The sequence below is a fragment of the Myxocyprinus asiaticus genome, chromosome 29 (assembly GCF_019703515.2).
Source record: "Myxocyprinus asiaticus isolate MX2 ecotype Aquarium Trade chromosome 29, UBuf_Myxa_2, whole genome shotgun sequence".
NCBI classification, from domain to species: Eukaryota; Metazoa; Chordata; class Actinopteri; order Cypriniformes; family Catostomidae; genus Myxocyprinus; species Myxocyprinus asiaticus.
In genome coordinates this window covers 19,873,793-19,945,881 of record NC_059372.1, presented here as the reverse complement: position 1 = coordinate 19,945,881, position 72,089 = coordinate 19,873,793, and the positions used below count along the sequence as shown (strand labels likewise).

General features: G+C 40.0%; 2 protein-coding genes across 3 annotated transcripts in view; both read left to right on the top strand.

The window, feature by feature from the left end:
* The first annotated feature begins 28,393 nt into the window (after nt 1–28,393).
* LOC127419613 (voltage-dependent L-type calcium channel subunit beta-4-like) lies at nt 28,394–63,972 on the top strand. 2 transcript variants are annotated; one of them, XM_051661148.1, is made up of 14 exons: nt 28,394–28,672; nt 37,328–37,447; nt 37,536–37,658; nt 37,759–37,880; nt 45,817–45,869; nt 46,559–46,578; nt 46,791–46,871; nt 49,919–49,977; nt 50,085–50,185; nt 50,550–50,701; nt 51,854–51,949; nt 52,419–52,589; nt 52,672–52,720; nt 60,633–63,972. In XM_051661148.1, exons 1-13 carry the CDS (start codon nt 28,637–28,639, stop codon nt 52,699–52,701), a joined length of 1,164 nt encoding a protein of 387 aa, XP_051517108.1. In that variant the 5' UTR covers nt 28,394–28,636; the 3' UTR covers nt 52,702–52,720; nt 60,633–63,972. The 2 variants fall into 2 exon arrangements, with proteins under 2 accessions (XP_051517108.1, XP_051517109.1); XM_051661149.1 differs by having other exon boundaries at nt 60,303–63,972.
* A 7,174-nt stretch (nt 63,973–71,146) lies between these two features.
* Nucleotides 71,147–72,089, top strand: part of LOC127419623 (rho-related GTP-binding protein Rho6-like) — a 19,852-nt gene continuing 18,909 nt past the window's right edge. Inside the window, exons 1-2 of the mRNA XM_051661172.1 lie at nt 71,147–71,358; nt 71,927–72,014. Coding sequence (XP_051517132.1) covers nt 71,239–71,358; nt 71,927–72,014 — 208 coding nt within the window. The 5' untranslated portion in view covers nt 71,147–71,238. The remainder of the gene's footprint in view (nt 71,359–71,926; nt 72,015–72,089) is intronic.

Genomic DNA, 72,089 nt, shown 5'->3' with positions numbered 1-72,089 from the left:
ACTGAAACATGAGGGAGCACTATGGAAAGCCAAATTATCTTTTAATGTTCCCAGCATTACTTGACATAATTACATTTTAACTAGTAAGATTTTCAATTACAGAGCTCTCTAATTGAATTTTTACTAGTAAGAATTCCAATTAGAGAGCTCTCTAACTGAATGTTTACTTGTCATAAGATTCCATTGACTCCCATTCATTTTTAATTACAGGGCTCTAAATATAAATTATTACTAGTAAGAATTTCAATTACAGAGCTCTTTAATTCCATTTTTACTAGTAAGAATTCCAATTAGAAAGCTCTCTAATTAAATTTTTCTAGTAAGAATTCCAATTAGAGAGCTCTCTAATTGAATGTTTACTTGTCATAAGTTTCCATTGACTCCCATTCATTTTTAATTACAGAGCTCTAAAAATAAATAATTACTAGTAAGAATTTCAATTACAGAGCTCTTTAATTGAATTTTTACTAGTAAGAATTCCAGTTACAGAGCTCTGTAATTACATTTTTGCTAGTAAGATTTCTAATTAGAGGGCTCTGTAATTAAATTTTTGCTAGTAAGAAATCTAATTAGAGAGCTCTCTAATTAAATTTTTACTAGTAAGAATTCAATTACAGCACTCTCTAATTGAATTTTTACTAGTAAAAAAATCACATTAAAGATATGTTTAATTGCATAGCTCACTAGTAAGAATGCAATTGTAGAGCTCTCTAATTGGAATTCATACTAGTAAGAATATAATTGTAGAGATCTGCAATTGCAATTCTTACTATTAAAACATTAATTGTAGAGCTCTCTTATTCAGTAACAGAGCTCTGCATTTACTTTCTTACTAGTAAGAATGCAATTGCAGAGCTCTTTAAGTGGAATTCTGACTAGTAAGAATGTAATTGCAGAGCTGTATATCTGCAATTCTTACTAATAAAATGTAATTGCAGAGCTCTGCAATTATTCTTACTAGTAAGAATTACAATTGCAGAGCTCTGTAATGGAATTTTTTACTAATAAGAATGTAATTGTAGAGCTCTCTAATTGCATTCTTACTACTAAGAAATAATTGCAGAGCTCTACAATAGCGATTGTTACTAGTAAGAACTGAATTGTAGAGCTCTCTATTCAGTGCTATATCATTATATTAATCATGTCTCATGCATATTCATTTTCATCTGCCTTGTATAAATTACCAATTCTATTATGTAAACTGGGGCTGTTTTTGAAATTGCCCCCATCCACTTATAGTGCACTTTTGTTTGTGTCGGTGATTTTGCAGTGGTGTCCTAATTCGTTTACTACATACAGTATGTTAACTGATTCTTAACCTCAATGCACTGTGATTTCATGTGCACACCCAATGTACACTGGCCGATGGTATATTGTCCATGATCCACCACAGGAGGACTGACAAGCTGAAGAGAGCATGTGTGGAGAGGGAGAGAGTGAGCAAGAAAAAATCAAGTAGGAGACACCAGTTTGCACTTTCCTTCATTCCAATAATCTTTTATTTCATACTCTTAAGTTTAACTTTTTAAAAATTAATTGGTTGATTAAAATTATTCTGTTAAGATATTGTTATGATTATGCAGATATAATCATAATGATTATTTATATTTACTTTGCCATTAACGATTTTTCACAAATTTACTGAGGTGACATTATTATTAGCTCAGAAGACTGTACACAGTAAAAATTATTATTTGTTTTCAATTAGATTGCTAAGGGCACATAAGGGCGCTATGTGCTCATGATCCTCTTCTCAGCACTCAGATCTGCCCAGCTTGGAAGGAAAGTTTCAAGATACTAAATAATAATTAAACACACACCCTTGTTCATCTGTGTTTATTCTTGTTGGATGCAATTAAAATATTTGCTAAATAAGCTTAAAAATTTTAAATGATCTAAAAATATTTCATGCTATTATTTAACCACACCAGCGTTTATTTTGAAAAGCAGCCTAACCTTAGGCGGGATTTGAAAAAGGAAATGGGTGTAACCGCTTCTGCTTTGCATCTCATGAATACAAGTTTTTACTAGTAATAATGCAATTGTAGAGCAATGTAATTGACATTTTTACTAGTAAAAATTCAGTTAGGGAGCTCTGTTATTGATTTATTACTAGTGAGAATGGAACTGCAGAGCTCTTTAATTGGAATTTTACTAGTAAGAATGCAATTACAGAGCTCTGTAATTGAATTAGAGAGCTCTGCAATTACATTCTTACTATTAAGAATGTAACTGCAGAGCTCTCTAATTGGAATTTTACTTGTAAAAATTCAATTAGAGAGCTCTTTGATAGGAATTCTTACTAGTAAAAATTCAATTAGAGAGCTCTTTGATAGGAATTCTTACTAGTAAAAATTCAATTAGAGAGCTCTTTGATAGGAATTCTTACTAGTAAAAATTCAATTATAGAGCTCTCTAATTAAATTCCTACAAGTAAAAATGCAATTATGACGAGTAACTGGAAATATTTAAAGATAAATCGGCTTGCCATAGAACACAGACTAGAAGACACTGTAAATGATTGCTTTCTGTTTTTGTGTAGTTCACATTTCAAGCAGTGTCAAAAGTGTCCTATATTGTGACAAGCTAAACTTTTATAACCTTATATTACTGTAATAAAGAGACTACATAGAATATTTGTACTTCTAAGAGTTCTGTCACACACTGCATTACTATTTACACAAATAAAATAAAAATAAAAAATAAACAAATACTGTACAAATTGTGAAAAAACTACAGTATCTAAAATGTACAATTTCACTTATAAATATACAGTACATAGATGTTAACCATTACTCTTGATATTTTAAAAAAGTTCATTTCCATGTTATGTCCATGACCCTCTTCCTTCTCTACATTTGAATTATAAAGACCATGATAGATAGATGGATGGATGGACCTGTCTGTGTGTTACACTGTAAGCAGAACGGGATCAGCTCCTATTAGAGCAAACCATCTTTAGCTCTCTCCATGTGTCCTAAAGGACAATAAGGTGAGCTATTCCATTATTTATTAGGAATAGGGTAATCTAATTCTTCCTTTCACCTCCGCATTTTGTATGCTGTCAAAGCAAAACACAAAACTGATTCAAATCTGTAACATTAGCAATGCAGTTTACCTCCTTTTTTATCGACAGTTATTCAGAAAGAATGTGCTTCCATGATGCCAGCTGATGTATTACTTTGACTGTGTCCAAAAACCGAGTAAACAGCCTGCCTAGACAATCTTTTGGCCATCAGAACGTGACGCACCTGTGATGCTAAAAAAGGCTGCATGCGCCCATGATACCCACAGATGCTGTCTAGGTAGATTGCACATCAGGTTTTGAGACACAACCTATCTGCTTTTAAAGGGTTAGTTCACCCAGAAAATGAAAATGCTCTCATCATTTACTTACCCTCATGCTATCCTAGATGTGTATGACTATCTTTCTTCTTCTGAACACAAATTAAGATTTTTTGAAGAATATCTCAGCTCTGTAGGTCCATACAATGCAAGTGAATGGTGACCAGACCTCCAAAAGCTTAAAAAATGAGATTAAGTCAGCATATCAGTAATCCATATGACTTCACTGGTTTAATCAATGTCTTCTGAAGCAATCCATTTGGTTTTGGGTGAGAACAGACCAAAATATAACTCCTTTTTCTCTGTACATCTTGACAGCATTCTTCTTGGCGATCATGATTTCAAAGTTGATTACACTTCTTATAACGGCATCTATCGCTCTGCGCATGCGTCAAGCGCTAGGAAGTGTAATGATCGTGCCTAGAGACTGCATTGACAAGATATAAAGTGAAAAAGGTTTTACTTTTTGATCTGCTCTAACCCAAAACCAACTGTATTGCGTAAAAAGACATTGATTAAACCACTGGAGTCTTATGGATTACTTTTATGCTTTTATGACAGTAAAAAGAAAACATTTGTATCCGGGAGAAAATAAGAGATTGCATTCATCACTTGCTTGGACAGATGTAGAGTAGACAATATCAGGGATGATGAATGAACAGAACAGTTTTAAACATTGATATTTTGCTTAAAGAATGTATAGCACAATGTCTAGCTAAATGTCTAGCACAAGGAGTATCCTACAGAATATCTCGTATAGGAATCGTATAGGACTATGTCTGCCGCTATCTATTTATCTATCTATCTATCTATCTATCTATCTATCTATCTATCTATCTATCTATCTCTCTCTCTCTCTCTCTCTCTCTCTGTCTCTCTCTCTGTCTGTCTGTCTGTCTGTCTGTTGTCCATGCAAGTACTTTTACACCAAACTTCTAGTTCTGTCAAACATCTGTCTTCAACTTCTCTGCACAAAGATTTAACCGGTAGTCTAACTAAACACAAGTAAACACTAGTGCTTTGAACAATTCGGTTAGATACAACAAATGACTGACAGCCTGTCCAAAAGCAGATAAAAATACATCAGTCTGTGTCTCTGAGATTGTATTCTCCAAGGTAATTACATCAGAGTAATTCAAACCTGTGCCTTATGCAGCAGTGTTTAGTAATAAACCCTAACTAAAGTTGAATTTAGTTAATCCCTTTTTGTTGTTGTTACTGTTTTTTTCCCTCCTCCATTTACTGTAATTGTTTTTAAGTACAATTTTTCACTACTTTTTAATGGACAACAATCATTCCAGTCACTTCAGTCCAGTGTTCAATGTTTGTTCCCCTGAGAGTGTAGAACAACATAACCGCATATTATGCCACACCTGACTCAGTCCACATTATGTCTGCTGCTTTCTATAGTTTATTTTAGACTGCAACATAGAACAGTTGTTTCATGAAAATAACTACAGTAAAACCCTTTTATTTTTATATTTTTACAGAATATTTTTTTTCTGGACAACATAGTCAAACTCAATGCATACGTCAATTTCTCTTATAACACATTCATATTTTCTATTGTTCAAACCTGCAGGTAGGAGTTAGGAGTGTGCCTATGATAAAAACAAAGAGATTGTCATCATTTTTAAAAGGTTATAACTACAAAAATAGAGGATATATGGAATTACCTTCATCTTAATGTTATTACAATGGATAAGAAAAAAAAGTTGTCACAGCCCTCGATTTCACAAAAGCTTTAAATTCCAAACTCAATCCCTTAAAACAGGGGTTCCATACATAATGCATGGTAGAGGGTTCAACCCAGTGAGCAAGTCCATGGGACAGACTGATAGACACAAGAACTGAACGAGCTCATAGGGCTGCCAACATCCTGCCAGAAGTTAAGCCCTCTCTCTAACTCTCTTTCTGTCTTTGCTCTGATAACATTGTGGATTTCAAGCCTCTATTCATGTTTTATTCACAAGCAGCACTCATATGGAACTCAAATTGATGGGCCCCCTCCTTTCCTTTCCATGCGTGCTCATCTATTATGGATCTCAGATCTACTGGACAGTGAAAATTAAAAGTTATATGAGACGCACCATCTGCTATCAGCTACTATGTTATCTCCATGTATCCACTATTAGGATCAATTGTCATTGGATAAGGTGATCTTTTTAAACTTGTGCTTAATAGTACAACAAAGGGGAGATATACAGTGGTCCCAAAAAGTAGTTTGACACTTAAGACACACTGGAATTGTACAGTATGAATATTGCATTAGGTAAACAAAAATAAAACCAAATGGCATCTGCAAAAAAATTATGCTAGACCTTTTCTTAGAACTAACATTTTTGAGCGCAATACATTTTTAGAATGTAATAAGAATTTAGTTTATCTAAGAGTACAAGACTTTGTGACTTTTCCTCCACTTGCCATCTGAACACACACACAAAAAAATTGGATTTGATTCGATAAGCCTAAGTGGTCGTAAAAGAAAAAGCGACATCCTTGCTGTACGTGGGCAAAATCAACCGATCACAGGAAATGAATGAGAAAGACTAAAAAACAGAGCTTTTTTTTTTTTTTTTCTCAAATAAAATCTATAAATTAGCCACTATGCAGAACACACACACACACACACACACACACACACACACACACACATAAATGAGAGGGTAAGACCATAATACACCCACAAAGCACACACACACACACACACACACACACACACACACACACAAATAAATGGGTGAGACTAACATAGAACGCAGAACAGATAAACACACACACTCACGCACGCACAAACACACTCACGCCTAAATATTATTATTTCTTAAAAAAAATATATATATATAAATAAATAAAATTACACCTGTACTGTGTCCAGTCAAAAATGACAGGGAAGTAAGTGGCCCTACTTGAACAGAATAGAAGGGTGAACTATATGGACATGTTCCAAGTTTCGTGAGAGCGCTAATTCTAAGTGCAATTTTTGTCCCAGCGCAAAGCACAAGTGGGCAAGGGTGGGAGTGTTTGTGATACTGTGGGTGTTGACGCACAAACTGTGGGTGTATTGTATGTAAATTAAGTGGCGCATAGCGTAATTTGCAATTATCCTAAGAATTTGGTTGTTGCGCTTAGACGTTTTAAGACCACATATTAACTCAGCGCAAAGTCCAAATTCAGTTCCTGCATTTGCAGTTTGGAGATTCCACCAGCAGGTGGTAATAAAGTTCATGTCTCTTAAAATATTGTGGAAAATTACATTAAGTCCCTGACAATCACTGTTGTAACTGTTTTATTTATTTATTTATTTTTTCAATTCAATTTTTTTTATTGACTCAAACATATAAAAAAGAAAAAACACAACATATATACATTGAGACAACATTTAACCCCCACTATTACCCCTCCCCAATCACCAGCCCCACCTGACCCCCATCGAACACCCCTGTGGTCACAAAATAGAACACACACACACACACACACACACAAAATAATATATAATAATCATATATAATTACAACCCCAATTCCGAAAAAGTTGAGACAGTATGAAAAATGCTAATAAAAACAAAAATGAATGATTTGTAAATTATATTCACCATTTGCTATACTGAAAGCACTACAACTACACATTATTTGATGTTTTTCCTTGTACAGTTATTTCAAATCAGATGATTGAAACACGGTCCAAAAAAGTTGAGACAGGGGCAATTTAAGACTAATAACAATTTGACGAGTTGAAATAACAAGGCGATGTGAAACAGGAGATGTTAAACAGGTGTCAGGATTGTATGTGTTTTTGTTCATGTCTTTTACTTTAAATTAATTCCATGCCATGTTAGTTCCTGTTTCCTTGTCATGTGATCTTGTCATGTGTTTCCCATGTTCTTGTGTCTTGCCCTCACTGGTTCATTGTTTCATTAGGTTGTTAGCAGTCTCATTATCTTGTTTAGAGCCCTAAGTGTTCATTGGTTTTCATTGTCATGTGTTCTCCCTAGTCCAAGTATTTAACCCTCATGTTTGCCATTGTCCACTGTCGAGTATTGTTTATGTAATGTTGTTTGGAAGTCAAATGAAGTCAAGTCTAGTTCATGTTTAATTTTTGTGTTCATGTTTGGATTCATGTTTTGGAATACACCTTGTTAATAAACTGCACTTGGGATCATCGCACTTCATCATCGTCTCTTCATTTACCTTGTTGCCAGCCAACGTTACAGAATACTCGACCCACCAAGATGAACCCAGCGGTTCAGTTACTTCGCCTACGCCAAGAAAACGTGTCCACTGAGGAATATTTTTTAATGAGATTGCCCTCAAGGACTGTTTTCGCTTTGGACTGAATGAGCCAATCTCTTCCCTGATGCCAGGCGGTCAGATTACCCACAGCCTGGCTCAGTATATCGACCTTGCCCTACTAATATGTGGTTCATCGTTCACTGTGGGGGAGGTGGAAGCCAAGCCAGAGTCCCACATCATGGCCGCCAAGCCAGAATCCCACGTCATGGCTGCCAAGCCAGAGTCCCACGTCATAGCTGCCAAGCCAGAGACCCACGTCATGGCCGCCAAGCCAGAGTCCCACATCATGGCCGCCAAGCCAGGGTCCCACATCATGGTCGCTCAGCTTGTGCCACCTTCAGCCACGCCTGAGCCTCCTCCATGCCATGTCACAGCCACGCCTGAGCCTCCTCCATGCCATGTCATAGCCACGCCTCAGCCTCCTCCATACCATGTCACAGCTATGCCTCAGTCTGCTCCATGCCATGTTACAGCCACGCTTGAGCCTGCTCCATGCCATGTCACAGCCATGCCTCAGTCTGCTCCATGCCATGTCACAGCCACGCCTGAGCCTGCTCCATGCCATGTCACAGCCACGCCTGAGCCTACTCCATGCCATGTCACAGCCACGCCTCAGTCTGCTCCATGTCATGTCACAACCACGCCTGAGACTGCTCCATTCTATGTCACAGACACACCTCAGTGTGCTCCATGCCATGTCACAGCCAAGCTTCAGTTTGCTCCATGCAGTGTCTCAGGCTCACCTCTGGTCAACGAGCCAATGCCCAAGCCTGCCACGGTCAACGAGCCAACGCCCATGTCTACCACAGTTAACGAACCAGCGTTGCAATCCTTGTCCATTCCAGAGCCATCTCTCACTGGGCTATTTGAGTTGAAATTGGTTCCAACCAGTGGTTGTGCCCACCCTGAGTTCTCCTGATTAGCCGGTTCCCCCCAAGCCACCGGCTCGATCATCACCCTCTGAGATATCCCAGACAAGAAGAACTTTTGAACTTCTGACTCTGCCTAGACCCTCCGAGCCCTGGACTCCGCCTTGGCCTGTCGATCCCTCAACATCACCTTGGCTCTGGAGTTCCCTCGGCTATACCGCGATCCTTCAGCCTGTCGGCTTTACCAGGATCCCTCATCCCTCCAGCTTTTCCTTGGTCTGTCGGTCACTTGGCTCCGCCTTGGCTCTCCAATCCTCTGGCTACATCTCGTCTCTCCGATCCTTCAGCTCCACCGGGGACCTCCATCCCTACGGCTCCGCCTTGGTCCTCAGCCCCACCGGCTCCACCTCAGTCTTCCAGTTTCCCAGCTCCGCCTTGCTCCTCGGAGCCTCCGGCGACGCCTTGGTCCTCCCTGCCTCCGGTTCCACCCTGGCCCTTCGAGTCTTCGGCTACTCTCCGGGTATCTAGTTCTCCATGGTTTTGCCCCTCGAGCCTCTCATGGCTCCGCCTTCCATGGCTCCACACCCCACGGGCTCCACCCTGGTCTTACGCCATGTTTTTACTGGACCAGGCTCCACGCCCTGTCTCACCAAGCCACGCCCCACACCTTGTTTCACCATGTTTCCATGTCCTGCCACATAACCACTTCAAGTCGCCACGCCCCCCCCACCCCCAGCCCCCTCTTGAACTTTGTGTTTTTGTTTTGGGGTGTTGGGAGCCGCCCCTAGAGGGGGGGATATGTCAGGATTGTATGTGTTTTTGTTCATGTCTTTTACTTTAAATTAGTTCCATGCCATGTTAGTTCCTGTTTCCTTGTCATGTGACCTTGTCATGTGTTTTCCATGTACTTGTGTCTTGACCTCATTGGTTCATTGTTTCATTAGGTTGTTAGCAGTCTCGTTATATGGTTTGAGTCCTAAGTGTTCATTGGTTTTCATTGTCATGTGTTCTCCCTAGTCCAAGTATTTAACCCTCATGTTTGCCATTGTCCATTGTCGAGTATTGTTTATGTAATGTTGTTTGGTAGTCAAGTTATGTCAAGTTATGTTATGTCAAGTTATGTCAAGTCTAGTTTAGTTCATGTTTATGTTTTATGTTCACAGTTTCTGGATTTCACATTGATGTAAATAAACACTGCACTTGGGTTCTTCACATCATCATTGTCTGCCTGTCATTGCCAACAACTTTACAACAGGTGAGGCAATCATGTCATGTATATAAGGAGCCTCCAAAAGCAGCCTAGTCCTTCAAGAGCAAGGATCATTTGAGACTTGTCAATTTTCCAACAGATGCTTCAGAAAATAATCCAGCACTTTGAAAACAATGTTCCCTAAAGACACATTGGAAGGATTTTGGGCATTTCAGCCTCTACAGTGCACAATATAATTAAAAGATTCAAGAAATCTGGTCAAATCTCCATGTGTAAAGGGCAAGATGAAAACCATTTCTGAATGCATGTGATCTCTGATCCCTCAGACATTACTGTCTTAAAAAAGGCTCCGCCTCCCCTGCCAGAACATCGCACATTTCACATCTCGTCACTTTTGTGCAGGACCCATCCGCGCATATTCCCTTTAATACTTTTTTAATTCAGGCCAATTAGTCCCCAATATCAGCGTATGGGTGAGGCAGGAACTAACCGCGGCCTCCACTCTATGTTTTTTTCACCATGGTCACCATGGGGTAATTGTGAATATCCCCATGCACACACTTCACCCTCACCCTTTTGGTTGTGCCCAAAGCCTTGTGTTGAACCAAGCGTTGGTGGATGGTGGTTTGATTACAAGCCGTGTCCACCAAGGCCTGGTGAGTCCCCAGCTCTATCTCAGGGCATTGATCCCAGAAGTGTCCCAGATCCCCGCAACTCCAGCAGACCGGCCCAGGCGCCACGTCCGCTCCTGCGTCAGCGGTCACCTCCACCTGAGGGGGAGAGCAGCGGGGCACTGTAGATGCTGGGGGGGGGTTGCAAACCCCCGCACACGGGGTACTGGCTTCGATGGCGGGACTCCTCACCTCTGTGGGGCAGGAACGGACTCTGGGGAGGGAGCAGAGTGAGAGAGAAGAGGGGAGGGGGAAGATTATGGGGAAAACATAGGGGGAGGGGAGAGAGAGTGGGAGGGCTCTTCCACCCTCGTGTATGCCGCCATATCGTCCTCCGCCAGTTGGACCGCTTCCTCCAGCGACGCCGGGTGATGGCACTGGACCCATACTACCGTCCCTTCCGGTAGCCGCCGAATCAGCTGTTCCAGCACCACCGGGTCAACAACTCCCTTGACGTTGCAGTCTCCCGCCAGCAGCCATTTCTCGTGGAGCTGTTGATAGAAGGCAAATGGGCAGCCAATTCCGTCCAACTTCATCTTCCGGAAGAGCTGGCGGTGCTGTTCTGGGCTCTGGCTAACCCGCTGCAGGATGGTTTCCTTCAAATTGCTGTAGACCAGGAGATTAGCCACCGGCAGTTGTTGAGCTGCGTGTTGGGCTTCCCCGGACAGCAAAGGGATAAGTCGGGCCACCCACTGAGCACGTGGCCAACCCCAGATATCGGCGGTTTGCTCAAATAGGTCGAGGAAGGATTCTGGGTCATTTCCACTCCCATCTTCATGTGCGAGGGAGGGGGCATGGGGCTGCTGTTGTGCGGGGTCACAGCCGGGGCTTTCTCCTGGCTGAGGAGGCTCCGGATTGCCTGCCGGTCCTCTGCTTGATCTCTGAGAATCTCATGGAAGCAACGATCTTGGTCCAGATGAAGTTCAAGCAGGGCCTCTTGGTGGGAGTGGTGCAGGCTGGCGAGGGACTGGAGGACTTCAGCAAATGGCGAGGACTCCATGGGGGGTACTTCCTTCAGTTCAATTCCCAGGTTTTGGCAGAAGTGTAAGACTTCACAGTAAGAGGGAAGGAGGACACAGGGAACTGGGTTTCTTCAGTCACAGGTAAGGCTCATTTAACTGGCAACTTTTCTGGTTCACAGCTTCACAATAATTAATTGGCTTCACAATAACTCAACAGCTTTACAATAATAACTCATTAGCTTCACAACAGACCTCTGGACCCTTACTCTCTCTCTCTCTCTGCTGGTGGCGTGGCTGCTTATATGCCGCTCTCCCCATGCACACTGGAATTAGAGACAGGTGTTAGACATAACCTAGCTCAGGTGTAAGCGCCCTTACCGCTTTCTCTCTCTACAGACAGATGCTCGACCACGCCCCCGCTGCCACATTATGTTTTTTCTTTAAGTTTAGTACAGTTTTACATGCTGTTACAGTTTATTCATGTGCTGTGTGTCTTTTGCTTTTAAAGTCAGGGCAAAGAACTTTTGGTAGCTGTATGGTTGAAAGGGTTTGAAGCCACAGACTGATCAGGAATGTTCTGCCATGCAGTTCTAGGCTCAGCAGAGAGTTTTCTATACAGCTCTGTCTCACTACAATAGACCACACATGGGACAAGTCCACATATCTGACATAAGCAAAGAAAAAAGAGACTTTTTTACTTAACATCTTAACATCCTCTCCCAAACCACAGCTCTGTCACCGGATCTGTATTTTTTTGTAAGACAGTGGAGCAAACCATGGAGGAAAAGATATAATTACATGCTTTAGTAATGTTTAGGAGTACCAAAGTTGTATTGCCCAAATGTTGCTCTTTCATCCATGTTAAAATAAGTTATCTTACCCCTTAATAAGCTTAAAGGGATAGTTCACCGTAAAATAAAAAACTCATCATTTACTCTCCCTCATGCCATTTCATTTGTGTATTATTTTCTTTCTTCCACAGAACACAAAGATTTTTAGAAAAAATATTTCAGCTCTGTAGATCCATACAATGCAAGTGAATAGTGACCAGACCTTTCAAACTCCAAAAATCACATAAAAGCAGCATATAAGTAATCCATATGACTCTTCAGAAGCAATATGATAGGTGTGGGTGTAAAACAGATCAATATTTAAGTCTTTTATTACAATAAATCACCACTTTTGCTTTCACATTCTGAAATTGAAAGTGAAAGTGAAGATTTATTGTAAAAAAGGATTTAAACATTGATCTGTTTCTCACCCACACCTATCATATCGCTTCTGAAGATATAGATTTAACTACTATAGTCATATGGATTACTTTTATGTTGCTTTTATGTGATTTTTGGAGCTTGAAAGGTCTGGATACCATTCACTTGCATTGATAAAAAATCAAGCAAGTATAAAAAAAAATCTAAGCTCAGGAGACTTTGCTCTCAGTTTAATCTCATTGCTGTCTTAGAGAAACAAATTACTGTAAAGAGATCTCATTTGTGATTATTCTTCCTGGGTGTTTCTGTTCTCCATTTGGTTTCGAGGTTCCATTGCAGCAGACTGAAATGATGAGGAATGATATGGGTCTGTGAGAATTACTACTGTTACTGTAAGCTTTGACACCAATATCTATTTGGACCTGAATTGAATCAAATTGAAATTACACTCAACCAAAGCCTGACAGAGGCAAAGGAGTGAGCTTGATCAGATTTCAATACAGTAAACAACGTCATAGATCTCCTTTCGTCATTTAAGCTATATAAAGGGAATTGGCCCATGCTATGAGAGTTTAACCTGAGCCAGTGTGATGTGAGAAAATGAGAAGAGAAGACTGAGGCATAAAGGACTAAGTGGGGGGGAAATAGAGAGAGTGTAGGAGAGAGAGAGAGTGAGAGAGCGAGAGAGAGAGAGAGAGAGAGAGAGTGAGAAGGGGAGGGAGCAGGGAAAGGAATAAGACAGAAAGAATATGAGATAGATACTGCCTAATGTGACGGGGGAGGGGGAATAAGAGAGGGAACATTAGACTGATGCTACAGTACACATCACTTCTGCCCTGGAGAGGGAGCGCACCATGACCAGCTAGCTGTGAGAGTGTGCACTCTCTCCACACCTCCAACTGAGTGAGTACACGTACTTCTCTAACTGTTTAGTCAGTATTTCAGGCTTTAAGTTAAGAGTATTTAGTTTACAGTAGCAATACATTCTGAATAATCTCTTGAATATGAAATATGCAACACAATAAAAACTTAATATGATCTAACATGACACTTCAAAAATTAAGGCTTTGACACATTCTAAATTGATGAATTATACTTATCAAGGCCAGAACATCATTTTGAATATCATTTGAAATATTCATTTGAAATAGAGCTGAATTCATGCAAAACAATAATAAATAAATAAAATAAAAAATTATATATATATGTGTGTGTGTGTGTGTGTGTTCAAAATAGTGTTATCATGCAGTTTTTGTGGAATATGCCAGTAGAGCCATTGCCATACGTACAGGCATTCATGCTGATTCCTTTGTGTTGTGGGAAGGAGTGCATTTGGAACCGCTGGGCTTCCTGTGAGGGGTCAATTAAATACTGCATGAGACTAGAGCACTAAAAGCCTGTCCCGTGAGGAGAGGAGTGCTTTGTGTGTGTGTGTGTGTGTGTGGAGCATCACTGTGCAATGCCTTGATTAAATTTGATGAACCAGCAAAGTTTATAGAGACGAGGATACTTAATACTAGTATTTCTTTACTATAAGCAGTTTTATAGAAATAGTCACAGACTGATGTATATTTTCTGTAACCCAGGAAACTTTCAAAGTTAAAATGTAGTGGTCTATGGCATGGCACGGTATCTAGCATGTTAATAATGCTAGATAGTACAGCATGTTAAAGTATTGAAGAATAATATTGTATAGTATAGCTTATGAAGTGTATGTCTAATATTTAGACAAATAAAATGTACTAAAGTAACATTCCTGTCTACTGAATATAGAAGTGACCGAATAAATCTAATAATTATTGGATCACATGACTTACATGCCCAAACTTTATAAATATTGTAAACATAAATAAATTATAATAAAATCTAAAGGGAAATCTTGAAATAATGTGGGGTTCAAGCACTTATAAAACTAACTCATAGTCTTATTTAATTGCACTTGTTAAAAAAATTACACTTCTGCTCTTGTATTGTACTGTTCTAGTACTTAACTGAAATTTGGTATGGTAATTGGTATGTTCCCAGGGAACAAGGAATACTGACAAATTATATACCTTATATCTAAAACACTGTTAGTCGTTTTGGATTTAAGTGTCTGCCAAAAGCATAAATATACTGTTCTGATACAGTGGTCATACTGTATATTGGCCTTTCCATGGCATTTGATCATTGGGGTCAATGCCATAGTGGCATATACTCTGTACTGTATGGGCAAAGCACACCTATAAGTCTCATAGCAATGTTACTGTCATATAATTTGGTTGACTCTCGTCAATCTGGTGTCCATATTACACTTTCACTGCTTGTGGTTGAAATGCAAGATACTGGCTCTATTTTTATCATTCTGTGCATACATCAGTGGGAATTCATCTTTGATCGCAATTGGTGTCCTTGGTACAATAACAAGACGTCTGGGAATGCAGGATGTGCTGCATAATTAGGAGAGATCATTTTGGAGCACATTGTTGACACTAGCTGTTATTTAAAAAGAAGCAGAAAGATAAAAGTTTGCAAGATTACCAGAGAAGAGAAGGACAGGAAGTTTTCAGCAGGATGGAATGAGGTATCAGTCTATTTGCTGCTGGTAATGATTTAACCAGCTCTGTTCTTTTCTGGAATAGAAATGAGAAGGTACTGAATTTAAGTCTTCTCGGGGGATTGGTTTTCAGCACCTCAGCAAAACATCCGGAACGATTAACCACATGTGAAACACAACTGACATCATTTCAAGTATACCGTTTACTTCGAAAGGGATACTGAACTGAAAATCCAGTCAGCTTAATAACCAAATTAAGTATAGGGATAATGTACAGTCAGCAGTCATTATGGCAAAAAAAAAAAAAAAAAAAAAAAACTCAGAATGATCATGACCCCAAATTTACTACTTACAAAAAAATAAAATACAAAATAAAATAAAATAAGTAAATGGACATGAAATATTTGAGTTTGAATTTGAATTTATTTTATTATATGGGATAGTTCACCAAAAATGAAAATTCTGTCATAATGTACTCACCTTCATGTTGTCTCAAACCCATATGACTTTCTTTCCTACGTGGGACACAAAGGTAGTATGTTCGCTTCAGTAACCATTCTCTTTTATTGTATAGAAAAAAGATGATCAGCTGTTGTGTTCCACAGAAGAAAGTAAGTCATGGGTTTCAAACTATTTTTGTGGAGAAAATTTGCAATGCGTGGTTTTGCCCCTCCGAAAGCCTTCTACCTTACCCACCCCACCCTTCTGTTTCTCATGGGTCATCAGCCCAGGCAGCCTGTTATGCACCCAGCAGAAGAAAAGCAAGTAGAGTGGGATCAAAGCTATATTTAGATCAAGAGTAAAAATACGTACCCATCTTTCTCTATTGCTTAGGCCGAGATGGAGTGATATCCTTCCTTTATGTCCCTCCACCCACCCTCATATTTTTATTTACCTCAGGCTCTGATTTTTTCTTTCTATCTTTCTTTTATCCCTCTGAACTCTTCCCTTGCTCTTCTGGCTCTGTCATCCTTTCTGGACAAATTCTGATTTTCTTTACATGCTGATTATTATTACTTTAACCCCTTAAACTCACTATACTGTGAAATAAGTTTATGCTTAAAACATTAAAGTCTCTGGATACATAAGTTAGGCAAATGGGGTATCATTTGAAAGCTTAGAAACTGAACTTTTCATAGAATACCAATCATTTTGCATTTATGTTACAAACCCAGTTCCGGAAAAGTTGGGACAGTATGAAAAATGCTAATAAAAACAAAAAGGAGTGATTTGTAAATTATAATCATCCTTTGCTATATTGAAAGCACTACAACTACACATTATATGATGTTTTACCTTGTGAAATTCATTGTTTGTTTGTTTTTTAATGTACAGTCATTTAAAATCAGATGATTGCAACACACTCCAAAAAAGTTGAGACAGGGGCAATTTAAGACTAATAACAATTTGACAAATTAAAATAACAAGGCAATGTGAAACAGGAGATGTTAAACACGTGAGGCAATTGTGTCATAGTATATAAGGAGCCTCCAAAAACAGCCTAGTCCTTCAAGAGCAAGGATCATTTGAGAATTGTCAATTTGCCAACAGATGCTTCAACAAATTATCCAGCACTTTGAGAACAATGTTCCCAAGACAAATTGGAAGGAATTTGGGCATTTCACCCTCTACAGTGCACAATATAGTTAAAAGATTCAAGGAATCTGGTCAAATCTCAGTGCATAAAGGGCAAGACGAAAACCACTTCTGAATGCTTGTGATCTCTGATCCCTCAGACGTCACTGTCTTAAAAAACATCATTTATCTGTAATGGATATCATGACATGGGCTTGAGCTTACTTTTGTAAACCTTTGTTTGTCAACACCACTTGCCGCTGCATCCACAGATGCAAGTTAAGACTTTACTATGCAAAGCAGAAGCCATACATCAACACTGTCCAGAAGCGCTGCCGACTTTTCTGGCTCAGTCTCATCTTAGATGGAAAGTAGAACAGTAGAACTGTGTTTTTTGGTCCGATGAGTCCACATTTCAAATAGTTTTTGAAAAACACAGCTGTTATGTTCTCCAGGCCAAAGAGAAAAAGGACCATCCACGCTGCTCCAAAAGCCAGTGTCTGTATAGGCCAGGGTTGTGTCAGTGCCCATGGCATGGTAACTTGCACATCTGTGAGGGCTCCATTAATGCAGACAGATATGTACAAATTTTGGAGAAGCATATACTGCCACCCAGCACTGTCTTTTCCAGGGACATCCCGGCATTTTCAGCAGGACAACTTCAAACCACATACTGACTGAATAAGAAGAGAGTACGGGTGCTATATTGGCCTGCCTGCAGTCCTGACCATCTCCAATTGAGAATGTGAGGTGCAAGGCAACGAAGACCCATATAATTGTGCAGCTGAACACCTGCATAATGGATGAATGGGGGAAAATTCCACTTTTTAAACTTAAACTTATGTCCTCAGTGCCTAAATGCTTAATAAGTGTTATTAGAAGAAATGGTGATGTTTCACAGTGGTAAACATTAAACTATCCCAACTTTTTGGAGTGTGTTGCAATCATCTGATTTGAAATTACTGTACATACATAAAAAAAATGTATAAAAAACAAACTATGAAATTCACAAGGTAAAACATCAGATAATGTGTAGTTGTAGTGCTTTCAATATAGCAAAGGGTGATTATAATTTTTATTAGCATGTTTCATACTGTCCCAACAGTATTGGTGTTGTACATAAAATAACAAAATAATAGCTGAAAAAAAAAGTGCCACCTAGAGGTAATGTGGTAGAAATATTAATGTGAATATAAAAGTCTTTCACATAGCAATTAAATGGTCAAGTCATATAAAAAATGAAAGCCCTCATTCTCAGGAATGTGACTGTGCAGGTTATTTTGTTGCCCTGATACCACAGTTCAAATGATTTCAATATGATTTCTTACAGATTTCTAATGACACCTAGATTGAGCTTCTAGTCAACTCATAGGCCGAGATATCTAATGAAACAATGGGGGTGGTGCGTGAACTGAAAATAAGACTGAATGTTGATGGATGAGCACATCTGTAAGGGATGGAAGGTGATAGAGGAACAATAATTTTTCCTAGTACTTGCTTCCATCTAGTGGAAAAAATAAGACTTTATATATATATATATATATATATATATATATATATATATATATATATATATATATATATATATAATATCAATTGACTTTATTTCTTCTGTGAAACAAAATGAGAATTTCCAAAGAATTAGGGCTGCACAATTATGACAAAAATCATAATTCATTAACATTTCATTGGATATTTTAATTGTGATTAATTTTGATGAATAGAATTGACATTAAAATACTTATTTTGAATTGATTAGATTTGTGCCATTTTACTTTATTGCTGTTTTAAACATCAGTAAACACTACTTGCCTAAATGATCAACTTCACACACCTCTTAGAAGCATAAAAAACATTTTTTTTTTTTCTCTCAAAATTGTAATCAAATATACACAGAATGTGAGCAACAGACTTGTCTGTCATTGGTTACAATGCTCAACCCCTGCAAATCACATGATAAATAGAAAATTAAATAGAACATTTTGATGCAAAATAAGTAGACCTATTGTACGTGGACTGCTATAATTGACACTTTTCGATTAGTTAATTGCAGCAGCTGTAATCACGATTTTTAATAAGATTAGTTGTGCAGCCCTATGAAGAATGTTCACCTCGTACAATGAAAGTGGAAGAGGGCCTGGGTCTGTCAAGCTCCAAACAGGGCATAAAAAAGCACCATAAACATTTTCCATAAGACTAATGCACTATATTCAAAGTCCTCTGAAGCCACATGATAGGTCTGAGTGAGGACTGACAACAGATTGACATTTAAGTGAATTCACTGAAGAATTTGTTTTGAGAATCTTGCTTCACAGTTGTGGTCACTATTCAATTAAATTGTTTGGAAAATAGCAGCTTGGACATTCTGCTATAAATAACTCCTTTTGTGTTCCTTGGAAGAAAGAAAGACATAAAGGTTTCAAAAAACATGAGAGTGAGTAAATGATGACAGAATTTTTATTTTTGGGTGAACTATTCCTTTAAGCATGTGTGTGAAAGTGGCCTTGTGTTTGTCTTGTTAAGCTCGCCCACTTGCAAGTATGTGTATTAAGTGTATGAAAGAAAGCAGTACTATGGCCCCAAGATATGCAGCTCAAAAGCTACAGTGGAGCAGAGTTTATTCTGATTCACACAAAGTTGAATGAAGAAAGATCACATACTTCTGGTATAATGGACTCCAGAGAGTGGTCCACACTGCCCGGGGCTGCCACCGGCCTCCTTTAGCATGCTGATTTAATAGAACCTGAAGTGGGAAAGGGCCTGTATTAATGTTCCACTGATTCAGTTTTGGTGCCGCCCCATTATGACTGCGTAGAAGCTGACTCACGTTGTGTTTGTGGAGTGTTCCACATCATGCTATCGTCAGGACAGTAGTACTGTGAAGGCATCCATCCCCAACTGGAACAGATATATTCTCAGTGGGATCAGGCCTCGAGAGATTAGGAGACAGAGAGAGGTTGTCAAGATCGAAACCCCCATGGAGTTTATGTGCATTGCTGTGAAGAATTTTTCAGTGTTACATAACAATATAATCATATGATAGAGAAAGATGTCCATTACACAAGCTTTACATTCATCTCACAGAGCAGACTGAACCAGCAATCACCATTAAGTTGGACTCTCGTTTTTGGGTGAACTATCCCTTAACGATGCCTAGTACCGTTGCTTACAAGCAGGGTTGGGGAGTAACGGAATACATGTAATGGGATTACATATTTAAAATACAAAATATATTGTATTCCACTACAGTTACAATTTAAATCATTGGTAATTAGAATACAGTTACATTCAAAAAGTATTTTGATTACTGAAGAGATTACTTTGCATTTTATTGTCATTTGTTTCTTTAATATTTAGTCCTTTCAGATGGAAAACATTTATACATATAAATGATGCAATCCAAAGTGCATTTGAACAGCGGTGAAACATTTTCTTATGATGTGTTACATTCATACGAGCAGACAGAGAAGTAAGTTTGAAGTAAGTTTGGAGCAGAAGAAATAGAAATAAACCTTGTGTAAATTGTCAGCTTTACGCTAAGCTAAAATGCTGTTTCTAGCCATTTTACATGCACGTGTTACCAGGCACTATAATTTTTTTAATCAAGGAAATTCACGTTGTATCATAATTTCTTTTATTCTAGTAAGACCTTTGATATTAGGGCAAAATTTTTATTCTTGATAATAATTTTTGTATTGTTTTCTTGTAAAAATATCTATAAATCCTTAAAACAAGATCAATTTGATTTATCTTGTTTTAGAAACAACACTGCATAAGACATTTAGGTTTTTCAGAGAATGTATTTTTAACTTGTGTATTTTGTCTTACTGTACTGGCAGAGTTTTTATAGTCAAAACAAGTGAAAAAATCTACCAGTGCTGAAGTAATCCAAAGTATTTAGAATATGTTACTGACCTTGAGTAATCTAACGGAATACATTACAAATTACATTTTATAGCATGTATTCTGTAATCTGTAGTGGAATATATTTCAAAAGTAACCCTCCCAACCCTGCTTGCAAGGATGAGCAGTTCAACACGTGGTGTATGACATCTGCTGTGAGACCAGTGACAGAACTCTTCAAAAGTATTTGGACTTATTTCACCATTTGTTTGCTTTAAGTGTATTATCTTTCATACTGGATAGGCATTAGGAAGTATAGTCCATATAATTCACTATCCCCCATTATAGGGCATCAAATGCATTAGTGCATTTGGTTTCACAGCTGTTTCTCATCAGGCAGATGTGTTTGTTTGCATTGTTAATTCATGCACGATGGAGTTTTCAGTGTCTGGTCTTGATTTAACATTCACATTAGCTTCGAGACTCTTCAGCTGGTGTTGCCACTGAAGCAAGGTGGGCATGAAAATGGTAGGAACAAAGACTGAATAGACCTCAAACATCTCCATGTTGTCACGTATTCCCTGTTTTTGTCTTGACTTTTATGTTGAAATTCTTGTTTAGTTCCCCGTTCCTGTTTCCTATGTTAGTTTTATAGTCCTTTGTAGTTTTATTTCATGATTGGTTCTCCCTGATTGTTTCCCCGGTGTTCCTCATTCTCTGATTGTTTCCCCAGGAGTTCCTTGTTTTCCATTGTGTATTTAAGCCCTTGTTCCCCCTGGTTAGTTTATCAGTTTTCACATGTATTGTCATGTTCTGTACCTGGTTCCCTGTGTTTTGTTTTCATTTTATTCTGAGTTACATTGTTCATCTTTTGTTTACATTAAAAGCTGCATTTAGATCCTCCATCCTCGCCTGCTTCCTTACAGAAAGACTGGAAAAAATGGACCTAGCGGCTGTCAGAATTCTGCTCCTTAAGCAAGGGGACCGTCCAGTTGAGGATCACGTCCATGAGTTTTTAGAGCTAGCGAATTTAGTGCACTATCCAGACCACTCTCTGGTGGTTTTCATCTGATCTGAATAGTGCACTGAAGGAACTAATGCCTCCAGCTGATCCTCACTGGACAATCTACGAATATGTGGAGAAGGCTCTGGAACTTTGCGGTTCCCTTTACACAGTGGATTATGGCGCGAACCCCAGGCCAAAACCTGCATCTTCGGCTCCCTTGCTCCAAGCCTTCCACGGCCCCTTGCTCCAAGCCTTCCATGACCTCTGTCTCCAAGTTGAATGATCTGGCACTGATGTTGATGCGTAGGGCCATGAAGACCCTACCTCACAAATTGTCAGCACCCACGCCTGCCACGGCCAATGAGCCATGGCCACGCCTGCCACAGCCAACGAGCTGGAAGCCTCGTCCGTCCCAGAGCCTGCGTTGCCAGCCTCGTCCATCTCGTCTGAGCCCGGAGGAGAAGAAAGGCTTCTGTTCCCAAGTCTCTTCCCATGTACACGACCACGGAGGTCGTTTCCCAGTCTCTGTCCATGTTCACGACCACGGAGGTAATTCCCGAGTCTCTGCCAGTGTTCACGACCACAGAGGTCATTCCCGAGTCTCTGCCCGTGCCCACGACCACGGAGGTCGTTTCCTAGTCATCCAGGACTCTTTGTCTCGAGCCTCCCATGGCTCCGCCTTCCACGGCTTCGCCCCTCGAGCCTCCCACAGCTCCGCCTTCCACTGCTTTGCCCCTCGAGCCTGCCACGGCTTCGCCTTCCTTGGCTTCGCCCCTCGAGCCTCTCCTGGCTCCGCCTGCCTTCGTCGAGCCTCTCCTGGCTCCGCCTACCTTCGAGTCTTCCACGGCTCCCCCACACCCCATGGACAATTTGTTTGTTTTTTGTGTAGCATCTGGAATCCGCTCCTTAAAGGGGGGCTCTGTCACATATTCCCTGTTTTTGTCTAGACTTTTATGTTGAAATTTGTTTAGTTCCCCATTCCTGTTTCCTGGGTTAGTTTTGTAGTCCTTTTGTAGTTTTATTTCATGATTGGTTCTCCCTAATTGTTTCCCCGATGTTCCTCGTTCTCTGTTTCCCCAGGTGTTCCTTGTTTTCCCTTGTGTATTTAAGCCCTTGTTTCCCCTGGTTAGTTTGTCAGTCTTCACATGTATTGTCATGTTCTGTACCTGGTTCCCTGTGTTTTGTTTTCATTTTATTCTGAGTTACCTTGTTCATCTTTTGTTTATATTAAAAGCTGCATTTAGATCCTCTATCCTCGCCTGCCTCTTTACAGAAAGACTGACCAAAAATGGATCTAGCGGCTGTCAGAATTCTGCTCCTTAAACAAAGGGACCGTCCAGTTGAGGATCACGTCCATGAGTTTTTAGAGCTAGCGAATTTAGTGCACTATCCAGACCACTCTCTGGTGGTTTTCGTCCGATCTGAATAGTGCACTGAAGGAACTAATGCCTCCGGCTGATCCTCATGGACAATCTACGAATATGTGGAGAAGGCTCTGGAACTTTGCGGTTCCCTTTACACAGTGGATTATGGCGCGAACCCCAGGCCAAAACCTGCATCTTCTGCTCCCTTGCTCCAAGCCTTCCACGACCCCTGTCTCCAAGTTGAATGATCTGCCACTGATGTTGGTGCGTAGGGCCATGAAGACCCTACCTCACAAATTGTCAGTACCCACGCCTGCCACGGCCAACAAGCCAGCGGCCACGCCTGCCACAGCCAACGAGCTGGAAGCCTCGTCCATCCCTGAGCCTGTGTTGCCAGCCTCGTCCATCTCGTCCGAGCCCGGAGGAGAAGAAAGGCTTCTGTTCCCAAGTCTCTTCCCATGTACACGACCACGGAGGTCGTTTCCCAGTCTCTGTCCATGTTCACGACCACGGAGGTAATTCCCGAGTCTCTGCCAGTGTTCATGACCACAGAGATCATTCCCGAGTCTCTTCCCATGTTCGCGACCACGGAGGTCGTTTCCCAGTCATCCAAGACTCTTTGTCTCGAGCCTCCCACGGCTCCGCCTTCCTTGGCTTCGCCCCTCGAGCCTCTCCTGGCTCCGCCTGCCTTCGTCGAGCCTCTCCTGGCTCCGCCTACCTTCGAGTCTTCCACGGCTCCCCCACACCCCATGGACAATTTGTTTGTTTTTTGTGTAGCATCTGGAATCCGCTCCTTAAAGGGGGGCTCTGTCACATATTCCCTGTTTTTGTCTAGACTTTTATGTTGAAATTTGTTTAGTTCCCCATTCCCGTTTCCTGGGTTAGTTTTGTAGTACTTTTGTAGTTTTATTTCATGATTGGTTCTCCCTAATTGTTTCCCCGATGTTCCTCGTTCTCTGTTTCCCCAGGTGTTCCTTGTTTTCCCTTGTGTATTTAAGCCCTTGTTTCCCCTGGTTAGTTTGTCAGTCTTCACATGTATTGTCATGTTCTGTACCTGGTTCCCTGTGTTTTGTTTTCATTTTATTCTGAGTTACCTTGTTCATCTTTTGTTTATATTAAAAGCTGCATTTAGATCCTCCATCCTCACTTGACTTGTTACACATGTAGTGACTGCGGATGTCATACAATATGGAAAGGGCATACAGAATGGTGCTTTCATAAATTATGTTGATCTGTCCATATATTAATTTTGATATCCTAAACAGGCAGTGTTGGGTATAATCTGATTACAAATAATTAATTACTGTGATCTTATTATTTTTAAAGCACAAAAAGTGGTGTAACACATTACATTAAAATATTTCTGTAATCAGATTATAGTTACTGACTTTCAGTCAATTACTTTTAAGTACATTACTTGGTTTACACATATTTTAAAAATATTATTATTGTAAAATACATTTAAGAAATGAATTACATTTATATGTACATCTTTTTGCATTTTCTGTGAAAGCTGAAGGGTGTGCGCCCCCTAACGAGTCATTGTAAGTAGTGTTGGGTGTATCAGATTACAAAGTAATTTTTCACTGTAATCTAATTACTTTTTAATTTAAAAAAGTAATGTAAAGCATTACATTTTAAATTATTGCAATCCGATTACAATTCATGACTTTCAATTAAAGTAATTTTAAGTACATTACTTGCGCTTAAGTAATATGTATGATACATTTAAAATATGAATTCATATGTACGTCTGTTAGCGTTTCTGTGACAGCTGAAGGGTGTGGGACAACAAATGAGGAAATATAGACATTCTGAATTTGAAAACCAAAAACTTTTGTAGGAAAAGTGATTTAGAAAGCAACTTAAAAGTAAAATATTTATGTGATGAGGAGGAGGGCATGGCTGGGCCATGAGCCTGGTGCTGATCGGCCCAATCAGCATGAGAGAGTTAAGAGGAGGAGTCGGGAGTGCTGGAGGGAGAGAGAGAGACACATGCGGCCGCTGTGTATGTGCGTCTATGTGTTATATGTTATGTACATATACAGCCCTTAGCGTCAGTCGCTATTGCACTTCTTGAGGCCAGTGGAGTGAGATTTACACATACTGCACAGCCATCACGTACCAGCTGGCTCCTGTAACACTCACCACCCCCCCCACCCCACAAACCTTACTACCATCCAGGTCACGGCACCACTGTAACCAGTCCTGCTCAACCCGCTCCAAGCGGGTCTCGAACCGGCATCAGCCGGCATGGGAGGTGGGCATGCTAACGAGGAGGCTAAAGGCAAGGCAATTTAGGCAAGGCAATTTATTTATAAAGCACGATTAAAAACTTCATTTTTTCATGCATGAAAAAGGCATTGATCCCAAGCCTTCCTGTTAGTGTTATTAGAGTAAAAAAATGTGATAAATTTTAGTAAGGGTGATGATGTGTAAAAAGTCTTGTAATTTATGTTGGGACATGCCACGGTCTTGTTTCCTGCTTTCCCTCGTTGGTGCTCTTTATAATATCAATGCTGTCTAGCTGTTTATGATGTTTGACTTCTTTAAAAGCACTGTAATGTAGAACAATCTGTGTAAAATTTTGGTCGCATGAGTTTTGTGATCTGCACCGCAATATTGAGGGAAGCCTGGTTGAATCTAATGAACCATGTGATCAGCTTTGTGCTATCCTATCTCTGGATCACTTTAAATTCCACTGGTACCAGCTGGTACGTGATGGCTGTGCTGTATGTGTAAACCTCACTCCCCTGGCCTTAAGAGGCACACCAGCAAATGACGCTAGGGGCCATAGGATTGATTTTAAGATTTTATTGATTGTTTTTAAATCTTTAAATGGCCTTGCACCATCTTATATTTCAGATTTGCTACAATTTTACTCACCGTCCAGATCACGTAGGTCCTCTGACCAGAAACTCTTGATTGTTCCTAGGTATAGACGTAAATTATGGGGGGAACGCACCTTTGCAGTGTTGTCCCCAAAGCTCTGGAACAGTTTGCCTTTGCACATTAGAATTGCCTCCACACTGGTGTCATTTAAATCTCTATTAAAAACTCATCTTTTTTCCCTGGCTTTTTTATTGAGCCCTGTTAAATGACATGTTGAAATCTTGTTGTTTTATGTTGAGTAGTTAGACGTCTGTGTTGTATAATACTGGTGTGGACTGTATGTTTTGCTTTTTGCATATGTTATAAGAATTGTACTGCACATTGGTCAACTAACTGTTGTTTTTCCCAATGATTATCGATATATATCAGAATTTTTTTCAGATATAAATAGGGCTGCTCGTTGCACAATTGTCTTTGTCTTTTCAAACATTTTTCTCAACACAGCTTTGGTAAAGCCTTCAGGGCTCTGATAGTGCACCTACAAGCTTTCTCTTCTCCACCATCTAATTTGTATGAGGAGCAGTTAGTGCATTTATTATGCCCCGTGCAGGCATTGAACACGTATGTGGAGCGCACTTGTCAGTTTAGACTTTAAGATCAGCTCTTCGTTTGTTATGGAGGATGCACAAAAGGCATGTCCGTCTCCAAAAAAAGGCTCTCTCACTGGATCATCGATGCGATCGCCCTCACTTATGAGTCACAGGGCGTTAGATGCCCTATTGGCATAAAGGGGCATTCAACTAGAGGCATGGCTTCCTCATGGGCATGGACAAACAGTACATCCCTACAGGATATATGCTTTGAAGCAGGATGGTCTTCGCAGAACACCTTTTGTGAGGTTTTATAACCTAGACGTGGCGTCCATCGCTTTGCGAGTCCTCTCTGTCTAGAGAGCTTATTATTCCATCCCCCAGCGGGTGAGCCCGAACTCCTTATTACGGGTGGGCTGCCTGTTATAATTTAATACAGCCGCCGTGTAGGCCGCTATCCAATTTACTCCCACTAGAAGTCACAAGCACTTCCAATAGAATAAAACCTCCCTCCATACCTCTGGTTATGAAGGGGTTAATTATTCTGTGTGTATTATATGGCTCATATAGATCCTCAGATTAAGATTAAAGTTCCATCTGGTTTTCACCATGTGGGGTTATTCATTTTCATACACTCTTGAAGACATATTAGTCACCGCCCGAAGGGCCCATGACCTCATATACATATTCTTCTAAGTGTTTCTACCCTGGTACATCTTAGGGTATGATGCTACGTAGTGTGGCGTGATGGGACTCCATTCCCCATAGCGTTCATTGCAATGTCAAGTGAACTGAATCGATAGGGAACATCTCCTGTTACTCATGTAACCTCAGTTCCCTGAGATGAAGGGAACGAGTCATTGCAAAACTTGGCCGCACTACTTCAGAGTTTTGAGGAATGAGCGACATGTTCTTGTCCCTCAGTCAGAAAATTCGGAAGAAATTATGTTTGAGCGCCCGCTTATGCAGGGCAAATGCACGCCTAAAGGGGCGGGGTTCAAACATAATTGCCAATCATAAGATTGGGGTTATGATACAAGGGCTTCAACTAGGTTGTGGAAAAGGAATTTCCCCATAGCGTTTATTGCAATGTCTCGTTCCCTTCATCTCAGGGAACCGAGGTTACATGTGTAACCGGAGACGTTTTCAGGGTGCGCACCCCGGTGTCAAGTTTCAACACATTCAAAATACAGTAGGATATTGAAATGAATAAATGTGTATATTTCCATCCTGTTGTTTTAGTATTTATATATCACCCCTTATTTATTTTAGATACAGTTCCTATATATTGTTATTTAGACAGGGCAAATGTACTTTTTATCAGAACTATTTTTATTATGTATCACATTTTAATTGGGATATAATTTATTACAGCTGACAGTTACGTGAACAAACAAGGTTTGAACATCAACTGTAACAAGATCAAATTGAAATTCACAGCTTTTTAACAGTTCTGTGTACAAATTTGAAAGCTGTTTATTGGATTGATACAGGTAAACATAATATTATCCGACTACGCATTACTTTACGGAGAGTTTACAACCTACTAGTTAAGTCTTGCCTTAAGAACAGGTGGTGCAACCAAATTAAGCACTGACTTAGTTACAAACTAACTAGTAGTTGCTAAGCCCTAAGTGTGAACTTTACATCCCAGCTTACATGAGACCTTATGCACAGCTGGTGCAACCCTACCCAGTTGGATACAAGTATGCCTATAATTGCAAAAATGCCTGAGAAATTGAGTTATTTCTGAAAAGTTCTAGCATCTTTTGTTTGCAGGTGGCAATTGGTTTGATATTTTGTGATCTATGCAATGAACTTCACACTTTTTTTAAATGTGGTTTAAGTGTCCAAATACTTGTTAGGTGCCACTATATCCACTGTTTTTCACTAATATATCCTAACTGAGCATCACAGCACAGAGTTCTACTTCAAATAAGCATCTCACTTGTAAAGTACCACTGTATTTCTTGCTGTCAGAGAATGAGATCTCACTGACTCTGAGACTCGTGTTAGAGGTAAACATCTCCTCCCCCGCTGCGCTGGCTGCAGAACAGCATCTCCAGAGTGCGGAGCAGAGGAAAATGGAGTCTGATTGAATGTGAGAGCAGGCGGAAGAAAGGCAGCAGCAGCAGCAGCAGTAGTGAGAGGGTGTGTGCTCTTATGAGCTGAACTCCACTGCTGCAGTCTGGGCATCAATTTTGTATAGACGTTGAGTGCAGTGCATTCGCAAACGTTAGGGCTGAGACTTCCCTCATACTGTTGACTATGGAGAGCAGCTCGCGACGGCCACAGAGTGATGGGGGCGGATATGTGCTGTCTCTATAGGCATGTCAGATTCTAGTGCAGCGCTGCTCAGCTGCAAGGTAGGGATAGTTCGCTCTCTTTCGTTCTTTCTCTGCAATTGATCTCTGTCACTCTCCCTCTCTTTCTCACTTGCTCTCTTTTATTGCTCGCTCACTTATTTTCTCTCTCTCTCTCTCTCTCTCTCTCTCTCTCTCTCTCTCTCTCTCTTACATTTTCACTCCATGTGATTCTGTAATCAATCAGTGCTGCTTTGGTGGAGTGAATGAATTTTGCATGCATTCTTCCTGGGTCATAGTCTATTAATATCCTCATGTAAGTCTTTTTATATGAATAAATTATTTTCAGTCAGATGCATGCCTAGCTTTTTGCCCATATATGACTGAGCATAGACTCGTCAAATGCTTTTAGTTGCATTTATTGTTTAATTGATACAGAAGACATGTATTACCTTATTAAGACTGTTAGTCTCTCTCTCTCTCTCTCTCTCTCTCTCTCTCTCTCTCTCTCTCTCTCTCTCTCTCTATCTTGCAGATGAGTTCACCCACCATGTTCACTAGTGAAAGTGTGCAGTTGTTACTTTAAGGGGCTATTTCTATCTAATCTAACCCATGTAATTAGTCTTGCTGGTGTAGCATAATGTATTTAGGTTGATTCAGTGATGTTAAATAACATTTTGACTTGAATAAAACCAGTTAATTCACTTTTAGAATAATAATAATTATTATTATTACTTTTTAAGGTACAAGGGCTGTCACTGGGGTGGCACCCTCAAGGGGACAGTTTTTGCACCTCTAATTCAAATTTACACTCCTAATAAAGTGCCCAATGTGGTCATCTGCTGTTGTAGCCCATCCGCCTCAAGGTTCGACGTGTTGTGCATTCTGAGATGCTATTCTGCTCACTACAATTGTACAGAGTGGTTATCTGAGTTCCCATAGCCTTTCTGTCAGCTCGAACCAGTCTGGCCATTCTCTGTTGACCTCTCTCATCAACAAGGCATTTCCGTCCACAGAACTGCCACTAACTGGATATTTTTGCTTTTTGGCACCATTCTGAGTAAACTCTAAAGACTGTTGTGTGTGAAAATCCCAGGAGATCAGCAGTTACAGAAATGCTCAAACCAGCCTGTCTGGCACCAAAAATCATGCCATGCTAAGAATCACTGAGATGAGAGCTGTGTCTGAAAACTGGAAAATGCTGACTTCAGAGGCTGTATATGGAGGCAGAATGAAAATAAGATGCCATTCAAACTGTTCTGAGATGAGTTTCCTTAAGAGTTCCATTCATTCAAAAATACTGTTACTTTAGCATGTTTACTATATTAAAGGTGCTGTAAGCGATTTTTTCATGGAAAGGTAGGCAAAAAAATTTACTACTTCCTGAAAGATATTAATTAAATAAGTGTTGTGAGATATTTCACTGGTCTCTGTGACAGCTCTAGACTCTGTAAACAGGATCCAAAAATGTGTCCGTGGGCCGCGGACACATTCTGTGACGCTTTCTGACTGTCAGTCATTTTTCGTGTACTCATTGTATTGTAGTTTCAACTAATTATTGAGGCATAATTTAATTATGCCATGTTGCTCATAACAGTTGTCAGTTGAGGGCGCTATTTTGCTGCTGTTGTTTTTGACAACCATTTCTGGTCAAAATTCAATTAAAATAAATTCAATTTCAAAAATGTATTTCGGTCCTCAAGTACAATTTTTGATAATAAATTAAAATATACATTCAGTCTCAAAGCTCATTTTGGTATCTTTGGAGTGCAGGATTTTGGAAAGGGGGTGTGGCTAATCCAATGGTTTTGCTTGTGGGAATTATAGAATGGCAAAAATCGCTTACAGTACATTTAACACCATATTTCTTTAGTAATAACATGATTAATTGCATAAATCCACAAAAAAACATGATTACTAAAATATTGCTATAGTAAAACCATAGTTCCCTATCTGTCACTCACTCAATGTTGTGTTGATGTAGTGACACTAGGGGTCACCCTTGGGAGCCCGAAACACCTCTGGTCTTTGAAAAAAACCGAACATACGGGTATAAAAGGAGCTGGTATGCAACCACTCATTCAGATTTTCTCTTCGGCGCCGAATGGTCGATGCTCACTGAGCTGAATTCTCACGGCTGTCCATTCACCTCTGCTGGATCTGAAGGTGCATTTCAGCGGCTTTTCTCCCTCTGCACAGGTGCACTGCAGAGAACGCCCCTGGGCGCTTCGGCAGAAATAAAAGAGTATATTGTAAAAAAAGAGTATATTTCTCTAAAAGAGTGGCACACACGGAACGTCTTTTTAAAGATGCCCTTCCGTTTGTGTGTTATTCCTGGTTGCGGTCGTTATCTCTTGCCTTCTGATGGTCACGATCACTCTCTTTCGTGTCTGGGCGTTACCCACGCGGAGACATCGTTCATGGATGGCTCATGTCCTCATTGCGAGAACATGACCATGGCAACGTTGCGGTCGCGGCTTGCCTTCGTGAGAAAGCAAGCCACCCCAGTGACTCCCCGCCTCGGTCCTTTTACCTACGGGTATGAGGCCAGCGCGGCAAGCACTGGGGGCGATTTGGGGACCTCAATGGGACAGCCTCCGCCGGGTATCCCCCCACGGACCTCCCATTTCCCAGCATGCTTGTCTGCCCCGATCAGGCTTCCAGATGAGTCCGCCAGCTCGTCTCAGGGCGAGTTCGACGTCTTGTTCGGAGCCTGCGAAGGTGATGAGCTCTCGAGCGCAGCATCGGAGAGTGGGCTCGTCCAGTTGGATGCGGAAGCCTCAGCTGGGCTTCCCCCCTCGGGTACGGTCGCCCAGTCACAGGCTGACGCAGAGATGACGGACATGCTTTCCCAGGCAGCCGCAAGCGTCGGGCTAGAGTGGAACCCTCCGCTCTCCCCTGAACCCTCGCGGCTCGATTATTGGTTCCATGCCCTGCCCCAGTTCCTTTCTTCCGGGAAGTGCACGAGGAACTGACAAGGTCGTGGGAGGCACCTTTGACTGCCCGGTCCCGATCTTTCAGCTCCCCTGCCCTCACTACCCTTGATGGTGGGGCGGCCAAGGGGTATTCAGTGATCCCCGGTGGATAAGGCGCTCGCGGTGCACCTATGCCCGCAGGGCACCGCCACCTGGCGCGGGCGCCCGAAGCTCCCATCCAGGGCCTGTAGGTTTATGTCATCCCTGACGGCCAAGGCCTATGGTGCCGCTGGAAAAGCCGCCTCTGCCCTGCACGCCATGGCTCTCCTGCAAGTCCACAAAGCCAGGGCGCTAAAGGAACTGCACAAGGGTAGTTCCAACCCGGAATTGATGCAGGAGCTGCGCTCGGCGACCGACCTTGCCCTCCGGGCGACGAAGGTCACGACGTGGTCTCTCGGGCGGGCGATGTCCACCTTGGTGGTCCAGGAGCGCCACCTTTGGCTCAACCTGGTCGAGATGGGAGAGGCCGACAAGGCACGGTTCCTTGATGCCACCATTTCCCAGGTTGGCCTGTTTGGCGATGGGCCCAGCAGTTCTCGGCGTTGAAGCAGCAGACAGAAGCTATCCAACACATCCTGCCCCGACGCGGCTCAAGATCCCGCACCCCGTCTACTTGTCTCCAAGGGCGTCCTCCTACGGTGACTGCACTGGCTCTGCCGCAGGCCGCCCCCGTGGCCCGGCCCCGGTGTGGAGCCCACTGCAGGTTTGGCACTCCAGCGGCGGCCTCCCAGCCCCTGCGCGCCCAGCTGTGGCACAAATCTGCCCCTGATGTGACAGTCTCCATGGGTCACGAAGACAAACCTCTTCCTCCCCCTTTCCAGGCTGTTCCGGGGTGGTCACAAGGAGACAGGTAAGTGCTTCGATGTCCCTGAACTCAGAACGGGCACGACGTGGCACCTCAGGCTCCGCCCCACCCGCCGGTATGTCCGACGAGATTGTCCCCTTGGTCCCCCTCACCCGGAGCTTGGACGCGTTGCTTGCGCTTTCCAACCAGTCGCGATGGCTGATCCGGACTATGCGATTCACCTTCACCTCGGTGAAGGGCGAGAATGCCGCTATCTTGTGCGTGGAAATCGCTACCCTCCTGCGGAAGGGTGCGATAGAGCCTGTCCCTCTGTCTGAGATGAAGAAGGTTTTACAGCCCCTACTTCATTGTACCAATTGCACCTCTGGTCTCCAAAGACCAGAGGTTTTTTTTGGGCTCCCAAGAGTGACCCCTAATGTCACTACATTGACACAACGTCTCATTCCATCCATCAGAGAACAGAGGTTACGAAAGTAACCAGGACATTCATTTTCCCTAGTTTAAACCTTTCTCCATGACCTTCACAGTGACCAAATCACTGCGAGGAAGTCAACCTTTATTTATTTTTTATTATTTAAAGGAAATCTTAAAATTGGAGACAGGAAACAAGTTTTGAAATCTGTTTTAAAAAAAACAAACTTATTTTAGGTACATAATTCTACCCTATCGCTTGTGTAATCTTAAGCATTTCCACAAAAAAACTTTAACCTAAAAATGTGCTTCATGTGGTAACATCTAAATTAACTGGTTTTATTCAAGTAAATAATTTCCGGCCCCGCCTGCTGGCAGGTCATCCCCACCTCTTTGGACCTGGGAGGGTGACAAGGGGAGAGAAAAAACAACAACAACAACAAAAAAAAAAAAAAACAAGAGGGAAAGACCAACACAGAGCGACAGCGGGAGAGAGAGTAGAGAGAGAGAAAAAAAAACGTACTCGCTGGTTCTCCGATATGCCGTAGCCTGGTCCTCAGCCACTCCTCCACCCTCTAGTAGACGACAGCCGCACCTTCCTGGGCAGATCGGAGGCAGTCCTCCAGCCCCTTTCGGACGGAACGCCCCGCCGCATTTTCGGTGGACGGAAGGGGTCTCCCCCAGGTGGTCGGCCAGGATCTCCTCCCCACTCACGATCGGTGGTCCTCTCTCAACCCTCAGCATTTTAGCAGCTTGTAGGGGTCTCCTCCGCCCCTGGTAGCGGCCCTGACCGCTCCAGGCGGTCAGCTAGGAGCCCCTCCTCCCCTCGCGGTCAGCGGCCGTTCCTCTGCTCTCAGGCAGCCGGGCTCCTCCGTCCCCCTGGCGGATGGCCACGGCTGCTCCGTTGGGGTGGATGATAGTGGCGAGGACTCTACTATGGTGCATCCCTCCTCCTTCCCGGGTTTTGATGTGTTTTTAGCCATTTTTTGAAAGTGAGTCAGCTTCACGGATGGAGTTGGGAAGGTCATACCACCAACGTGGTATAATGAAGCCGAAAGTCCGGGAAACTATTTTGATGCCTCTTTGTGTTGGTACAACAAGGCGATGTTCCTTAGCCGACCGCAGGCTTCTAGTGGGCTCTGCAGAAATGATTTTAGGTATGCACATGTGGCTTTCAGATGTAAAAGTGAAAGAGGAGATTTAGAGTAAAAAAAGGGCTTACATTTTGATCTGTTTCTCACACACATCTATCATATTGCTTCTGAAGATATGGATTTAACCACTGGAGTCATATGGATTACTTTCATTTTCCCTTCCATTTTTGAAGCTACAAAGGTCTGATCACCATTCACTTGCATTGTATAGACCCTAGAATCTCAGACCCTGTACAGAGCTGAGATATTCTTTTAAAAATCTTTATTTGTGTTCTGCAGAAGAAAGAAAGTCATACATATCTGGGATGGCATGAGGGTGAATAAATGATGAGAGAATTTTCATTTTTGGGTGAACTATCCCTTTAAATAAAACCGGTTTATTTAGATGTTACCACATAAAGCACATTTTTAGGTTACCTGACAAAACATTTTTACAGTGTAAGAAAAACATATACGGTTGCAAGCTGTTGATATGTCATGGTAGTCGAGAATCACACCTTTTCTTGTGTTAGAATGGATAATGCAGAGATGGACTGCTTGGGCTTTATAACCAATCAACATAGCTTTCCTTTCTGATATTGGTTGTATTGTTGTAACAGAATGCAAAAACTGCACCATTGTATCTCTTTATTTCATCGTATGTCTATGCATGTGTGTTTGAATGATGAATGTTGTTGTTTCTTGTGGACTCCCACCCACCCAGACCCCTCTCTCTCTCTGCACTCTCCGTACCAAAATCAGGTTCACTCCTTCCAAACATATTTCCATGCTGTTCATTTTAAACATTGCAGCAGGCATTCAGGAGACTGTGAATCAGATTCTGACAAAATGAATGAAAATTGGGCATGAAAGTAAGAGAATGAATGACTGTTATCTAACAAGCCATTTGGAGGTTCATTGAATTGATGCCCGCTTTTGGTTGTGTGCTGCTATTGCTGAGTTACGCAACAAATTGTAAGTATGAATGTTGGCAGCCCTGCATTTAACTTAAGTAATTGCCTCCAGCGACGCACAGTACTTGAAAGAAAATGCTAAATACAATGCCTTTATACACTAGTAAAGTGACTGCTGAAAAATTAAGTGTTAAGGGTTGCTAAATATATAGTGGGGTCCAAAGGTTTGATACCACATTGAAAATCATAAAGCTTGAAGCTGGAAATAAGCTTATGGATATTTAATCATTTTAAACAAATAAACTGATGTAAAATGAATGAGAAAATATGGAAGATTCTGCACTCTTTCTAGGTCACTAATCAAATGTAAACAAATTTATGATATTAACAATGTTAACTCCTTTGTACAAAAGGTCAGATTTCCATGTTTCCACTGAAGCACACAAGATGGTCTTTAGGACATTATCGAATCATGCTGGAATAGTTTTGCACAAACTTTTGGAGTCCATGCCAGGTCTAATGCATGCTGTGATTACAGAATGGTGGACATACCAAACAGGAAACTATGGAATTCATGTTAAATGATCAGTTCAACTTTTCACTTAATTTTAAGTAAAATGTTTGTTAGATTAGAAAAATGCAAAACACAAGCATTTTTACCAGTGAGTTCTGGACCCCATTGTGTGTATTAAGGGGATATTGTGAAAAATAATGCTTAAGGATGCTATGTTGCTGACGACATACACATTTAAAAAAAACGCAGACTTTACAGTAGACTTCTTTATAGTGATATGCCCGGCTGTTGGGGTCATGCAGCATTATTCTCCTTACATAAGCAATGTACACAACCTTTTCTGGGATGGTTAGAATGTGTGTTGTAAGTGGAATATCAGATGAGGTGTTGTGGAAACACTCTTAGCAGATGAGGTCGCCTTGTATTGTGTCTTTTAAAGGATTACATTACTCTATCGATCCAGATACTGAGCGAAAAATTGCTTAGTCTGTAAGGTCATCTGAAAAAGTTAATGTACACTGTGTGTATGGAATACAAAATTTGTGTGTTGTCAAAGACATGGCCTTGTGCATTTAACAGCATTTTGTAAACTATTTTAAACAGTATCAATTATTTTATAATAATTATGCACGTAGCTTTATGACTAATATTAATCGAGAGACTACATGTAATATTTAAAATTACTTTGTCACACAGCAGGATAAAATCCATGCATTAACTACCTAATTGCAGTTATATCTGTTTTGTTTTAATACGTGTCCACATTAAGGAGAACTTAATTAAGTTTCATTGTTACTTTCTGTGGTTTTCATTTGTTTGTAAATGATCTGTCTACCTCTTATTGCTTACACATTACCTCGCTCTATCCTTTCTTTCATTTATTCTTGGTAACTCTGAAAGTTTGTTCAGGATTTCTTTGTGATGGAGATCCCTCCCCCAGCAGAGCTGCCTTTTAATTAATATGTTCATTTAGATGGGAGGTATATTTTAATTGCACATTCGAATCTTAGCTTAGCCAGTGTCTGCTTAATTATTCTTTGTCTCCTCCGATGGTGGAAGCTGCAGACGCCTGCACCCTGCGGCTGCCTTTGATATTTAAATGATATCTTCACTGTAGTCTGGATTTGTGGATGTGGATGTGGATGTGGGGGGGGGTGGAGAAGAAGCAGGTTTTGATGGGTGAGGGATAAAGAGATCACTGTTACATTTCCTCAACCCAAAATTCACAAAAACAGTGGAGTGCTTTAAGACCAGATATGTTGTAATACAGAGTTAAAGGGTTAGTTCACCCAAAAATGAAAATTCTCTCATCATTTATTCACTAAAAGGATATAAAGGCAGCATAAAAGTAACCCATATGACTCCAGTGATTAAATCTGTCTTCAGAAGCGATATGATAAATCTGGGTGAAAACAGGTCAATATTCAAGTCCTTTTTTACTATCAATCTCTACTTTCACATTCTTCTTCTTTTGTTTTTGTTGATTTTATTTCTTAGAGCACATCGCCACCTACTGTGCAGGGAGAAGAATTTATATCAATTAAATATTGATCTGTTTCTCACCCACACTTATCATATCGCTTCTGAAGTTATGGATTTAACTACTGGACTTATATGGATTACTTTTATGCTGCCTTTATGTGCACTGTAAGGACAAGCAGAGCTGAAATATTCTTCAAAAATCTTTGTTAGTGTTCAGCAGAAGAAAGTAAGTCATACATATCTGGGATGGCATGAGGGTGAGTTAATGGGCATGAGGGTGAGTAAATGATGAAAGAATTTTCATTTTTGGATGAACTATCCCTTTAAATTTAGTACTCACTGAGGAATGATATTATGTCAGGCTTGCCTTTGACCAGTGTACATAAGATCTGCATTTAAAATTAGTTCAGGTACCATTTGGTTCTCTGTCTCTCTCTCTCTTCATCTAATTATATCCCCCCCCCCCCCCCCCCATATATGGCAGGGTTCAGCTGATTCCTACACGAGTAGACCATCGGATTCCGACCTGTCCCTGGAGGAGGACAAGGAGGCGTCTCGGCGTGAGGCCGAGCGCCAGGCCTTGCAGCAGCTCGAGAGAGCCAAGGTGCACTAACTTGAACAGTTACATGGTAATTTACTACACATCTTTATTTGCATTGACTCAGAGAAGTTTTTCTGCTTTGTTTTTGCAGATCAAGCCTGTGGCATTTGCAGTGAGAACCAATGTCAGCTACTGCGGGGCTCTAGATGAAGACTGTCCGGTTCAGGGTGCTGCCATCAACTTTGAAACCAAAGATTTTCTACATATAAAAGAGGTGTGATTTGTGCAATAACTGAAGGTCGTTTAAAGGAATTAAGTTTATGTTTGGTTTAGTGTTTGTTGATGCACTGAACACATTTTTTCCAATCATACAGAAATACAATAATGATTGGTGGATTGGGAGGCTAGTAAAAGAGGGGGCAGATATTGCCTTCATCCCAAGCCCTGTTAAACTGGAGGCCATGCGCATCAGGCAGGAACAGAAAGCAGCTCAGAGGTCTGACCTACAATCATATCATTGTTATTATCAATAGTCATTATTGAATGCTGTGCATTAAAGGAAGAGTTCACCCAAAAATGATTGAAAATGAAAAATTCTGTCATCATTTATGTTGTTCCACTCCAATGCCTTTCCAAACCCGCATGACTTTGTTTTTTCTGTAGAACACAAAATGAGAAATGTTGAAGAATGAACTGACTGGGGTGGGGTGTGTGTGTGTGTGTGTGTGTGTGTGGGGGGGGGGGGGGTGGTATAAGTAATTATTGACTTAAATGTCAGTTCTATTTAGGGTTGCCTCTTTTGAAGTTGTAAAATACATTTTCGGATGGTCCCTTACCACACCCTCCACAATTTTGGCATGACTTAGCACAATGTGTGGACTTTTCAGACAGTCCCCTACCCAATGTAGGCAAAATTTTCAACGTATATCAAGCTTAAATGAATGATCATTAAAGATTTTGCCATGACGTCATTGGACCAGCTTAAATACGAGACAAATATGTTCATCTTTAAATACGGGACGATCCCATATTTACAGGACTGGTGGCAACCCTAGTTCTATTGCCACATAAAAGTTCCGTATGTCTTCAGAAGACATGGAATATACCGCACAAGAAATATGGACCACTTTTATGATGAATTTTTTTTTTTTTTTCATTAACAATTTTTATTGATTCCAAACACAAACAACACATGAAAACACGGAATCAACTTTTATCAATATATGCCCCCCCCCACCCTCCCATCACCCAACATACATCCCAGTGGTCAGACACTGAATAACAACAGACACACAAATAAACAGATAGTTCAAAGAAAATACCCAATGACATAAAAAGACATAAAAAAATAAACCAAACAAAAAAGAAAAAGGATTCCACATATTAATTAATTACATAAATTCCAACCCAATTGTCCCTCTCCACTGCTCCTCCCCGTCAACCCTCCAGAAAGGCCAAATAAATGCCCCTCTTCCTGCCATAAGCACCCAAACTGCCCAGCCATCTATGTGACAACTCCTCAAATGCTGCCACTCTGCCCAACTCGGTGCATCTGGCGACTTCCATCCCTTAAGTATCACCTGCCGATCATCACGCAGGAAAGGACCCAGTTTTTTATATGCTTATTTATTATATTAATACCCACCCCATCACCTGCCCCGCCCGCCCCAATGTCTGGGGCAGAATAAAATCTGAGTGCCCAAGATCTCACAGATAAAACTCTGAACCCCCGACCAAAACACTTGAATCTTAGTACAGGACCAAAAAACATGGGCTATGTCCCCATCCTCCAACTGGCATCGCCAGCAAGTAGGTGTGTCTTTAAGGCCAAGCCTAAACAATCTAGAAGGAATCCAATAAAAACGATGCAGAATCTTAAATTGAATGAGGTGCACCCTTGCATCCCTAGACATAGACTTCACATTTTTAAAAATCCTACCCCATTCTCCATCTTCCAGTACTAAATTCAAGTCTCTCTCCCATAACTTCTTAAGAGATGTTAAAACCCCATCCCCTAGACTCTAAATTAGCCAGGAATAGTACGCTGAAGCTTCATGACCTTTTCTAAAAGCAGCAAGCACCATCTCAAGAGTGTCTGCCACTTTAGGGGGCTGTGTACTATAAAGGTGGTACAAAGTAGATGGCGCAGATGTAAGTACCTGAAGAATAGAGATCTGGGAATCCCAATCCGCTGTATAATATTTTTAAAGGATCTCAACGCTCCATTTTCATACAGGTCACCCAGCATAGTAACACCCTTCTCAATCCATTCTGTCCAGCAAAAAGGGGACTTGTTAATGTACAATTTAGGGTTTAACCAAATACTTGCAGCAACATTTACATAAATGTCCGAATTGAACACGCGAGAAACTTTTGTCCACACTAAATGCATGTGCGAGATAACGGGATGTGTCTTTACTTCTCTGGGCAGCTTGGTAGAAAGACTTTGCAATGGCAAGTTAGGGGCAAGGACCTCCTGCTCAATAAAGAGCCAGGAAGGAGCTCTCTCAGGTGGAAGCGACCAATGCGCCAAATGTCTGAGATCAAAAGCATAATAGTAAAACAAAATCTTTGGTGAGACCTAAACCACCTTTGTCATTTGGCCTGTGTAACTTGTTAAAATGCATCCGAGGATGTTTACCATTCCAGATAAAGGATTAAGCTATACTATTAAATTGTTTAAAATAAAAGAGGGGAACTTCAATGGGGAGAGACTGTAGTAGGTAGTTGAATTTTGGAATACAATTTATTTTAATAACATTAACCTTCCCAATCATAGATAAATGTAATGAAGCCCACCTGCTCACATCACTCGAAAACCTTTTAATTAAGGGGTCAAAATTAACTCTAACTAAATCACACAAATTTTCTGGGAATAAAATGGCCAAATACTTAATGCCCTGTTTGGGCCACTGGAAGGCGCCCAGCTGAAAAGCTGTTACTGGGCAGTACGCTGTCAGAGCCAAAGCTTCGGATTTAGACCAATTGACTCTGTATCCTGAGAACTTAGAAAAGGAGTTAATAATTCTGTGGAGGCAAGGCATAGATCTAGTAGGGTCGGAGATGAATAATAAAATATCATCTGCGTAAAGCAAAAGCTTATGCGCCATACCTCCTGCCACCACCCCTGGAAAATCATCCTCCTTCCTTATCGTGGCTGCTAATGGTTCCAGGGAAAGACAGAACAATAATGGGGAAAGAGGGTAACCCTGTCGGGTGCCCCTATCCGGAGTCTGATTATTCGCCACTGACCATATGATATTGATGAAACGCCTAATGTTATCAGAAGAGCTACAGCCCCGAATAAACCCCACCTGATCTATATGTATAAGAGAAGTCATAACTTTACTCAATCGATTAGCCAAATTTTGACAGTATTTTTACGTCTAGCTGGATCAGGGAAATTGGACGGTAACTCTAACACTCACTTGGATCTTTGTCCTTTTTATGAATCAGATCAATCCGGGCTTGTGTCATGGTTAGCGGAAGCTTTCCATTCTTTAATGATTCCATATAAACTTCTAACAAAAGTGGAGCCAGTTCTGTAGCATAAGATCTAAAAAATTCAGCAACAAAGCCATCCGGCCCCAGTGCCTTGCCTGTAGGCAAGGACTTAATTACCTCGCCAAGCTCCTCCAAGGTTATCTCAGAATCATGAGAATTTTTTGCTCAGTTGTCAGTTTAAGGATTTCTAATGGTTCCACAAAGTTTCTAATATCTTCATCAGTAGACGAAGACGTGGAACTATAAAGATCAAGAATTCTTTAAAGGCATTATTAATATCAATGGCCGAGGTAAATATTTCACCACCAGCAGATTTCACTGAGGGAATGGTAGAAAAAGACTCTCTCTGTTTTATGTATCTAGACTCAAGGTATGACTGTCTTGCCCTGAATAGCCAAAACTCCACCTTCCACGACAAAATAGTTTTGTACCTGTATTTCAGTCGGGTCAATTCTCTCAGGCCATCAGATGACATTTGGCACTTCAGCTCTGCCTTGGCATTTTTAATATTCCCTTCCAACTCATGCTTTGTATTTTTTGATGAATGAGGCATACTGTATGATCCGGCCCCTAAGAACCGCCTTAAGTGCCTCCCAAGCCATGCCCACAGAGGATACTGAGGACCAGTTGGTCTCCATATAAACCTTGATTTCAGCCTTTAACATTTGTTGGAATTCAGGATTTTGCAAAAGGGATACATTAAAGTGCCAACTATATGATTTCTTTTTCTCCGTATGTGGCAACACCTCTAAACTCACCAGGATGTGATCTGAGACTAAGATATTTCCAATTGAGCAAAGAACAATAGATGAAATTAGGGACTTAGATATATACAGTATATAAAAAAAACTATTCTAGAATAAATCTTATGGACTGATGAAAAAATTTTTAAGTCCCTACCAGATGTCTTCAGAAGTCTCCAAATATCTGTAAGACCAAGATATTTACACATCCTGCGAAGCGTCAATGTTGCTCTAGGGAGCTTACACACTTTTGCTTCACTATGATCAAGGACTGAGTCCAACAAATGATTAAAGTCTCCTCCCAATATTATATCATGAGGGGTTCCAGCGGCTTGCAACATCCCTTCAAGATCCATAAAAAAGCCTTGATCATCAGCGTTAGGTGCATAAATATTAGCCAAAATCAACCTTTGCCCCTGAAACAATAATGACTCTTCCTAATTTATCTTTTATCTGTTTGAGACATTTGAATTGTAGATGTTTACTTATCAATGTAATGACTCCCCTGCTCTTACTTGAGCCAGCACTAAAGAAAACATGTCCACCCCATATCTTCCCAAATTTTTCAGCTTCCTGCGGGGAAAGATGCGTTTCTTGAAGAAACACTATATCATATTTCTTATGTCTAAGAAAAGAAATAACCTTCCTTCTTTTTATGGGATGCCCCAACCCATTCACATTCCACATGGAGAGAGACAATCCCCTCATATTAACGTTTGACATTTTGACATATTAAAAAAAATAGATTGTGTGTCAAAAACAAAATTATAAAACCACATTCCAACATTAGTGCAACAATCAAACCCCGAACCAAATAAACAGAAAAAAGAAAAACATGCACATTAACCCAACGCATGACAGTGCCAACCGGCGTCCAACCCTCTAAACTCAAACAGTCCATGTATGCCTACGAGAGCCCCGTGACAACTTTGCCGTAGGATTGCTCAAGTCCGGTGCTTCTATACAAATTTTGTGAGACAGAATTACATTACAGAAAATAATCTATAAAACAAACTCCAGCTAATAAGCAGAATAAACACAACAAAATGTGTAGATTCATTCACAAGCTCCAGCCACTAGCGGAACCAGCACCAAAAAAAAAAGGGGTCATTCAGTTCTTCGGGCAGTCAAACTCACTCCAATGTCCTGCAAGAAATATTCCACAAAACCAACTCCAGCCAACAGGAGGCATAAGCACCAAAAACGTGCAGATTCATCCACAACTATCCCGAAGAAATGATACTACACAAAACAAACTCCATCCAGTAGGCGGAACAGCACAAAAAGAAACGAAAAAGGCGCTCAATTTCCTCAAACAGTCAAGAGAATATTCAGTGAGTCAGGTCCACTGTCATGTGTATTTTGCGTGGATAAAGATGGCACTAGCTCAGTGACCATGATGAGGAACTCTGGCTTGGCGGCCATGACGTGGAAATCTGGCTCGGCGGCCATGACGTGGAAATCTGGCTCGGCGGCCATGACGTGGAACTCTGGCTCTGTGGCCATGACGTGGAACTCTGGCTGGGCGGCCATGACGTGGAACTCTGGCTCGGCGGCCATGACGTGGAACTCTGGCTCGGCGGCCATGACGTGGAACTCTGGCTCGGTGGCCATGATGTGGAACTCTGGCTTGGCGGCCATGAAGTGGGACTCAGGCTCGGCATCCGCCTCCCCTACAGTGAACGTAGAACCAACAATCTGCAGGGCAAGGTCGATATACTGAGCCAGGCCATAAGTACCCAGACCGCCAGGCATCAGGGAGGAAACCGGCTTACTCAAACCTGCCCGGAAAATGTCCTTGAGGGCTATTTCATTAAAGTCTACCCGGCAGGCCAGAGCGCAGAAGTCCTCCACATAATCTTCTAGGGGACGACTCCCCTGATGTAGGCAAGGGGAACTTTCGACCCTCCAACCCCGCCTAGACCCTCCGAGCCCTGGACTCCGCCTTGGCCTGTCGATCCCTCGACCTCACCTTGGCTCTATGTTCCCTTGGCTCCACTGCGGTTCTTCAACCTGTTGGCTGAAAGGGTCCCTCGTCCCTCCAGCTCCGCCTTGGTCAGTCAGTCACCTGGCTCCACCTTGGCTCTCCGATCCTCTGGCTACGCCTCATTCCTCCGATCCGTCAGCTACACCGGGGACCTCCAACCCTACGGCTCCACCTTGGTCCTCAGTCCCACTGGCTCCGCCTCAGTCTTCCGATCCCCCAGCTCCGCCTTGCTCCTCCGAGCTTCCGGTGCCGCCTTGGTCCTCCCTGCCTCCGGCTCCACCCTGGCCCTTCGAGTCTTCGGCTACTTTCCGGGTATCCAGTTCTCCATGGCTCCGCCCCTCGAGCCTCTCATGACTCCAACTCCCACAGCCTTCCGCCCTGATCCCATGCTCCACACCCTGCCAAGCCATGCCTCAAGACCCGCCCCCCCAGCTCCCTATTGAACTTTGAAAATTATACTATGTTTTTTGTGTTTTGTTCATGTGTTGGGGCGATGGGAGCCACCCATTAGTGGGGGGGATATGTCATGTGTATTTTGTTGATTCACTGATTCACTATTTTGTTGATTCACAATTACGATTCACCAAATCCTCTGGTTTTTCATGTCTTTTATTTTGAAAAGTTTAGTTCCTGATTCATGTCAAGTGATTCCCTTGTCATGTGATTTCATGTTTCCCTCCAGGTTCATGTGTCTTGTTTTCATTGGTTTATTGTTTGATTATCTTGTTATCAGTTCTGTCTGTTCATTGGTTCCCTCATCTTTATTTTACCCCTTGTCCATGTATTTAAGCCCTCATGTTTACCATTGTCCTTTGTCAGGTATTGTGTTTGTGTAGTGTAGTCAAGTCAAGTCTAGTCAAGTCAAGTCTATGTCAAGTCATTTATGTTTGTTATAGTTTGGATTCATGTTTTGGAGATCACTTATGTAAATAAACTGCATTGGGTTCATCTTAACGTCATCGCCTTCATCATCGTCACTGCCAGCCCAAACGTTACAGTACGTTACATCCACTAGGCAGCAACATGAAAATCACCAGATGGCTTACTCATTTCAGTGTCTTTATGAAGGACAGTGCTTGATGTGGAAATGTAAATTCTCATCCTTAGCATCTATTCTCAGTTTGGCCGGAAAAAATAGAGCAACGTGACCTTCCGTTGATGTAAGAATTTCTTGCATTTCTTGAATCGATCACGTTTCTCTCTTGTAGAATTCGCAAAGTCTGGGAACAAGAAAATGCTGTGGTTCTTCCAAGAAAGCCTTCCTTTACTCCTCAACTTGAGTAACACAAGATCTTTATCAGATGATCTCAGAAATTTGGCCAGAATTGATCGGGGCCTGTCTCCCTCCGCGGATCTCTGAGCCGGGACCCTGTGAGCTCGCACGATTTCCAGCTTATGGCCTGTTATGTCGAGTAGACTCGGGAAGAGCCTGCCTAGGAATTTTACCATATCTATGCCTTCCTCATGCTCAGGAATTCCAACAATTCGGATGTTGTTTCGTCAATTACGATTCACCAAATCCTCTGGTTTTTCCCAAATGCGTTCCAAGTCTATCTTGGTTGCTAGCGGGTTAGCAGCTAATTCCCTCTCTGATGACTCCAGATAATCAATCCGTTTCTCAATGTCCGACATTCTTGTAACCATCTCAGAGAATTTAGTCTCCATGGAACTGATCGATCGATGTATTACAGCAAGATCCTCCAAGTCTGCAATGACCATCTTCAGCATTGCTGACACATTCATCAGTTCATGCCGGATTTCTTTCAGTTCACCATCCGAATTGAGTCTGGGGCTTTCGGCCTGCCGCTCTGGGGAATCAGCTTGAGCATGTAAGTGTCTTTTAATGTCTCCAGAGCCCGAGAATTTTGAATTCTTTGACATATTGTCTTCCTCAAACAGTTAAGAATCAGGGAGTATCAAATCTCACTGGTTTATGACACAAATAGTATTAAAACTAGCAAGGTGTGCAGAGCTCGCCATTCACACGTCTGCTCCTCACATGGCGTCACGTGACCTAATCTTTATGATGCATTTTTATGATTTTGGAACTCACCCCCAAAATTTATATTGCCAATAAATTTTTCAACATTTCTCCTTTTGTGTTCCATGGAAAAAGAGGGCCATGTGGTTTGGAACGACATATTTTATGGTTAATCAATTATTTGAATCAATTTCTGACGTCTTTGTGTTGTAAACAGGAAAGTGGGAGGGAATGCATCGTCTGGGGGTTGGAGGTCAACTCCTCCTGCAGGTGAGAGGTATTTGAATACTGTCATACTTCACTGTCTTACTGCTTTTATGCCACAATACTCATGTCTTCAGAGATCACATACAGATTTGTAATCTTTTTCTACATTTGCCTTTAGGGCATAAACTGATTGTACATATTATGTACGTCATGATCTACAATAATTTCAGCATATAGTGAGGGTCTGAAAGTCTGAGACCACTAGTGAAAATGCTTCTATTTTGCATTTATTATGTTATTATGTTATCATATTTTACATTTCGCAAAGTTTTACATATTATATTATCAGCATAACAAACAAAAATTAAAATGCAAAATTAACATGAATTTCAGAATTCCTTAGTATTTCTTAGAATTTGGTATGTCCCCCCTTTCGCTTTAATGACAGCTTGCACTCAAACTGGCATGGACTCCACAAGTTTGTGCAAAACCAGTGTTCCAATGATAGCAAGGAAATCTGACATTTTGGACAAAGGAGACTGGCTTTAATTTTTTACTTAGAAATAGTGCAGAATCGCTTGTCTCCAAGTTTAAATTACATTTTGAATCCCAGATTTTCAATGTGGCTTTAGACTTTTGGAACTCACTGTATGTTTTGCTTGAAATAACAGCAGTTGTATGCTTCTACAATTTTTGCATACAACTAGCCTCCTTAGGTTTTTCTTAAACATTTTTCTCTTGTTTTCAAAAAGCCAAACAGAAGCAAAAACAGGTAGGGTCCTCCCATAGTGCAACACTCTCTTCCTTATATTACATATTCACAGTTTGTGTCTGGCCGCTTAGAGGCTATAAGAGATTTGATTGCTCTGATATTGAAACTGTTTCCCTTAAGGCTACTTATTAGATGTGAGAGATGTTAGTTACAGTAATATTTAGAATGTGTATACATAACTGTGTTGGTATGTGTACACCACTCTGTTACAGACAGAACATGTTCCACCCTATGATGTCGTTCCATCAATGAGGCCGGTTGTTTTGGTTGGCCCCTCACTGAAAGGCTATGAGGTAAACTCTACTGAATTTGATTATCATTGCTGTTAACATTTTTATTGGGGCAAGTTGTCACATGTTTTTTAAATTAATAAAATCTACTAATTATAATACTGGTTGGCCAAAACAATGGCTATATACACTGATGAGCCAAAACATTATGACCACTCACAGGTGAAGCAAATAACATTGATCATCTCCTAACAAGGCCACATGTAAAGGTCTGGGTAGGTTAAATGGTAAGTGAACAATCAGTTCTTGTAGTCAATGTGTTGAATGCAGGAGAAATGGGCAGGAGAAAAGACCTGAGTACACTTTGACAAAGGTCAAATTGTTATGGCCAGATGACTGGGTCAGAGCATCTCTGAAATGGCAAGGCTTGTGGGGTGCTCCTTGTACCTACAGACAGTTGTCTGAGGAAGGACCAACCACAAACCGGTGACAGGGTTTAGGGCGCCCAAGGCTCATTGATGTACAAGGGCAACGAAGTCTATCCAGTCTGGTCTGAACCGGCAGAAGGTCTACTGTAACACAAGTCACAGAAACATTTAATGATGGTTACGGGAGTAATGTGTCACAATACACAGTGTGGGGCTGCGTAGCCGCAGACCGATCAGAGTACCCATGATGACCCCTGTCCATCATCGAAAGCGGCTACAATGGGCACACAAGCATCGGAAATGGACCTTGGAGCAGTGGAAGAAGGTCGCCTGGTCCGATGAGTCCCGTTTTCTTTTATATCACGTGGACGGCCGTGTACATGTGTGCCGTTTATCTGGGGAAGTGATGACACCAGGATGCACTGTGGGAAGATGACATGATGGTGGAGGGAGTGTGATGCTCTGGGCAATGTTCTGCTGGGAAACCCTGGGTCCGGCCATTCATGTGGACGTCAATTCGACATGTGCCACCTACCTAAACATTATTGCAGACCAGGCACACCCCTTCATGGCAATGGTATTCCCCATGGCCTCTTTCAGCAGGATAATGCACCCTGACACACTGCACACATTGTTCGGGAATGGTTTGAGGAACCTAATGAAGAGTTCAAGGTGTTGCCCTGGCCTCCAAATTTCCCAATGCTGTATTTTTTTTTTTTTTTTTTTATTTACTTACTTATAATCAGTCACAGGATAAGAATTGTTGATATCAGCAATTCCATTTTCACTAGTTAAAGTGAAATTCTTGATTTCGGGAATGGAATTTCTACTACTGCAAGTGCAAATTTTGATATCAATAATTACATTTGCACTAGTAAAAACTTAAATTCTTGATATCAAAAATGACGTCATCATTCATCATCAATATCAAAAATTTAATTTCAACTAGTACAAACTGTAATTCTCGATATCTGTAACTGCATTTGCAGTAATTGCACAATGATCTGTCATTCACCAAAATTTGGTTTTCACTAGTGGGAATGTTAATTTCTGATATCTGTAATGTGATTGTAACTAGTAAAAAAGCCTTTTTAGTATCTTTAAATTCTCTACAATTTATTGATATCTGAAATACATTTCCAGTTATCTGAAATACCAAATCTAACATGTTTAAATACTTTTACAGTGATTACAGCAATTTACAGTTGTAATTAAATTTTGACATCAAGAATGGACATTTGAGGGGGCCTGGGTAGCTCAGCGAGTATAGACGCTGATTACCAACCCTGGAGTTGCGAGTTCGAATCCAGGGCGTGCTGAGTGACTCCAGCCAGGTCTCCTAAGCAACCAAATTGGCCCAGTTGCTAGGGAGGGTAGAGTCCCATGAGGTATCCTCCTCTTGGTCGCGATTAGTGGTTCTCGCTCTCAAAGGGGTGCATGGTAAGTTGTGCATGGATCACGGAGAGTAGCATGAGCCTCCACATGCTGTGAGTCTCCTTGGTAACATGCACAGTGAGCCACGTGATAAGATGCAGGGATTGACTGTCTCAGAAGCGGATGCAACTGAGACTTGGGTGAGTAACTGCACCACCACAAGTACCTATTAAGTAGTGGGAATTGGGTATTACAAATTGGGGAGAAAAGGAGATCAAATTAAAAAATATTAAAAAAATAAATAAAATAAAAAAAGAATGGACATTTGAACTAGTAACCATGTAATTGATATAAAATATGGTGATTTTTCTGGTAAGAAGTGCTTTGCTGATATGTAATGCTGGAATTTCAACTAGTACAAAATTAACTTTGGATATCTGTAATTGTGTTTTGAATAGGAGTGGATGACAGATCATTGTGAAATTCTACTAGTAAAAATGCAATTATATAAAAATGCGGATATCAAGAAGTACAGTTTTTACTAGTTGAAATAAAAAAAATTATATCAAGAATGTGTATTTATGAAAGTGATGACATCATTTTTAATGTCAAAAATTAACTAGTGCAAAGGTAATTACTGATATCAACAATTTATATCCTGTGAATGATTAAAAGTCAACTCGCTTTTGTTCAGTAAACTCTGATCTTTTTTCCAGGGCAATAATTGTGCTATATAATGGCAATAATAAAGCTTTTTTTGTAGTCAAGACTTTCTATACAGAATGTACTTTCAAAAATAAATCTACCCTGTAAAATATTCAATGGAATAAAGTGTGTGACAACTAGCCTGATCTCCCCTATATCTGTATGTGAATGCCTAGACTGTGTAAGATTCTGTTTAGGTGTGTGTGAGAGGATTCATACATGTAAAATATTTAAGTCCAGCTGTAGCATGGTTATCTGGACACATTTGTCAGTCAGCTCTTTAACAGAGACACCAGGGACCTGCTTCTTACTGCTGACTCTCAAAACTCTATTTCTGGAGTCATTCATTTTTCACTCCTGTGTCTAAATAAAACCACATCATCTCACTCAAACCACATTATCCACTGCGTTAGCATGGTTCATCTTTAAAATCACCAGGATTGGAATTCTTTATTTTCCCTTAGATTTCTTAGACAACAAAATCACTGAATGTTAACGCTATTAATAATCAGGACCTAAATTACCTCAGATTTAGCCCATCATTAATTAAAGATATAATGTTGCTGGAGTGAATGTGTTTTATCATGATCTCCTCTTGTACAGGTGACAGATATGATGCAGAAAGCTCTGTTTGACTTCCTGAAACACAGGTTTGATGGAAGGTGAGTGCAGAGCCTGTTGGTTTCTATCTAGTTGGATTAGATATCCACGTTTAGAGATCAAAAGAAGAAGCATTGTTCTTTTTTCTTGTTATGTGGTTTCTTGGCAGAATCTCTATCACACGGGTGACTGCAGATCTGTCTCTGGCCAAGAGGTCTGTACTGAATAAGAAAGCTATTATGGAGAGGTCTAACACACGTTCCAGTCTGGGTATGTTGCATCATACATCATATTGTTAAAATTCTGTCATCATTTACTCACATAAATGTAATTGCAACCCACATGAGCATGATCTCTACAAAAAAGATTTACTATTTGGGAATTGAGACTGTGAGTTCCTAACATTCTGCATAAAATCTTGCTTTGTGTTCCAAAAGAAAAAAAAGAGTTATATGGGTTTGGAACAGAATGAGGCTGAGTAAATGAGACAGAATTAAACTGCTCATTAATATAAAGAGTAATTAAATAATTTTGTCTGAAGGATGTCATATGACCTTGTTTGTTATTTCATGTTTTTTTTTTTTTTTGTGATTTAATTATTAATGTGGTTTCCCTAATCATCTTTCTTCCTCAGCGGAGGTACAAAGTGAGATTGAGAGAATATTTGAGCTGGCTAAAAGCCTGCAGCTGGTGGTCTTAGATGCAGATACAATAAACCACCCCGCACAGCTTCTCAAGACCTCCCTCGCCCCCATCATTGTCTATGTGAAAGTGTCCTCTCCAAAGGTACAACAGTCTTCAGTCAAAACATTATTTTTGTGCCTTTTACTATGAATTAGTTTTAAAATAACAAGTTCTCTGTGTACAGTAAAACAACCTAAATACAAACAAACAAGCAAAATACAGAATATATAGTGCCCTCCAAAAGTATTTTCAAAAGACACTTTTCATCATTTTGGCTCTGGACGCCAACACAATGGATGCAATCAATATGTGACTGAAGTGCAGAATGTCAGATTTACATCCAACTGTTTAGGAATTACAGCATTTTTTTTATACACAGACCCCCCATTTTCTGGGGCTCAAAAGTAATTGGACAATTGACTGAGAAGCTATTTTAAGGTGTTAAAATGGAGGCAGTGTTATAACATGGGCAGGTATGGCTGCCAATGGAACTGGGTCACTAGTGTTTGTTGATGATATGACTGCTGACAGAAGCACCAGGATGAATTCTGAAGTGTTTAGGGCTATACTATCTGCTCAGATTCAGCCAAATGCTGCAAAACTGAGAGGACAGTGCTTCACAGTGCTGATGGACAGTGACCAAAAACATACTGTGAAAGACACCAAATAGCTTTTCAAGGCAAAGAAGTGGAATATTCTTCAATGGCTGTGTCAGTCAACTGACCTCAACACAATTGAACATGAATTTTACTTGCTGAAGACAAAACTGAAAGCAGAAAGACCCACAAACAAGCATCAACCTAAGACCACTGCAATAAAGGCCTGGCAAACTATCCCTAGGGAGGAAAACCATAATTTGGTGATGTCAGTGGGTTCCAGACTTCAGACAGTCATTCACTGCAAAGGATTTTAAACCAAGTATTAAGAATGATCATTTTATTTATGATTATGATTATGTTAGTTTGTCCAATTACTTTTGAGCCCTTAAAATGGGGGTCTGTGTTTTAAAAAAATGCTGTAATTCTTGATCTGTTCACCCAGTTTGGATGTAAATCCCTTCAAATTAAAGCTGACAGTCTGCACTTCAACCACATATTGATTGCTTCATCCATTGTGGTGGTGTAGAGAGCCAAAATTATGAAAAGTGTCTCACTATCTAAATACTTATGGAGGGCTCTGTATGTTCAGTTGTCTCTGAAGGATAGCTCACACTGTTGCCCTCTTATTTTCTCACTGTCGCTCATTCTACCCCAGGTCCTTCAAAGACTCATTAAATCCAGAGGGAAATCTCAAAGCAAACATCTCAATGTGCAAATGATGGCAGGAGATAAACTAGCGCAGTGCCCACCAGTGAGTCCCAGTGCACACATTTAACTCCTGCTAATGTAGTTACATAGATTAAACCAAACCTATGATCCTGTAGTTCTGCTTACTCTGATATCAATATATAAACTAAAAAAGGAAAATTCATCAAGACAGACTTTGATGTTGGTTTGTAAAAGCTTTGCCTGAAAGTTTTAAGCCTTAAAGTTTGACAGCTGTATAGGCCTTATGTATACTAGGTTACATAATTTAAGATCTATGCAGCTATATAGTCTAGACAGACTGACAGATAGATAGATAGACAGACAGATAGACAGATAGATGATAAAAAGAAAGCTCTTTGAGAAGTTACAGTTAGAATTTTTCAATGGACGTCTATGGGATTTTGTGTTTTATATTCTGAGAAGAGAAATTCTTGGAAAAAATGTGTCAAGCCAAAACTATAAATGCATTTTTTTTCACTCTTATTTTTCTCACCCATATAATCCTGCATTAGGAAATGTTTGACGTCATACTGGATGAGAATCAGTTAGAGGACGCCTGTGAACACCTGGCCGAATATTTGGACATATACTGGCGTGCCACTCACCTACCAGGCTCTGCCCTGACAAACCCTCTAGTGGAGCAAAATGTAGTTACACCACCCTCGGCCAACTCAAGCCAACAGGTACGTTTTTAATTGTTAACTGCATGGACTGAAGACGTTGTAATGAAGCTCCATTAAATGCACCATCTCCCTTTCCCTCCAGTTCTCAGAAACGCAGGAGCTAATTGAATGAGCACTATCTCAAATAAAGGGTGAGGGTTGGATTAATTATTCTCTGTGTCTGTTTGTCTGTCTGTCTGTCTGTCTGTCAGTAAAGAACATTATCGTGAAACATAACCAATGCAGTGCAAAATATTATGGTTGAGTTTCATTTGTTCAGTGCTAAACTGCTATTAAATGTGTTAATAACAAATCTTACCTGTTTAATGGAATAGTTTACATGAAAAAAAAAAATTCTGTCATCACATACTCACCTTCCTGTTGTACTAAACCTGCAAGACTTTCTCTCCTCCACACTCCAAAAATGTTAAAGTCTATTTTTAAGATTAACCCATTGCAATTGTATGACAAATTTCCAGTTGAATTGATTAAAATGACTTGAGGACCCCCACATACAGTACATTGATTCTCATAGCGAGGGACCCCCTTCCTAAAATATAAAGGCAGCTGTATATTTTCATGAATAAAGACCCATTGATAGTGTTTGAGAAAAATAGTAAGCATGATCAATTAAAGGCAGCATGTTGATTGCAAAATTAAATAATTGGTGTTTATATTATCATTGTACTTAAAGGAATAGTTCACCTAAAAATGAAAATTCTCTCATCATTTACTCACCCTCATTCCATCCCATATGTGTATGACTTTCTTTCTTCAGCAGAACACAAATGAAGATTTTTAGAAGAATATTTAAGCTTTGTAGGTCCACACAATGCAAGTGAATGGTGATTAGACCTTTGTAGCTCCAAAATTCACATAAAGGAAACATAAAAGTAATCCATAAGACTCCAGTGGTTAAATCTATATCTTCAGAAGTGATACGATAGGTGTAGGTGAGAAACAGATCAAAATTTAAGTCCTTTTTTTTTACTCTAAATCTCCACTTTCACTCTTACATCTGAAAGTCACATGTGGGGCCAGTGTAGTTTCACTTTCACATCTGAAAGGGAATGTGAAAGTGGAGATTTAGAGTAAAAAAAATGTACTTAAATTTTGATCTGTTTCTCACCCACATCTATCATATCGCTTCTGAAGGTATGGATTAAACCACTGGAGTCATATGGATGACTTTTGTTTCAATTATGTGATTTTTGGAGCTGCAACGTCTGATCAACATTCACTTGCATTGTGTGGACCTACAGAGCTGAAATATTCTTCTGAAATAAGAAAGTCATACACATCTGGGATGGCATGAGGGTGAGTAAATAATAAGAGAATTTTCATTTTTGGGTAAACTATCCCTTTAAGCTAAAATAAAGTATTAAAATAGTGTCATATATATTTTTACCTTGTATTTAGTTTGTATCTTTTTTTCTACCCATAATTAAAGTTAGTTGTATAAACATCACTAGAAAAATTTTCAATTCATTGCAAACTTATTTTAGAGAGTTTATATACATAGCTTTTCAGATAATACTGTCTTACAACCCCACTGAGAAAGCAAAAGGCAACAACGGTGAAGAGAAACTATAGCTGTCAATAGAAGAAAATAATCACAATAAATCTCATGATTTCCGACTTTAGAAAGTCTTTAGAAAGTATATAAAATAATTATATATATATATATATATATATATTTTAATTAATACATTTTTTCTTTTACATTTTTTTTTTTTACTCTTTTTGTTTTCTCCCTGAAAAGTTTCACGGACCCCTTAGCACCCCCTCGTGGTCACCTGAGGGTCCCTGGACCACAGTTTGAAAACCCCTGTGCTAAATTCCAAGTCTTCTGAAGCAATATGATAGATTTGTATGAGCAAAAAAGCTAAATTTAAGTTGTTATTCACTTAAAAATTCATCTTGCAAGTCATGTGGCACCATGCGAGGTTCAGATGTGTGAATGGCGAACTCTGTGCACTTTGCTAGTTTTAATACTTGTTGTGTCATAATCCAGTGAGATTCGATACACTCGGTTTCACAACTGTTCTATGAAGACAATATGTCAAAGAATTCAAAGTCCTTGGGCTCTGGAAACATTAAAAGACACTTACGTACTCAAGCTGAAGCCCCTGAGCAACAGGCCGAAAGCCCGGGACTCAATTTGGCCAGTGCGGTGGAAGAGATTCAGCATCAACTGTCGAACATGATGGCAGTGCTGACGAAGGTTGTTGCTTACTTGGAGAATCTTGCTGTAATACATCGATTGATCACTGCCATGGAGACGAAATTCACTGAGTTGGTTACAAGAGTGGGGGACGTCGAGAAACGGATCGATTATCTGGAGTCATCGGAGAGGGAATTTGCTGCTAACACGCTAGCGATGAAGGAGGACTTGGAGTGCATTTGGGAAAAGTTGGAAGACCTTGAGAATTGTAATCGGCGAAACAACGTCCAAATTGTTGGAGTTCCTGAGAACGAAGAAGGCCGAGATAGGGTAAAATTCCAAAACGAGCTCTTCCCAAGTCTGAGTAACATAAATTTTCAAATTGAAAATAGATACTAAGGATGGCTGCAAACTATTTACATGCCCACAGCAAGCGATGTCCTTTATAAAGTCAATGGAGTAATTAAATCATGGTGTGATGCTCTCGATGCAGCCGAGTGAGCCTGACTCAACTGAACATTCTCTTGATTGTCTGAGGAAACTGAGCACCTATTTTGTTTCTTTTTGTGTTGGGTTCCGCCTAGCGGCTGGAGTTTGTTTTGTGGAATAACACTCCTTCGGGACAGTTTTTGTATGAATCTGTACATTCTTTGTGCTTATGCCTCCTATTGGATGGAGTTTGTTTTGTGGAATATTTCTTGCAAACATTGGAGTGATTAGGGCATTTGTTGCACTCGTGTAACAGCCAAGTGGGCCTGACTCACTGAACATTCTCTTGAATGTCCGAGGAATCTGAGCACCTATTTTGTTTCTTTTTGTGTTGGTTCCGCCTAGCGGCTGGAGTTTGTTTTGTGGAATAACACTCCTTCAGGACAGTTTTTGGATGAATCTGTACATTCTTTGTGCTTATGCCTCCTATTGGGTGGAGTTTGTTTTGTGGAATGTTTCTTTCAAACATTGGAGTGATTAGGGCATTTGTTGCACTCGTGTAACAGCCAAGTGGGCCTGTCTCACTGAACATTCTCTTGAATGTCCAAGGAAACTGAGCACCTATTTTGTTTCTTTTTGTGTTGGTTCCGCCTAGTGGCTGGAGTTTATTTTGTGGAATAACACTCATTCGGTACAGTTTGTGGATGAATTTGTACATTCTTTATACTTGTGCAATTCAAATGTCTCAAACAGATTAAAGGTAAATTAGGAAGAGACGTTATTGTTTTAGCAGAAATTCAGGGGCAAAGGTTGATTTTGGCTAATATTTACGAACCTAACGCTGATGATCAGGGCTTTTTTTTATAGATCTTGAAGGGATGTTGCAAGCCGCTGGCACCTCTCATGATATAATATTGGGAGGAGACTTTAATCTTTTGATGGACTCAGTCCTTGATGATAGTGAAGCAAAAGTGTGTAAGCCCCCTAGAGCAACACTGACGCTTCACAGGTTGTGTAAAAATCTTGGTCTTACAGATATTTGGAGACTTTTGAACCCATCTGGGCTATGGACTACACATTTTTTTTTCATCAGTCCATAAGATTTATTCTAGAATATATTTTTTATATATCTAAGTCCCTCATTTCATCTGTTGTGGATTGCTCAATTGGAAACATCTTAGTCTCAGATCACGCCCTGGTGAGTTTAGAGGTGTTGCCACATACAGAGAAATATAAATCATATAGTTGGCACTTTAATGTGTCCCTTTTGCAAAATCCTGAATTCCAACAAATGTTAAAGGCTGAAATCAATGTTTACTTGGAGACCAACTGGTCCTTAGTATCCTCTGTGGGCGTGACTTGGGAGGTACTTAAAGCGGTTCATAGGGGTCAAATCATACAGTATGTCTCATTCATCAAAAAGTACAAAGTACGAGAAATTGTGAAGTTGGAAGGGAATATTAAAAGTGCCGAGGCAGAGCTGAAGCGCCGAATGTCGTTTGATGGCCTCAGAGAATTGACCCGATTGAAGTACAGATATAATACTATTTTGTCGCGGAAGGTGGAGTTTTGGCTATTCAGGGCAAGACAGTCATACCTTGAGTCAGGGGACAAAGCAGTGAAATATGCTGGTGGTGAAATTTTTATCTCTGCCATTGATATTAATAATGCTTTTAAAGAATTCTATCTTGAGCTTTATAGTTCCACATCTTCATCTACTGATGAAGATATTAGAAACTTTGTGGAACCATTAGAAATCCCTAAACTGATGACTGAGCAAAAAAATTCTCTTGATTCTGAGATAACCTTGGAGGAGCTTGGCGAGGTAATTAAGGCCTTGCCTACAGGCAAAACTCTGGGGCCAGATGGCTTTGCCGATGAATTTTTTAGATCTTATGCTATAGAACTGGCTCCACTTTAGCTAGAAGTTTATATGGAATCATTAAAGTATGGAAAGCTTCCGTTAACCATGAAACAAGCCCGGAACAGTCTGATACCTAAAAAGGACCAAGATCCAAGCAAATGTAAGAGTTACCATCCAATTTCCCTGATCCAGCTAGATGTTAAAATATTTTAAAAAATTCTGGCTAACCGATTAAGTAAAGTTATGACATCTCTTATACATACAGATCAGGTGGGGTTCACTCGGGACCACAGCTCCTCTGATAACTTTAGGCATTTCATCAATATCATGTGGTCAGTGGCAAATGATCAGACTCCGGTCGCTGCCATCTCAGAAAAGGCATTTGATATGGTAGAGTGGGATTTTCTTTCTTAGATTTTGGAAATATATACGGGTTCGGGAATACTTTTATTTGATGGATTAAGTTACTTTATAGACACCCGGTAGCGGCGGTACAAACAAATGGATTAATTTCAGATTATTTTACTCTGGATAGGGGCACCCGGCAGGTTTGCCCTCTTTCCCCATAATTGTTCTGTCTTGCCCTGGAACCATTAGCAGCCACGATAAAAAAGGAGGATGATTTTCCAGGGGTGGTGGCAGGAGGTATGGTGCATAAGATTTTGCTTTACGCAGATTATATTTTATTATTCGTCTCTGACCCCACTAGATCTATGCCTTGCCTCCACAGAATTATTAAATCCTTTTCTAAATTCTCAGGATACAGAGTCAATTGGTCTAAATCCGAAGCTTTAGCTCTGACAGCGTACTGCCCAGTAACGGCTCTTCAGTCGGGCACCTTCCAGTGGCCCAAATGGGGCATTAAATATTTGGCCATTTTATTCCCAGAAAATTTGTCTGATTTAGTTAGAGTTAATTCTGACCCCTTAATGAAAACGTTTTCAAGCGATGTGGGCAGGTGGGCTTCATTACATTCATCTATGATTGGGAAGGTTAATATTATTAAAATGAATTGTATTCCAAAATTTAACTACCTTCTACAGTTTCTCCCTGTAGATGTCCCCCTCTCTTATTTCAAGCATTTTATAGCATAGCGAAATCCTTCATTTGGAATGGTAAGCATCCCAGATTACATTTCAATAAGTTACATAGGCCGATTGACAAAGGTAGGCTAGGCCTACCCAAGAATTAGTTTTATTATTATGCATTCGGTCTCAGATATTTGGCTCATTGGTCAATTCCACCTGAGAGAGCCCCTCCCTGGTTTTGTATTGAACAGGAAGTTCTTGCCCCTAATATTTTGGGATTCCCAGATCTCAGTTTTTTAGTATTTACAGGTACGCCACCTGCTCTGTACTATTTTTGGGAGTAGCATACACCCCCCTAAAGTGGTAGACACTCTGGGAGTGGTGATTACTGCTTTTGGAAAAGGTCATGAGGCATCAGTATATTACTCCCTGCTAGTTCAGAGTCTGGGGGATGGAGCTTTAACTTCTATCAAGAGATTATGGGAGAAAGATTTTAACTTGGTATTGGAGGAGGGAGTGTGGGCTAGGATTCTAAAAAAAAATCAAGTCTGTATCTAGAGATGCAAGGGTGCGCCTTATGCAGTTCAAGATTTTACATAGATTCTATTGGACCCCCTCTAGATTTTATAGGCTTGGTCTTAAAGACACACCCACCTGTTGGCGATGCCAATTGGAGGAGGGAGACACAGCCCATGTTTTTTGGTGGTGTGCTGAGATCCAGGAATTTTGGTTGAAGGTTCAGAATTTTGTGTGTGATGTGTTGGGCACTCGGGTTTCATTTTGCCCCAGACTCTGTGTTTTGGGAGATGGGGTGGTCATCGACACAAGAGTTAAATTCATAAACAATTGGGTCCTGACCAGTGTTATTATAGGCAGGCAGATTGTTTTAAGGGGATGAAAGTCGGCTGGAGTGCCCTCAATTCGGGATTGGTCTGAGGAGATGGGGAGGGTGGCAGCTTTTGAGGAGGTGTCGTGTAGATGGCTGGGGATCTGGGATTCATTTGATGGGAAATGGGGTAGTTATTTGATGTTTTTGGGGGACTCTCAGGGAGGGACTGTGGAGAGAGAGAGGTATAGTTTTAGATGTGTATGATTATTTTATATATATATATATATATATATGTATATATATATGTATATATATATATATATGTGTATAAATGTATTTATTTATTTATTTTTTCTGTGTGTGTGTGTGTACTTATGTGAGACCATGGGGATGTTCGTTGGGGGTCAGGGTTGGGTTGTTGATTGGGGAGGGGGAGGGGTAGTAGTGGGAGTTAAATGTTGATACATTGTATAGATGTTTTGTTTTTCTTTGTCTTCTTTGAATCAATAAAAATTTTAATCTTAAAAAAAAAAATCATCTTGCACTCATTGGAGCTCTCAAATCTTATACCAGAGACATTCTCCAAAATATTTCATTAAGCCAAGCGTACACTTCACGACTTGAAGTTGGCACCCTGCGACTAACGGTTTTGTTTTCTTTTGCGCTGGTGCGTAAACAATAAAATGCATAAAATGCTAAAAAATCGGCACACAGTTTCTCTTGATTATACTTGCATTTAATAGCACAAATGTGACATTTAGAGCAGAATTCTGAGTTATTTTAGTGCAGTACCTGTAACTGAGCTTTGAATGTGTGTTCTTCTCATATCTATGTCCCTCCATGTTGACATCAGACACACTGAAGTATGCATTCATACATGCATTCACTTTTTAAAATTTCCAATTAGACAGTTATTTCCCTTTAAATCCGCATTCCGCACGTAACTGGCAAAGTTTAAACTCTTGGTTTATAAGGTGGCACTTCGCTGCTGTGGCACTACAAGCATAATGTCTAAATGTGTTTGAAGTGAACAAATCTCAAAACAGTTTGGACCCTGTTACAGCTCTCTTTGTCATCCCGTTTCAAATGGATTGCCCATTTCAGTTTTAAGATGCGTCTTAAGCTTACAATTACGAAAACAAAATGAATTCACAAATTCTTGCAGTTTATTCAGGATAACATGTCAACAAACAAAGAACGGCTTGCACCCATTTTTGCGCTTATTTGCAAAATAAAAAAACTAAGAAAAACAGCTGAAAATAATAAAGACAGCAGGGGTGTGGGTGAAGTTTTATTTTATTTTCTAAATTTTTTATTTATTTTTTTTGTCTCCTGCTTGCCAATACCTTGCTCTCCTCTTGCACTCTCTCTATATTTCATTGGCTGTGGCTCATTGTCGGTTTCTTGCTCGTCGGGACAGTGCACACACCGACAACAAGATGTTTAGATATCAAACAGGTTTGAAATCCATCGTAGCATGTGCAACTTGTTGAGGCTTGTCTTGTCTTGACACACAACAAGACCGTTAATCGTGAGATCTGAGACTTCTCGTCACGGACCAGTTGCAGACTCAAAACACCAAAGGAGACGAGCTGGAGTCGTACAAGTGTGGAACAACATAAGAGTGAGTAAATTATGACAGAATTTTTATTTTTGGCTGACCCATCCCTTAAAAAACCGGTGACCAAAAAACTTGCCACCATAAGGTACCTAACCATTATAAAGTATTTCTGGACTTCTTTTGTTATAGAGTGGTCTGAGTGACACAGAACATTCCAGAAAGCCCCCCAGAACAGGCCAGCAACTCACTGCCCCAGAATGAGATGGGGCTCAGAGCAGCTGCCCCCCCCTTGAAAAGAAAAGAGGAGGAATGGAGGGATGGAGAATAAGATGAGGGCCAGCGAAGAAGTGGACCAATCCCAGCCTCACTGTAAGGGAGCCCTGACAGTGAAACACCCCCATCCCTTGCGCTAACACTCATGTCCCCTCTGCATCTCAGGGCCCCTCTTTTTGCAGGCCTTCAGCCAACACACACATACACGCAAAGTAATACACATCTTTAAATGGTCTGAATGTCCCTGCTGAGAGCCACACTGAGATCAACAGGACTTTTCCCCAACCCATTGGTGGTGTCGTCTATCCACCAGGTTGTGGCTGGCACTAGCATCAGAGGGGAGAGAGGCATCCCATGCAACTAACATTCTCTCACACAACTGCCAGTCAGCCCACTCAAATCCACCTTGTGCATTGCTTTTGGTTTGTTTACAAATCCTGCTGTGACAAAAGCTTTTGCAAAGTACACTATAGTCAATTAAGCAATATCACACATCAGCACGACTGTAGGTGTGATATTACTTTTATACAAAAGTTCTAAAAATAAGAAGTTGATGGACAGCTTTTCACAGCTTTTTAAGCACCGTTAATCACATTTTAGACACAATATTAACATTTATTGTGTCTATCTTACTGCTCCGCTAACTAAAATAGTTTCAAATGAAGCCAAAGCTGGGATCAATCGTTGTGTTGGCATGGTGTGACTACGAAAACAGACAACAAGTGGAGAGTGACATGAACAGTGAAATGTACCAGTGCTGTATCAAATCAGCACTCTAGGAACACAGCTTGTCCAATCAGATTAGAGAACCATCACTAACTGTTGTATAAATATGATTTCATCATGATTAATAATTCCAATAAATTGTTATTGGGATTATATACTTAAGTATATAAGTATCCCAATTTATGTAGCACACCCCTCAAATGACTATAGTTACCTTTCAGTAAATCAGAGTTGGAAAGCTGACAGTTTCTTTATTTCCTGTTCCAGCTTTTAATGTCTCCTTATTTTATCCATATATTTTTGTCAGCCAAAGCAAATCACTAATTACTGATCAGTATTTCCATCCACCTTGCACTAATATCAGCATTTTAGATCAATAAAATAACTTTAAAAAAGGAGTAGAAAAGGAGACCACATGAATGTTTGTACATCTTTTACATGGATCTCAGTATTGCATAAAAAGCCTCACTACATAACCTTATTTACACTCTCTACTCATTGTTTTGAATTACAGTGACCTCTAGTGGTTATGTTTAAAACTACTAGTGACATATTTAAAGGAATATTCCGGGTTCAGTACAAGTCTCAATTGACTGCATTTGTGGCATAATGTTGATTACTCACCACAAAAATGTATTTGGACTTTTCCCTCTTTTCTTAAAAAAAAAAAAAAAAAAAAAAAAAATTAGGGTTCCAGTGAGGCACTTACAATGGAAGTAGATGTAAACAATATGCATATTAACATGATTTTAGTGTGATAAAATCACTTACTAACCTCTTCTGTGTAAAGTTATTGCCAATTTTATAACTTTGTTATTAGGCAAACCCTAAAGCCGACCGTAAAAACGTCAATTTAAACAACTTTACAGCTCAAATAATACACAAGTTAAAAAAAAAAAAGTAATATAAGTGTTTTTATAAAATAATAAGCTTCAGATTTCTGCTTTTAAACCCTCCAAAAATTGGCCCTATTCACTTCCATTGTAGGTACCTAACAGAAACCTTGATTTTTGCTTCTTCTTTTTTTTTTTTAAAGAGGAGGGACGAGTCAAAATATTTTTTGTGGTATTCAATGTCATGCCACAAATTCTGTTGATTGATCTTAACTTGTATTGAATCCAGAATATTCCTTTAATATCACTTTTGCAAACACCTTCATGTTGGGCAAATTCCAAATGAAAGTGATCATCCCTATGCCCTACTCACTCCAAAGGACAGAGCTCTTGATGTGGAAGGGAGCATGGTAATACTGTATGAATGTACCCTTAGCTAACAGTCTTGCGGGAGGGCCCTTTGTGAAAAAAAAAATCCTTTTCTTACTTCAGATTGAAACAACCCTTTGAGTGGCATCCCTTTCCTGCAGTTCCCATTAAGGCCGCAAAAATGCAGTTTGGAAAATGCTTGTTTAAGTATGTTAAGTATCACTATATACAATTATTCATTCATCACACAAAGAAATATCTGTAATGGTTGGATCATATTTGTGCATTCAATATCCAGCACATATAAAAATTCCTTTTTATCTTCACCACCAATACTTATTTGCATGATAAGTGATGGTTTTGCTGACATACGAATCTGCTTGCCACTGTAATTTTTGAGTTTTTGCTTGCCATGCTTCCATGCGATTACAATGCCATTTCTATGTCTTATTTGCAAGACAATCTAAATGATCACTGATTTTACTCTTGGCATATATGCACATGCAGTCTCATTGTACATTAAAGCTAATCATGAATATGCATGACAAACTTGACAGAACTGGTAGGAATACACTGCACTGTAAACTGAATAGGGAAATGTAATGGACAGACAGACATAGAAACTTATAAACTGCTTGAGTGTATTCAGATTACATATTAACATCCATTGCCCTTGTCTATGTCCATATAATAGCACAAACAAATGACTAAAGTTCCTTTCTGTTGTTTAAAATTTACATATGTTACATTATTTACTTATATTGAACAAAAATGTTATTTGGGACCATGTTGAATCTTTTGGCGCTTTGGTTTAACTGATGTCACATTTTTGAATCACATGCAAGAGACAGAAAGCACAATAACTCTATCATAGTTATGGACTACAACAAGCTCTTCCTAATCAAAAATATGCTTGATGTTCTTCCAGGTGATCTGTACATAGTCAAGAACTATGTCTTAAGTATATTTTCAATGCTAATTTTTAATTTAATTAGATGTTTATGTTGTTCTGTATATATCACAGTTAACTGTACTGTATGCAACACTAGAGGAATGCAGAAGACAATAGTTTGGACTCAAAAGGCCTATCACAGAATAAAGGGAAATCAATTTGATTGCACTATTTTGGTTTGTATTGTTTTGAAGTTTTCTTTTGATTTACAATGCAATAAATGCACAATGTAATTGTGTAAATCCTCTTCCAATGGTTACTTTAACATATTGTACTAATGTGACAGCACTGATCCAGCACTAAGTTCTGGTAAAAGAAAAAGACAGAAAAATAAATGAACTACCCGATGCTGAACAAAAGTATTTTGTGCTCTGGGGGAAGGAAAAATAAATAAATAAATAAATAAAAACAAAGATAATGTATGGTGTATTGTTTTTCCCCACTCTGTCAGTCACTGTTGTGTCTTACAATCTTACTTGACAACATTGATTGGTTAGATACTTATATAATCTTTGTGTTATCCTTGTCTGCATTATACATGATTAAAACAAAACAGGCCTTTAGAATTGTAGGTGGATTTGATTATAATGTTCTGTCAGTTGCTTTGGAAAGAAATTCCAAATGTCCACTAGGGGACAGAGCAGGATCAAATCAGATCTGCAAGGAATAGTGATGTCCTTTTGAACCAATTCTTTTTAGTGACTCGTTCGAACCGATTCGCAAAGATTTGGTTGATCACCCAACAGTAAGGGATAAGTTGTTAACTAGCAATGCTGTTAACAAAATGGGAATAATACCATTAATTATTTATATAGGTAACAAAGTTAATGTTTTCAACAATAATGTTGGAACAATAAACAACATTTGAGGCTATTTAACTTAATAGTGAAAATCTTGTGATGAACAACAATTTTAATACAAAATTACGTATAATGCTTACGTAAAAAGACCTAGTCATTAAATTGCTTAACTAACAGCGTTTTTGTATGAATGGGGCCTCGTAAGGAAACTGGTCTCAGAACAGTTTGAAAAGCACCTTATTTTCATTTACAGGTTCTGAAGTCAAGGCGGCATTTTCCAGTTTTCAGACGCAGCCTTTTTGAATGATGAAAAGGTTGTGAGTCGGTTTAATGAAATGGACCGTCTGAACGAACCGATTCCCTAAAATGAATCGGACTTCCCAACTCTAGCAAGAAACTCAAACTGATTCAAACGCTTATTCTGAATGTAAAACGGTTGTAATGGAACGTGCATTAAAACTTTTGAAATATATCCCCTTGATTATTTGAAAAAATAATGTATTTTGACATTTTTTTATTTCGAAAGGGGGTTCTTAACTGCCCTGCAAGTCTGTAGAGAAAATTGTGTGACTATATTAGGTTACACTAACAAATGCAATGCCAGATTTGAGAAAACCAAGGATCAAGCAGAGCCAAAATCTCAGTTTTGTGGTGAAGTTGTTTGTAATTGTATTTACATGCATAGTAAAGCAGACATGCCATACCTCCACTCATTTCCTGCACTACTGAGTGGGTCACCCTAGTACAGGATGTCATTAACACATGCTAATTAACTGCCTGCTGTGTTTTTGTCTGGTGCAAGTGGGAGGTTGTGGGTCAGGGGTTGTTGCTGGAGTCTCTCTCCCTCTTCCTCTTTCCCTCACTCTCTCAGTTGGTGTTCTAGCAAGAGCTGATTACTGGTGTGGTCTGATACGCTCTTAGTGTCACATCCCCTGACATCAGAACATAACAGTGTGTGTAGCAGAGCTCAAAGAGAGATTTGGCTAATGAGAGAGTTGGAGAAAGAGAGATAGATGTGGAAGTGAGAAGAGGGGTGGTTTGGATTGACTGAGTAAAACGTAAAGTTTGAGAGCAATTCCACTGATCCCCTTGACCCCATCGCACTATTCTTCAAATTCACACATGCCCTGAACAAATGGGCTTTGCTGTTTCCATATGGTGCTGCTCCTCATTTCTGCATGCTCCATTTCCCTACTGAGAGGCTGACACTGAAAATGTTTTCATTTTTATCTGCAAATGACACAGCCATCTGTCACACATGAGGGTTTAGCTCGATCTCTGTCTCTGTCAACAAAGACTGAAAATCCATCTACGCAAGTTACATGCATAAGGAGGGAAAAAACTGCACTATAACAAATTTTAATACATCCTTTGGATCTATAGCACAGCAAAACATCCTACATATGCAATGCATGTAGTAGGGTTTTTTTCCAGCAAGCCTCCTTGACTGTGTAAAAGACAATAAAAACAACAGAAAAAAGAAAAAGGCAACAAATATACCACTTAATAATAGGATTTGCACATGCAAATCAAACAAATGTACAAAATACAGTGCAAATTTTGATGGTATAGGCAAATGAGTGAGTGGTTATTGTATTTGCAATAGTCATTAGACCAAATACACTCAAATGAATGCGAACATAACACTTGGGTTCCTCTCAAAAGGAAATTAGGGAATCACATGCATTATATAAATTCACAGATCATTTAAGTTAAAGCAGAGTCGTTAGGAGGCAGTACAAGAATGTGCAAACAGTCCCATTGTCCTCGTGTCTGTGGCTATTGATGGTTAGGAAAAACAATTTAATTGATTACTTTGGAGACAAAAACTATGTTTGAATATGCAGGAAACTAGGAAGACAGCAAGTAGCGTCATTTAGTTGCATGTGATAGACCTCCAAAGAAAGAACATCGAACATACACATATGGGAAACAAAATGTAATCATTTAAAAATTAACCATTGAAAAACTCTATGTATACTCTATGGTGGTTACGGGCCTGCGGAGTGTGATAAAATATATCACAAATATCTCACATGCCCTACCATTTCATTTTGTGTAATATAAATCCATAAAGTATCTTGTTTAATTTCATTAAACAAGTCATCAGAAAGTTTTAGGATTTTATTATGCCATAAATTAAGAAATATTTAAGATTCTGTACTATTTTTGTCAATTATCAAATAAGCAAATGTGACATTGACCATGTTATCTATATCATTTGAACAAAAGATTTCCTTACTTTCAGTGAAGCACACAAGAATTTTTTTTTATTAATTTAGTACTACGGTGTACTATACAGTGGTGCTTGAAAGTTTGTGAACTATTTAGAGTTTTCTATATTTCTGCATATGACCTTAAACATCATCAAACTGTCACACAAGTCCTAAAAGTAGATAAAGAGAACCCAATTAAACAAATGAGGCAAAATATTATACTTGGTCATTTATTTATTGAGGAAAATGATCCAATATTACAAATCTGTGAGTGACAAAAGTATGTGAACCTTTGCTTTCAGTACCTGGCGTGACCCCCTTGTGCAGCAATAACTGCAACCATACGTTTCCGTTAACGGTTGATCAGTCCTGCACATTGGCTTGGAGGAATTTTAGCCCATTACTATGTACAGAACAGCTTCAACTCTGGGATGTTGGTGGGTTTCCTCACATGAACTGCTCGCTTCAGGTCCTTCCACAACATTTCTATTGGATTAAGGTCAGGACTTTGACTTGGCAATTCCAAAACATTAACTTTATTCTTCTTTAACCATTCTTTTGTAAAATGACTTATGTGCTTGTGTTGCTGCATGACCCACTTTCTCTTGAGATTCAGTTCACGGACAGATGTCCTGACATTTTCCTTTAGAATTCGCTGGTATAATTCAGAATTAATTGTTCCATCAATGATGGCAAGCCGTCCTGGCCCAGATGCAGCAAAACAGGCCCAAACCATGATACTAACACCACCATGTTTCACAGGTGGGATAATGTTCTTATGCTGGAATGCAGTGTTTTCCTTTCTCCAAACATAACTCTTCTCAATTAAACCAAAAAGTTCTAATTTGGTCTCATCCGTCCACAAAACGTTTTTCCAATAGCCTTCTGGCTTGTCCACGTGATCTTTAGCAAACTGCAGACGGGCAGCAATGTTCTTTATGGAGAGCAGTGGCTTTCTCCTTGCAACCCTGCCATGCACACCATTGTTGTTCAGTGTTCTCCTGATGGTGGACTCTTGAATATTAACATTAGCCAATGTGAGAGAGGCCTTTAGTTGCTTAGAAGTTACCCTGGGTTCCTCTGTGACCTTGTGGACTATTACATGCCTTGCTCTTGGAGTGATCTTTGTTGGTCGACTACTCCTGGGGAGGATAACAATGGTCTTGAATTTTCTCCATTTGTACACAATCTGTCAGACTGTGGATTGGTGGAGTCAAAATTCTTTAGAGATGGTTTTGTAACCTTTTCCAGCCTGATAAGCATCAACAACTCTTTTTCTGAGGTCTTCAGAAATCTCCTTTGTTCATGCCATGATACACATCCACAAACATGTATTGTGAAGATCAAACTTTGATAGATACCTGTTCTTTAAATAAAACAGGGCACCTACTCACACCTGATTGTCATCCCATTGATTGAAAACAACTGACTCTAATTTCACCTTAAAATTAACTCCTAATCCTAGAGGTTCACATACTTTTGCCACACACAGATATGTAATATTGGACCATTTTCCTCAATAAATAAATGACCAAGTATAATATTTTTGTCTCATTTGTTTAATTGGGATCTCTTTGTCTACTTTTAGGACTTGTGAGAAAATCTGATGATGTTTTAATTCATATTTATGCAGAAAGATGGAAAATACTAAAGGGTTCACAAACCTTAAAGCACCACTGTATGATAAGATTTATATATGCACAATAAAGGTGCCACTTTTTCATTGTACTGTGAAACAATAAACAGAAATTTGGCAATACGTTGTCTTACATAACTATTTGCATAAGATCTTGACCATGAACCAGAGAGGTTAAAGAGGAGTCAGAAGCCATCTCCCACCTCCTGATACCTCCTTCCTGCGTCTCCTGCAGCAGATTGTGTGGTGACACACGGAACTGTTGATTATTCATTTCCACCTGCTTTCCTGTGCTTTGAGCCCTGCTGTTACAGCAAGGGAATTCTTCTCTCATACATACTTCATGTGGTCTCCACCCTTGCTGCAGATAAAATGAATCTCATCCAAGACATCACTGACTGGTTCAGTAGGTTATAATGCACTACATACAATGTAATACCAATGGTTTCCAGCCACATTAAAAACAAAACATTTTCTATCATTTATTCACCCTCACACCATCCCAGATGTGTATAACTTTCCTTCTTCTGCAGAACACAAATAAAGATGTGTAGAAGAATATCTCAGCTCTGTAGACCCATACAATGCAAGTGAATGGTGACCAAACTTTGAATCTCCAAAAAGCATATAAAGCCAGCATAAAAGTAATCCATAAGACTCCAGTGGTTAAATCAATGTCTTCTGAAGCAATTAATTGATTAACCCCTTTTTCACTGTATAACTTGTAGTTTCTAGGCACGATCATGATTTCAAGCTTGATTACACTGCTAGTGCATGACACATGCGCAGAGCACTAGCAAAGATCTTCTATACAGAGATAACAACATCTGCTTTTTTAACATTGGAAAGAGTGTAATGGTCAGCTAGCGTGTTACAACAGTAAGTCACCATTTGCAGATACCATACAAACGAATGGGGACAGCTGTAAACTGACACCTACCTGTTGCAAACTCCACATATAGTTCATTGTATAGTGTAAAACATGTTGAAGATTAGTGGATAGGCGGTCAGTTCATTAAATGATGAGCTGTTTCCTCACAAAAGCAGTTTATTCAGCGTAATGTAATGAAGCATCTCCTCCATAGACATCCATTACAAAAAAAAAAAAAACGCCCTCTTGTCTCCTCACCAGTGTACTGCCCATAGAATGTCTATGGGGCTGCCGCGTTATGCTATTTTAGGCTAAGCTTGTAGGCTTTCCTATGTAGAAGGGTTCTGGTGCTAGATAGCACTAGGAAGTGTAATCGAGCTTGAAATCATGATCGCCTGGGAGATGGCTGATTTCAAGATTTATAATGAAAAAGGAGATACATTTTGGTTTGTTCTCATCCAAAACCGATTGGATCGCTTCAGGAGACATGGATTAAACCACTGAAGTCTTATGGATTACGTTTATGCTGCCTTTATCTGCTTTTTGGAGCTTCAAAATTTTGGTCACAATTCGCTGGCATCATATGGACATACTGAGCTGAGATATTCCAATAAAAATCTTTGTTTGTGTTCAGCAGAAGAAAGAAAGTCATACACATATGGGATGACATGAGGGTGAGTAAATGATGAGAGATTTTTTTTTTTTTTTTTTTTGGGTGAACTAACACTTTAAAGATGAGCGTAGACAAAAGCATGTGTGGGATAAGTATGTTTAAAAATAATGAAATTGCTTTTCTGAAACAATTCAGTGATATGCAGTTAGACCATCTAATTACAGTTGAAGAATAATCAAATTTGTAAGAGGGGGAAGGGAGGTGGCAAATGTTTGCATAAGGTCTATTCCTCTTAGCCTGCTCCCCCAGGGGTGTTTAACATACAAAGGAAACCTTGAAAGTGTCTGAATCTTTGTGTGCTTTTTTGCTGCATCTGGGCCAGGACGGCTTGCCATCATTGATGGAACAATTAATTCTGAATTATACCAGCGAATTTTAAAGGAAAATGTCAGGACATCTGTCCGTGAACTGAATCTCAAGAGAAAGTGGGTCATGCAGCAACACAAGCACATAAGTCATTTTACAAAAGAATGGTTAAAGAAGAATAAACAGGCCACAATAACCTTCTGATACTCCCTCAGGGCTGAAATTTTGGGCTGCCCATCAGGCCAATAAACTTGTGGCCTCACACTTGTCATTAAATAAACTTTGGTGTGTCCAAAACAAACACAGACAGGGATCAAAGTGTAATTTGTCCAATAATAGCCTGTTAGTCTTGTATACAACCAAGCATTCATGGTTTGAGTCAAGGGAAATTTTATGATAAGTCATGCAGAACACAACAGTAAACATAGCATTACAGTAAAATATCATATGACTTGAAAATTGAAAGTAAACCAAACATGCCTAAACAGATGTATTGCAGTTTTAATGTTCTCTTTTTTAATAATAATAAAAAAAGACCTCATATATGTGGCCATTAACGCTCAGTGAAAACAATTTAATTAATTACTCCAGCAGATGCCAGAACATGCAGAAAAGCTGCCAACACTACACACATATGGGAGGTAGCCTAATGAGATTCTGAGGGTAAAAAAGTACTGATTTACCTATCTCACATAAAATGGTTTAATTTTTTTTATTTTTTTTTATTGTTGCTGTTGTTTATATTCTTTTAAGTTATTACTATCCTAACATGCTATTCACACATGTTATATACTGTAAGCCTATAAATCCCTTTTGGTCAGTATACTGTATACTGACAATATATTTGGTCGTTTATAATTCCGGTTTTTCCGATTTCCACTAAATCAGGGAAAGACAAAAGTTTCCCACTAAAGTTGAGTCGTCGGGAAAATACGTTGCAGGATGGAGGGAAGAATGTGCGACGTCATGAGCATCGCTCAAGCTGATTGGCTGTGGCGCAGCATATATAAACCCACGGGTGCGGTGCGGGCAATTCACACTACGCAGATACGATTGTTCGGTCTTAAGACCTCCACTTTGTATTTAGTCTGTTTTCGGTTTTTATTGGAGTTTTGTTTGGTTAATAGACATCGCAAAATAATGAAAGACAGGAGAAATGCACAGCCGCTGGTGGTCAGATGTAAACTGGTGCTTGTTGGGGATGTTCAGTGCGGGAAAACTGCGATGTTACAGGTCTTGGCGAAGGATTGTTATCCAGAGGTCAGTAAAACGTTTTATCTTATGCTTTTAAAGAAATGTATCTCTCAGCTGAAGCTATTTTGTAATGATAGTGGTTGTTCCCTGACGTTAAAGGGTTTACAGAGAAAAACAGACATGGCTTTGAATCCTTGCTCTCATGCATTAGGCATGTTGAGAATTTCAACGACAGTTTCTTCATGATATTCTTTATATGAAATTAATTATAATTGTAGTTTATGGTAGGACTGATGTTACTTTGTAACAGGTTCATAACTGACTATTAGGTTTCTTTATCCATTATTTTGTTCTAATAATGTTATGCAATAAACATTAAATCGTATTGAGATAAAAAAAAATATTAATATTTTAAGAACTGTTTACATGTACAAACTTTACATTAGAGTTCATGTAACAATGAACACTTTTGAACATAATAATAATAATAATTGAATTTGCAGTTAATTGTATATACATGTAATGTGTGTAACATGGACACTGTAATATAAAGTGCTACCCCAGTTTCTTTATTATGTCTTCTTTGCAGCACCACATACTTGTTGATCAGTTTGATATGTTGCATCTCTTTCAGACATACGTGCCCACAGTGTTTGAGAACTACACAGCCTGTCTGGAGCTTGACGACCAGCGTGTAGAACTGAGTTTATGGGATACATCAGGTAAGACTAAACTGATGATTAACATTAAAATGGCACCATAAAATTTAGGACAGTAACATTTTGTTGGCCATGTTA

What these genes read in the sequence shown, in the direction of transcription:
- LOC127419613 (XM_051661148.1), top strand. Translation starts at nt 28,637, where the DNA reads ATGTCAGATTCTAGTGCAGCGCTGCTCAGCTGCAAG. An exon ending in GAGGTCAACTCCTCCTGCAG is followed by an intron (nt 45,870 to 46,558) that starts GTGAGAGGTATT and finishes GTTTTCAAAAAG; the next exon opens with CCAAACAGAAGCAAAAACAG. An exon ending in AACTAGCGCAGTGCCCACCA is followed by an intron (nt 51,950 to 52,418) that starts GTGAGTCCCAGT and finishes ATCCTGCATTAG; the next exon opens with GAAATGTTTGACGTCATACT.